The sequence below is a fragment of the Mauremys reevesii genome, linkage group 25, assembly GCF_016161935.1.
Source record: "Mauremys reevesii isolate NIE-2019 linkage group 25, ASM1616193v1, whole genome shotgun sequence".
NCBI lineage: Eukaryota > Metazoa > Chordata > Testudines > Geoemydidae > Mauremys > Mauremys reevesii.
In genome coordinates, this window is record NC_052647.1 from 986,781 (window position 1) to 1,053,129 (window position 66,349).

The window sequence follows — 66,349 nt, forward strand, 5'->3', positions numbered from 1 at the left end:
GCTGGGGATGGTAGGAAGCTATTGCTGTTGTTAAATGTACCGCTCACAAGACCCCTCATGATGAAGTTACTCGTGGAAATGCTTTGGCAGACTCTGCAGCCAAAGCAGCGGCCCTTTCCGTACCTCAGGTTGAACATACTTGTGTCCTAATTGAGCAGCCTTCACTAGCCTCCCTTGAGGATCTGGCTAAGATCCAGGAGGCAGCATCAGGAATGGAGAAACACTCTTGGAGTGCTGCTGGATGCATTTTACATACTGATCATCTTTGGTGTGCCCCGGATGGTCGCCTGGTGGCACCGAAGATGTTAATGCCCTATCTCGCTCGCATATACCATGGAATGGCACATGTGAGCAAAGGGGGGATGGTTGCTGCAGTTAACCGAGATTGGTGTGCACCCAGTTTCCCATCTGTAGCACATTCCTACTGTCAACACTGCGTGATTTGTCAACAGCACAATATTGGTAAAGCTGTTAAAGCTAAGCGGGCAGCCCACCCTCCTCCTTGGGGACCTTTTGTAAATATTCAGATTGATTTTATTCAAATGTCTAAATGTTGTGGTTATGAATATGTATTAGTTTTAGTTGAGGTATTTACCAATTGGGTTGAAGCTTTTCCCTGCAGGAAAGCAGATGCCAGGACTGTTGTGAAACTTCTGCTTAAAGATTTTGTACCACGTTTTGGCATCCCTGTGAGTATCAACAGTGATTGTGGGACTCATTTTACTGGACAAATTGTAAAGGAGTTATGTGCAGCTTTGCAGATCCAGCACAACCTTCACTGCCCTCACCACCCACAGTCTGCTGGGACAGTGGAACGCCAGAACGGGATTTTAAAAAAATAAACTGGCCAAGATTTGTGCTGAGACAAACTCAAAGTGGCCAGATGCCCTTCCTTTGGCACTGATGAGTATGAGAGCCATTCCCAATCGAAAGACTGGACTCAGCCCTCATGAAATTTTGACAGGACGCCCAATGCGACTACCAGCTGCACCCCCACTAACCCTAGCTCAGATGGACATTCATTTGATGGATGACATAATGCTTAAGTATTGTCAGGCACTAATGAAATGTGTTAAGTCTTTTTATACACAGGTGAAGGAAGCACTACCGAAGGATCCTGTGCAACCTTGCCACTCGTTGGAACCAGGAGACTGGGTCTACATAAAGATCCATCAATGAAAGACTGCCTTGGCTGTACGCTGGAAAGGCCCTTTCCAAGTCCTGTTAACCACCAACACTGCTGTGAAGTGTCAAGGACTACCTGCCTGGACCCATGATTCTCACTGCAAAAAGACCCCTCCACCTCGGGAGGATTCTCCTACTGATGATTAGCCTATTCCTTCTTCTAGCTCTACTGTGCCTTCTGGACAGCAGGGAAAAGGACAGGTGAAGTGCTAGTTTACCTCTCCCTTGTCCACTGACAGACCTACTGTGCCTTTGAATTTTTCTAGAAGAAGCAAAACCATTACAGGGTGATGTGCTGATAACCTCTCCCCTGTAGGATGCTGAACCTCAACTGTTTTGGGAAAGAAGAAGAAACACTCACTCCACTGACATTGCCAAAGTCCAGGAATTCCTGACCAGAAAGGACATTAAGAACTGATCCTGGTGAAGAAACAAAGAATTATACACTGGCAGGAAGAAATTTGTGGGACCCCTGCTTGGAAATGTGGTATTGATTAGAATTTGGGGGTTATTCTACAGGCTGTGCCCTGTGTTCTGGATAAATCCTTCAGCATGTATTGCCCTCCCTAATTGGATTTTAAATGACATTACCCTTATCCAGTTTCCAGATCACTTCTACATACCCAAATTGCTCACAAGGGGCTGCCATTAGATTAGCACAACAGAGAGCCTGGGTTATTTCCTCTGGAAGAAGAGGGACCTGACCAGATCCCTGTGGGCTGGGGCCAACAGTGCAGCAGCCATTTGGAACTGGACCCTCAGATTCTTAAAAGCCAAGAACATGATGAGAAATTGGGCCAAGTAGAAAAGGCCACTAGCCTTATTTCTGGAGCTCAGCTAACCCAAGTACAGGCTGGAGTTGGTGAGTTACATGTCATTTCCACCCTTAATTCTATGACCCAGAAGTTACTGACAGAGATGGTATTGAATATCACTGAGGCTGGGAAGGCATTGCAGTGGGATCTAGTATGTTTAAAAATTCAGGATTTCCTGAATGACCAGCTGATGGCCATTTGGAATGATCTAGAGCATCAGACTTGGCCCACTGCCCTTACAGACGCATCAGGAGCACCATCTGATCTGTGGTCAAGAAGACATACTTGGACACTTTCTGGATGGAAATGTGGACGTTCACAGTGCTTCTTCCAAGCATCTGGACCGGTTAGGGGGGTGTGGGCTCCCACATACCGAATCCTGACGGGTCCATGGGGAGGATGAATGTGGGACTGAATTATTTACCGAGACATCCGGGAAATTAGACCACCTGATATACCTAACTGATTTATAGTCAGTGCCCCTAGAATAACACCTGACATTTTGGATAGGAATAGGGAGTCAATGGACATTTTAGTTGTTAGAACCCCTACAGCCTCAGTGTATCTATAAACTGAAGCCAGGGGAAGTTGTCACTGTTCATGATAACGTTTGCTGGAAGGGTAGAGGACACGGAACTATCCTGACAGGTGTGACGTTATTGATATAAATGGGGACCATATAGAACATGGGTTGCAACCAAGGTCCTGTAGTGGCACCAAACCTTAGGTAAAGGGGGTCATCTAAGGTGTCTAAGACCAGGTTCTGGGTTGCTGGTTATGATTATGCTGTCTGTATGTCTAACAGATGTTTTGCAGCATGAGCTTTCGTGGGTGAATACCCACTTCTTCGGATGCAAGCAGTGGAAATTTCCACTGCTTGCATCCGAAGAAGTGGGTATTCACCCACGAAAGCTCATGCTGCAAAACATCTGTTAGTCTATAAGGTGCCACAGGATTCTTTGCTGCTTCTACAGAACCAGACTAACACGGCTACCCCTCTGATACCTGTCTGTATGTCTGTGTATCATTTTGTAGTTGAAGTTATAAGTATTGGCTCTGTAATGTCTGTATTCTGTATTATGCTCTGCCTCTGGGAAGTGTCCCAGACAAAGCTGATGTTAGCCCGGCATAGCTGGCTTGATGGCCCATTAAAGGGCCATCGGCTACACAATTGACCCATGGAGAGAAGGCAGACACGCCTTGTGACTCAGCAAAGTATGCAGGGACTGGCCCATGTGACTCCAGGCTCCATTTTGCTGTAAATTTCCACAGTGAAGACAAAGGGATTCTGACACCTGGAAAAGTCTATATAAGGCTAATGCCTCATCTCCATCTTGTCTTCAATCCTGCTTCTGACCTCTGGAGGGACTTTGCTACAAACTGAAGCTTTACACAGGGGACTGAACGACCCATCCCGTTGGGGGATGTATTCCAGAGCCTCAATTTGAACCTGCAGTTTACTCCATCACCGCTGCAAGCCTGAACTAAGAACTTTGCCATTACTGTATGTAATTGATTCCATTTAACCAATTCTACCTCTCTTCTCTACCTTTTTCCCTTTGTAAATAAACCTTTAGATTTTAGATTTTAAAGGATTGGCAACAGCGTGATTTGTGGGTAAGATCTGATGTGTATATTGACCTGGGTCTGGGGCTTGGTCCTTTGGGATTGAGAGAACCTTTTTCTTTTATTGGGGTGTTGGTTTTCATAACCATTTATCCCCAGGACGAGTGCACTGGTGGTGATACTGGGAGACTGGAGTGTCTAAGGAAATTGCTTGTGTGACTTGTGGTTAGCCAGTGGGGTGAGACCAAAGTCCTTTTTGTCTGGCTGGTTTGGTTTGCCTTAGAGGTGGAAAAACCCCAGCCTAGGGCTGTAACTGCCCTGTTTAAGCAATTGGTCCTGATTTGGCACTCTCAGTTGGGTCCCGCCAGAATCGCTCCGTCACAACAGGACACCTACTTTTTTCAAGTTAATGATAGCTGTGTGTATGTTAAAACCACCACTTATGTACTAAGTATGATGTATTGTGCTTTGTGACCAAAACTGTATAACAACCCCATTATATTATTGCTATGGGAATGTTATTGTTTGTAGTGTTGTTAGTTAGCTTAGGATTATGTTATTGTTGTTGTTGTAAAAGACGTAATAATAGTAATACCTTTCATGTCCATGCTAATCATGCATTGTCATTACATCCAATGAAAACCCCTAAGGTTGAAACATCTGATGTAGAATCTGAAATCCATGGTTTAATGCAAATAGAGATTTGAAAATATCTGTTGTACTAGAAGTACAAAAGGGGGGAGTGTGGAAGTAGGGAAAGAATTAACAAGGATTTGAAGGGGATTTTAATGCATGTCAGTCAGTTAGCAAGAGTCAAGCTAATAGTTAGCAAGAGTTAGGCCCCACTGTAACCCTAATGACGTGAGACTTGTAGAAGTGAGGATGGTGTGAGGCGAGAGGGAAAGAACTGTGTAAAAAGTTATTACGACCTTGCAACTGATAACCAAATATGTAGACTGGTGTTTCCTAGAAGTGAGAAAAATAAGATAGCAGGATGGCTTATGTATAAACAAAATGCAGTTGTTGCTCGTTATTGTCTGTATTATTGCTAGTTATTGTCTGTAACAAAGGTATAAATGCTTGCTGTAATTGTTTACCAGTTGAGAGACCTGTCTGGGACTGGGGCGACCCTGTGTCCTAGGGCACTCCCTCCCTCTATTGTAATTACTAGAGAAAGAATAAAGTATTTGATTTTGCTGCACCCAAACGAAAAAGCGAGAACTGAGTTTTTCTCCGACAGCATGCTCCATACGCCTGCCCCACAGCCCCACACCCTGAAAATCCTGAAAAACCAAAACTAAATAAATGAAAATAAAAAAATTTCTAAAACAAATATTTTCAATTAAATTTTTGCAAAAGGTTTGGAATAGAAAAAATTGTTCAGGCTTTTGACTTTAAAGGTACCAGGATTGCACCCTTGGTCTGTATTATCACAGAGCCCAAGTTGCAGCCACACTGCCAACAATCTGTCCATTCTAGGTGCTTGGCTGCATTTTCTGTAGCTGCTGCTTAAACCACTAGACCATCATTGCCTTCACACAGCCAGGAGAAAACCTAAGGATTTCTGACTCCCAGCTCCCGCCCAACTGTAATCATTGACCCTACTCCACTCCCAGAATCAAAACAGAACCCAGGAGTCCTGATTCCCAGCCCCCACCCCCTGCGCTATCCCAGTAGACCCCACTCTGTCTCCTCCCAGAGCTGGGAATAGAACCCAGGAGTCCTGATTCCCAGCATTACACTGCAAATAGTTGTGTAACCCATTGGGAAAGCATAAGTGTTTCTGACCCTTTTGGGGGCTGCTCCATATTGGAGTAACAGGTACTGCTGCGACTCATCCCAGCAGTCAGGAGGTCATGACCTGCTGGTCCCCACGGGAGGGGTCATTACTCCTGTCCATGATCTCAGTGCGAGTTGTCCAGTTTTCTTTCAAAAACACCTCCTCTTTCATTTAATTCCCACAGAGAGAAAATAGCCTGAGGCTGTGAGCTGCGGCCGGCCTGTTGCAGGCAATATATATTTTATCTACCTGAGACACCGATCTGCCCCCTCATTGTAGTGTGTGAGCCTCACAATCTTTAATCATTATCCTCCCCCCCCCTTTCCAGGCGCTAGGGCAGTGCTCTTCCCCCACACAGCTGGGAAACAGAGCAACAGCAGTGAGCCTAAGGCCAGCTACACAAAGGCGCTTAGCTAATCTGCTGTGAGGTCACCTCCTGCCCCATGGAATCCACAGCCTGCCTGTAGGAGGCATGGGGAACACGAGCGCCTCAGAATGGGCCCCACACATGGCAGCTGGGGGGGAGATGCTGACAGGAGCTCAGCGCTCAGCCCCAGCCTGCTCAGGGAGTTAGGCACCGAGGCAGTGCACACCTAACGCCATACAAAATGGGGTTGCGGGAGGAGGCGGTGGCCTTCTTTATGCCCTTTAGGCTGGAGATTACATCACTCACCTGGTTCGATTGACCCCTGCACCATAGTCATTCCCATGCTCTCTCTGGCCTGATGCACATTTAATTATTGACACAAAATGAAACAGCTTCAACAAGACAGATTGAGAGTCCCCTCAGAGCACCCCTAGCCCCGTAGCTAGGCACTCAGCTAGGGTGGGGAAGCCCTGCTCAAAACCCTTCTCAGCAGGTGGCAGTAGAACTGGGGTCTCCCATGCCCTGGGGGAGTGCCCTAACTGCTGGGCCAAAGGGGGGCTTGTGCCACTTCCCACTAGCTGTTAGGTGTGCTTTGAGACTGTGTATCTGAGCAGGCACTGCCAGCAAGATAGGCAGGACAGCACTTACCTTCCCCTGGCTTGAGGAGCACGTTGGGGCACAGGTGTGAACTAGGCCTCCAGATACCCAGAGTGAGGCTTTGTGCACACAAAATTAGGCTCCTAGGGAGCTTTTACAGCAAACATGTAGGTGCAGAGGGATTTGGGGAACCTTCAGCCTCAGACAGCAGCTGCCTGGGGGTTCTGAGGCTCTCACTGGCGCCTAAGTGACTTCCTGAGGCTGCGCACGGAGCTGCGGCAGAGCAGGGGAGAAATGGTTACTTGGTTCTTTGAGATGTGCTGCAGGGTGTATGCCATGTAGGTGTGTGTGTGCCCAGTCCCCGGAACTGGAGAATTGTGCCAAGCAGTACCCGTAGCGGCAGCGCTTGGCCTTGTGCTCATAGCCCCTCCTCTGGCTCTATGACGTGACGCTGCCCTGGTCGCACTGAACGCCCAGGGAGCAGACTTCAGTACAAGACGATGGAGGGTGGTTGTGGCATAGGGGTTCTTACGACAAATTTTTTTATGCCCTCAGAGTGTGGCTATCCACTCTTGCTGGTGGCCGCTCTCAAACTTTTTCCTAAAATACTTAATTAACTTTAGGAAAACCAAATAAATGTGCACATAGACACACCGGATCATTGTAATTTATTTATTGCTAGCTAGCAAGTCTATTGTGAAATGTGCCATTAACAAACATACAAGTATGACTTTTCACAGCAGACTTATTCAGCCCTGGCAAACCGGGGACAAATTAAGCCCTGGATGGAGGGTTGGGGGAGGCAGCAGGGGCCAGGGGTGATGGGGGTGGGTTGGGAGGCAGCGGGGGGCTGGAGCCTGAAGCCCCACGGCCAGAGCCCGAAGCCCTGTGACTAGAGGATGCGGCCCAGGGAAGGAGCCAGAAGCCATGTGGCCAGAGCATGGGGCTGACGTGCAAAGCCTGAGCCCCACCGGCTGCCTGCTCCTCCAGCATCGTGCCTCAGGTGTCTCCAGAGGGGGCAGGGCCCAACCCCTGCTGGTAGCCACAGCAACCAACACCAAGTTCATCTAGGAGCACCAAGGAGGGGGAAGGGCCACTACTTTGCCCGTTCTCCCGCCATCACAGCCCAGGAGGCTGTGGCCATGAGAAAAGCCCCTGGTGGCCACATTTGAGAAACGCTGCCCGACCACTTAACGGTAAGTAACTGTTTCTTCTTCAAGAAGAATTCACAGCACATATTCCACTGAGGTGACTCACAAGCAGTACCCCACCCCCCAGGAGGCAGCCCCACCCTACCAAAACTTGCATCCATCCTGGAAGATGCGATACAAACATTTACGAACCATCACCACATCTATGACCATATAGCAGCCCTGCAAATGTCCGGTATTGAGATGTCACTGAGGAATGCTATTGACGTTGCTGCACTCTCAGAGAATGAGCTCACACTGCTGAGGTGTAGCCAGAGCTATTTCAAAGCTCCCCCTCCTGTCCCTGACACCTCAACTGTCCCCCTCTCTGCATGCAGAGCACCCGCCCCACTTCCCTCTTATCATAGAATCAAAGGGACTACAAGAGACATCTAGTCTAACCCCCTGCCAAGATGCAGGATTTGTTGTGTCTAAACCATCCCAGACAGATGTCTATCCAGCCTTCTTTTGAAAACCTCCAGTGAAGAAGCTCCCACAACCTCCCTAGGCGCCTGTTCCATTAGCCTATGTTCTAAGTTGGGACGCTTTTCCTGAGAGTTAATCTAAATCTGCTGTGCTATCGTTTGAGCCCATTGCCTCTTGTCTTGCTCTCTGTGGCAAGAGAGAACAACTTTTCTCCATCTTTTTTAGGGCAGTCTTTCAAGACTGCTATCATATCCCCCCTTAATCTCCTTGTGACACATGGCTAGAAAGGGTTAAACATCCTGCAAAATAAATACCCGGCAAAAGCCATGTGGGGAGATGATGTTTGTGTTTTTGTGTAATTACATATGTATGAGTACTAGTAGGGTCCATAATGTAATCAACAATCCCTGTCTATGCTGTATTCTGATATCATTTAAATGAATTTTAAACACAGGATATCTTGGTATTCATCTCTCTTTGAAATGTACTGTGAATGGTGGAGGAAAAAGAAAATGGCTTTATGTTAATTTGTATAGCTAAGGACCTCCTTCAAAGTCATCCTAATTACCTTTTGTTCCCCGAGGAAACCCCAACTTGTCAAAGATAACATGAAATTGTATAAAAGATCGTTGGGTCCTGATTCTGACATCCCAGATCTGCTTAGGCTTCATCAGGGGAAGTTTGAGTCACAAGACTGAGGTCCCAGTTATGCGGGTACGCCCTGAATATGAGATTTGGACATTAGACTACAACCTATGACAATGTTCTTCATTGCAAGGCCCGTGAGCCAGTGGCTGCTCCCATCGACCCTAAATGCGGCTCCCTAAGTTCCCTCTAAGCTGCGCAGCCGCACAGCAGGCTATAAATAGCCGCGCAGCAGCTCTGAAGGGCCACGCAGCAGGGACCTGGAGAGGAGAGAGGTAGGGGATGGGCGTGAACTGGGGAGGAGAGCAAGTCGGGCCTTACAGGGCTGCTGTGGGCCTCTCCCCCGGCCCCAGAGCTCCCTGCTGTCGGCAGGGAGAAGAGAAGGCCCCCTCCCCCAAAGCTCCTGTGGTGCCTGCCAGCAGGGAGAGGGCTGGGGGGAGTCCTCTGGCTTCAGTCCTGGGGCAGCCTGCCTCCACCCCAAACTCCTCATCCCCGGCCCTACCCCAGAGCCTGGACCCCCAGACAGAGCCCTCACCCCCCCACACACCCCAACCCTCTGCCCCAGCCCTGAGCCCCCTCCTGCACCCCAAACTCCTCATCCCTGGCTCCACCCCAGATCCTGCACCCCCAGACAGAGCCCTCACCCCCCCACCCCCCAACCCTCTGCCCCAGCCCTGAGCCCCCTCCTGCACCCTGAACCACTCACCCCTGCCTCCCAGCCCTCATCCCCAGCCAGAGCTCTCACTACTGCACCCCACCCTCTGCCCTACCCTGGACCATCTCCCACACTCTGAACCCCTCGGCCCCGCTCCATGCGGCTCTCACATTGAAGGTTTTTTGCCAAAGTGGCTCCCACTTTAAAAATAATGAAGAGCACTGACCTATGAACTAGTTTTGAAAGAACTTTTTGCATCTACAAAGCTCGCCATCTCTGCTATGAATCTGAACCTCAATGAATTACTGATCTCATGTCTGTATGTATATTGATCTTTTAACCATTCTCTCTCTCTCTTCTTTTTTAATAAATTTTAGTTTAAGTTAATAAGAATTGGCTGTAGCGTATATTTGGGTAAAATCTGAAACATTCATTAATCTGGGAGGTAATGTGTTTGATCCCTTGGGACTGGTAGCACCTTTTCTTTTATAAGATGAAATAAGATCTACAGAAATTTTCATCATATTTGATGTGGGTACCTGGATGGAGGCCTGAGGCTGGATCACTTTAAGGGAACTGTGTTGTTTGAACTTCTGAGTAACCAGTAAGTTAATCATAGAATCACAGAATATCGGGGTTGGAAGGGACCTCAGAAGGTCATCTAGCCAACCCCCTGCTCAAAGCAGGACCAATCCCCAATGAAATCATCCCAGCCTGGGCTTTGTCAAGCCTGACCTTAAAAACCTATTAGGAAGGAGATTCCGCCACCTCCCTAGATAACCCATACCAGTGCTGCACCACCCTCCTAGTGAAAAAGTTTTTCCTAATATCCAACCTAAACTTCCCCCACTGCAACTTGAGACCATTACTCCTTGTTCTGTCATCTGGTACCACTGAGAACAGTCTAGATCCATCTTCTTTGGAACCCCCTTTCAGGTAGGTGTAAGCAGCTATCAACTGCAGACTAAACAATCCCAGTTCCCTCAGCCTTTCCTCATAAGTCATGTGCTCCAGACCCCTAATTATTTTTGTTTCCCTCCACTGGACTCTTTCCAATTTTTCCACATCCTTCTCGTAGTGTGGGGCCCAAAACGGGACACAGTACTCCAGATGAGGCCTCACCAACGTCCCTCGATCTGCTGGCAATGCCCCTACTTATACAGCCCAAAATGCCATTAGCCTTCTTGGCAACAAGAGCACACTGTTGACTCATATCCAGCTTCTCCTCCACTGTAACCCCTAGGTCCTTTTCTGCAGAACTGCTGCCTAGCCACTCAGTCCCTAGTCTGTAGCAGTGCATGGGATTCTTCCTTCCTAAGTGTAGGACTCTGCACTTGTCCTTGTTGAACCTCATCAGATTTCTTTTGGCCCAATCCCCTAATTTGTCTAGGTCCCTCTGTATCCTATCCCTACCCTCCAGCGTATCTACCACTCCTCCCAGTTTAGTGTCATCTGCAAACTTGCTGAGGGTGCAGTCCATGCCATCCTCCAGATCATTAATGAAGATATTAAACAAAACCAGCCCCAGGACCGACCTTTAGTGCACTCCGCTTGATACCTGCTGCCAACTAGACATGGAGCCATTGATCACTACCCGTTGAGCCTGATGATCTAGCCAGCTTTCTATCCACCTTATAGTCCATTCATCCAGCCCATACTTCTTTAACTTGCTGGCAAGAATACTGTGGGAGACCATATCAAAAGCTTTGCTAAAGTTAAGGAATAACACGTCCACTGCTTTCCCCTCATCCACAGAGAAGGCAATTAGGTTAGTCAGGCATGACTTGCCCTTGGTGAATCCATGCTGACTGTTCCTGATCACTTTTCTCTCCTCTACGAGCTTCAGAATTGATTCCTTGAGGACCTGCTGCATGATTTTTCCAGGGACTGAGGTGAGGCTGACTGGCCTGTAGTTCCCTGGATCCTCCTCCTTCCCTTTTTTAAAGATGGGCACTACATTAGCCTTTTTCCAGTCATCCGGGACCTCCCCCGATTGCCATGAGTTTTCAAAGATAATGGCCAATGGCTCTGGAATCACATCCACTAACTCCTTTAGCAACCTCAGATGCAGCGCATCCGGCCCCATGGACTTGTGCTCATCCAGCTTTTCTAAATAGTCCTGAACAACTTCTTTCTCCACGGAGGGCTGGTCACTTCCTCCCCATGCTGTGCTGTCCAGTGCAGTAGTCTGGGAGCTGACCTTGTTCGTGAAGACAGAGGCAAAAAAAGCATTGAGTAAGCTTTTTCCACACCCTCTGTCACTAGGTTGCCTCCCTCATTCAGTAAGGGGCCCACACTTTCCTTGACTTTCTTCTTGTTGTTAACATATCTGAAGAAACCCTTCTTGTTACTCTTAACATCTCTTGCTAGCTGCAACTCCAAGTGTGATTTGGCCTTCTTGATTTCACTCCTGCATTCCTGAGCAATATTTTTATACTCCTCCCTGGTCATTTGTCCAATCTTCCACTTCTTGTAAGCTTCTTTTTTGTGTTTAAGATCAGCAAGGATTTCACTGTTAAGCCAAGCTGGTCGCCTGCCATATTTACTGTTCTTTCTATACATCGGGATGGTTTGTTCCTGCAACCTCAATAAGGCTTCTTTAAAATACAGCCAGTTCTCCTGGACTACTTTGCCCCTCATGTTATTCTCCCAGGTAATCAAGAAGCTGTTTTGTGCTGGTTTGGTGAATCTAAGTATTGGAATATCCATCAGCTTTTTGGGGATTGTCTGCCCATTCTTTGCAGTTCACCCTAATTGAGTGACCCCACTAAGACCCCAGTCTCATTTCTCTTTTCCAAACTAAATATACCCAGTTCTTTCAGCCTTTGCTCATATGGCTGGCATCCCAGCCCTTTGATTATCTTTGTCGCTCACCTCTGGATCCTTTCCAATTTCGCTACACCCTTTCTATACATTGGTGAACAAAACTGGACACAGTACTCCAGCTGAGGCTAACCAGTGCTGAATAGAGCGGTACTCTCACTTCCCATGACTTGCATGCTATTCCTCTGTTAATGAAACCTAAAATTGCATTTGGTTTTTTTCGAACAGCATTGGATTGCTGATTCACGTTGAGGTTGTGATCCACCACTACTCCCTGATCCTTCTCAGCAGTGCTACTGCCAAGCCAGTTATCCCCCATTCTGTATTTGTGCATCGGGTTTTGCTTCCCTAAGTGTAGCATCTTACATTTGTCTTTGATACATTTCATTTTGTTGTCTATAGCCCTGTTCTCCAATTTATCAAGATCCTCTGAATTTTAGCTCTATCCTCCTAAGTATTGGCACACCTTCCCTCCCCCCTAGCCTTGTATCATCAGTATGCTCTCTATTCCTACATCCAGGTCATTAATAAAGATGTTAAACAACACTGGACCCAGAACAGCCCCCAGTGGAACCCCACTTGAGACCTCCCTCCAATTTTACATCATTCCATTAATAGCGTCTCTTTGTTTGCAGTTGTTTAACCAGTTCTGTATCCACTTAATGGTAGTTCCACCAAGCCTGTATTTCTCCAGCTTACTTATCAGAATGTTAAGTGAGACTGTGTCAAAACCCTTATTAAAGTCTACATATCAGACGCCGACTCCGATGGTGCTCTGGGGCTGGAGCACCCACAGGGAAAAATTGGTGGGTGCAGCTCCCTGCCTCGTCCCCCTGCCTCAGCTCACCTCTGCCTCCGCTCCGCCTCCTCCCCTGAGCGCGCCGCGTGCCTGCTTTTCCCACCTAGCTCCCAGTGCTTGCGACGCGAAACAGTTGTTTCGTGCAGCAAGTGCTGGGAGGGATGGGGGAGGAGGGGGAACATGGTGCGCTCGGGGAAGAGGTGGGGCCAGGGCAGGGATTTGGAGACAGGGTCCAATAGGGGCAGGAAGAGGGTGGGGACTTTGAGGAAGGGGTTGGAATGGGGGCAGGGGTGGGGAAAGGGTGGAGTTGGGGTGGGGCTTCATAAGCACCCACCGGCACTGGGAAAAGTTGGCACCTATGCTACATATATTCTGTCCACCGCATTCCACCTATCCACCAAACCAGTTACCCTGTTAAGAAGGAAATCAATCTAGTTTGGCGTGATTTGTTCTTGGTAAATCCATGCTGGCTGCTAGTGATCACCCCTTCATCCTCCAGGTATTCGCAAACTGAATGTTTTATACATTCCTCTAGCAGCTTCCCAGGTATTGAGGTCAGGCTGACTGGTCTGAAGTTCCCTGGCTCTTCCTTTTCCCGAATAATCCTTCTCCAATCTTCTGGGACCTCTCCTGTCCTCGCAAATATTATTGGCAGTAGTCTGAGATTTCTTCAGCTAATTCCTTCAGTACCCTTGGCTGAATAGCATCTGGCCCCACTGATTTGAATTCATTCAGATTAGTCAGAAGATCTCTGATGTGTTCTTCACTTATCCTGATCCGCATCCCTTCCCCTTTATCGTCTATGGGAACTTTGCTAGTCATCAGGTCACATGCTATGTTTTGTGAGAAAACTGAAGCAAAATAGGCATTGAGCAGCTGTGCCTTCCTATCATCTTCTGTTACCAGCTCACCTTCTCCAGTGAGCAACAGACCACAACAACCGTTATCTTTCTTTTTTGCCTGACGCATTTGTAGAACCCCATCTTGTTGTCTCTACCGTTCCTTGCCAGCTGTAACTCATTCTTTCCCTTGGCTTTCCTGATTTTGTCCCTACACCTTGTGCTATTTCCATGGATACTTCACTTGGTGACACACCCCTCTTTCCATTTCCTTTTGGTTTTTAGATTGCTAAAAAGATCCTTGTGCAGCCACATTGGCCTCCTGTGGCTCTTCTTCTCTTTCCTCTGTGTCAGAAGGGCCGGCTCTAGGTTTTTTACCGCCCCAAGCAAAAAAATTTTTGGCTGCTCCCCATCCCAGCCCTGGGCTCCCCCCCACACCCCCTGCTGCCCCAGCCCTGGGCTCTCCCCCCCACCCCCACCCCCTGCCACCTCAGTGCTGGGCGTCCCCCTTTCCCCCCGACCAGTGCTCTCCCCCCACCCCCTGCCACCCCAGCCCTGGGCTCCCCCCTTTCCCCCCCCACCAGTGCCCCACCCACACACCTCCTGCCGCCCCAGCCCTGGGCTCTCCACACACACATACCTGCACCCTCCTTCCGCCACAGCCCTGGGTCACTGGTAACTGACTCCCAGGGCGGGTCATTCAGCAGGAATTTTGGATGTGCACAAAACGCAGACAGGATTGGTTCCCATATGGTTACAGAGCTGCAGTAAAGTGGAACCATTTTCAGCTTGTGTGATTGGAGGATATCTGGATGCATATTATAAGACTGTCCTACATAAATGGGGAAAAGTTGAGAGTGTCTTTATTATTCTTTTGTTCCACTCTTTCTTTCTATGGGGAATTTGCCAATGCAATATCACTGTCTTCCTTTTAAACAAAACAAAACAAAAGGCAATGGCTGTTGAAAATAACAATTCCAGTCCTAATAACCACTGGGAAGCATTTCTTGCTCAATTTTATCCTACTTTTTCTACAGCGAGTTACAGAGGATCAGTATATTTGATTTGGGAGAAATGAAGTAACAGCGGCCCAAACTGAGCTTGAGCACTCCTGAATTTTGAGGTGTTCAAATCTGGAAGGCAGGTGCTGGGTGTGTGTGTGGGGGTGGGCTGTGGGCTCCACGGGGAGCATGGCAGCATGTATGCAGCAGCGTGTCTGGCCTGGTCTGAGTGGCACGGTAAGGGGGCTGGGGGGTTGGAGAAGGGGTAGGGGTCCGGGGGCAGTCAAGGGACAGGGAGTTGGGGGGTTGGATGGGGAGGAGGTTTGGGGGCAGTCAGGGGCAGGGAGAAGAGAGGGTTAGATGGGTCAGGGGTTCGGGGAGCAGTCAGGGGACAGGCAGCGGTTGGATAGGCATGGGAATCCCAGGGGTTTGGCAGGGGACAGATAGGGGTGGGATCCTAGGGGGCAGCTGGGGTCTGAGGAGAGGAAGTTGGGGACAAAGAGAAGGGAGGCTTAGATAGGAGGTGGGGTCCCAAGGGGCAGTTAGGGGAAGGGGCAATCAGGGGACAAGGAGCAGCGGCACTTAGATAGGGGGTGGGGTCCTGGGGGGCAGTTAGAGGCAGGGGGTCACCAGAGGGGGTGATCGGGGACAGGGAGCGGGGGGGGTTGGATGGGTTGGGGTCTCTGTGGGGGACAGTCAGAGGGAGTGGATGGTGGCAGGGTGGGGCTACCCTCCCTCCCAGTGGTGTTTTTTAATGTTAAAATATGGTCTCCCTACCATTCACAGTCCAACTCTCCACTCACAGCAGGCTGCCGCATGAGGTCCCTCTCCTTCCTTTCCAGTTGGTAGTGGCCAAGGGAATGCTGGGAAATGTAGTTCTTTCCCTGCTCCAGGGCTGGCTCTATAGGCAGGAAACTAACCAAGGAACTACAGCTCCCAGAGCCCCCTGTTGGTTCTCAGCTCCCATGCTGGATCCTTGCCGCCCCTGCAAATGGGCTGCCCCAAGCAGGTGCTTGCTTTGCTGGTGCCTAGAGCTGCCCCTGTGTGTCAGAATAGATTGATGCTGAGCCTCTATATTACATCTTATAGGAACTACCTATAAGCCCCCTTCGACTCCTTTTCTTAATTGGTCTTTCTATGGGACCTTGCCTACTATTTCTCTGGGTTGGTTGAAAGCTGCCTTTCTGAAGACGTGTCCTTGTTTTGCTGTTTTCATGTCCTCCTTTCCTTAGGATCTTGAATTCTATCAGATCATGGTCACTTCCTCTCAAGCTCCTGACCACCTTCAGGTTCTCAACTAATTCATCCCTGGTGGTCAACACCAGATCCAAAATGGATGACCCCCTAGTTGCTGCCTCATTCAGAAAGTTGTCCCCTAAACATGCTAAGAACTTGCAGGACATATTACACTTTGCTATAATGGTCTTTCAACAGATAGCAGGGAAGTTAAAATACCCCATTAATACTAGCTCATCCCTGACACACCAGTATTCTCTGCTCTCCATATGGAGCACCAACCTCTCTCTCCCCCATCTCTGACACCCAGACTGTCCCGAATCCCCTCTTATCACTGACACCCAAGACCTCCACCTGCTGTCACTGACTCACCTGGCTCCTCATGCTGAGTACGCACCCCTGCATTCCCACTCTGCCCCCCTGCCCATGTATGGCATGCCAAAGGGTTTTAGTGGAGTTTGTGCCCCTCTGCTACCTTAAAGTTGCCCATCCATGTGCTAAGTAATAGATTTAGTTGAAAATCCCTAGAAAATTCACTCTTTACCCACAGATTATTTGCTCTAAATTGAGGGAAGATTCTTTCCTTAAAACAAAGATAGTTAATTCCCATTTTAAGTGAAAATCTGACCCAACCTAAATTCCAAAGGGGCTGTCACGAACAAGCAAAGGGAATTCAACACAAATACTGGTGAAGCTGTAAAGTACTGTCAGCATTAGGATAGGAGGCTATGCAACCGGCCGGGACTGAGGGGCTGTGCGTGCATGCGGAACACAGGGGGGTTGAGGGTCAAGATTGAGGGATATCAGCAGAACTGGGGCAGCCCAGCGCTGGGATAGCAGGGAGCTGTGGGTCAGGATTGAGACGCATCAACAGAGCTGTCCCTATAGGAAGCCCAGGACTGTCTGTCAGGCTTTCAAGGATCACTTGAGAGGTGCATGAATTGAACTGGGGAGGATAGAGATGCGGGGAGCTGCCCACAAGCTGCACCAGTTTCCCCCGGGCACTTCTCAGGGCAAGGGTCATGATGCTCAAGGGAAACTAGAAACAAGAACTGCCCAGGCTATCAGGAGCCACAGACATGGGTTAAAAAAGGCTGACAGCAGGTTCTGGCCAAGCTGATGAGAGGGAAAAGGGCCTAGAAGGGGATAAAAGGGGCTTGGGGCAGTTTCAGGTCCCAGAAAGCCAGGGAGGATCAGAGCAGGGACTATTTAGTCCAGTGCTGTCTCCAAGAGGTCAGCATTTGGTGTTGCACAGGAAGCGGTAACCTCCCACTAGACCATCTTACTGCACCAAGCCAATGGAAGACAGCACTCCGCTAATAGCCTGAAGCACCGCTTCTCTTACACATTTCATCCTGTCTAACATAACTGGATGGTCTCATGAGCCAGAGAAGCGCCTCATCCTTTAGGAATCCTGCTGAGCTCTTTGCCGCGAGGCCTTTCTGCTGCCTAGAGTTCCAGGGGCTAGTGATGCAGTGTGTGCAATAGTCTCTCCTATGAGATCATGCACTACTGCCATGAGGCCTTGTCTAAGAAAGCAACAGCGGCTGCACTGCTCCCAGATGAGCATCCAGGAGGCATTATTGTGGGTCTCCTTCCAAAGAGGGACACTTTGTGGCAGTGGATTTGTCACCCTCTCAAAGGCTCTGGGAGCATGGGGTGGATTTAAACATTCAGTGAAGAGAGCTGAATGGCTTGCTGTGCTTTGGATTCTGCAGACAGTAGACTGACTGCCAGACTGTATAGAGGGGTAGCAGTGACAGTAGCGTGGAATACAGCATAAGCAACAAATTGGCCCAGCCTGTTGTTACTTTCTTAACCACGATTGTCCCTTCCCCATGCAAAGCTGCAGTTATAACGAGATGAAAGCTCTACAACTCCTCTAGTTTAAATGGAAGGGGGCTGCAGGCAATAGGTCTGAGGTGAGGGAGCCTTGATGCTGGGATCCCCTCCCCTTGGTATATGAGAGTCAGGGCATGCTGCACCTTTGCTCTGTGGGCACTTGGGGGAGGGGCAGGTTAAGCCTGGGGTGCATGCAGCATTACTGCTGTTGGGCACAGTGCTGTAACTGATGTGCTGTTTGCTGAGGCTTTAGAGACTGGGCTACATGCCGAGGAAACAGTAGCAGCCAAACATGCACACCTAAAAGCAATGGCCCAGCCCTGAACTAACAGACATGGCAATGCAGCCTCACGGGTGGAGGGTGTGAATCACACATGGGGCAGCTTACCCTCACCCATGCTAAACGCAATTTGTGTCTCACCCTCCTCAAACATCTGGCACATCCCTGGGGTATGTCCACACAGCATTTTGGAGCAAGCCTGCCAGCCCAGCTTGGCAGACATGGCTTAGCAGGGCTTATGCCAGCGCCCTAACAGGAGCTGTGTAGCCAGTGCTTTGAAGTAGAACCGCTGGCTGGAGCTCAGGCTCTGAAACCTAGGGAGGGGGTTGCTGTTACAGCAGCAGCGCAACCGTTCTGAGGGAGGCCGGGAGGCTTGCTGCCCTGGGCTGTGCACCCAAACCCACCCTGGAGAATTGGTGTTTTCACAGAAGACAGTGCACAACGCAGGTCTGCATGTTAATGCTGCTGCGACCGGTGAGTGATGGGAGCTGAGTGCAGGTTAACGAGTTCTCGGTTTCTGGTCCCAGGCCCATTCACACTAGTTTCCACTGTGTTCAAAAATCATTTAAAAACCATTTTTAAAAATGATTTCTGCAAACATGCTGTTGCAACAGGGAAGAGCTTTGCTCCTACAGGACAGATAATCACTCTGGACGCTCTGGTTTGGTGAGAAAGAATACTGTATTTCTGCTCTTACTATGGTGTCACATACAAATTACACAGTGTGGTTAATACAACGTCAGAAACACACTGGGATACATGGAAGTGAATCCCACCCCATGAATTACACTCCTGCTACATCACCTAATTCTTACTGAGCGTGCAAACAAAGCATGAATACAATGTAAAAATATATTATATATTTACATACACATTTTTTTAAAAAAGCTGTGACATGAGTACAAATTCTAGAGCAAACGCGGTGGAGAGAAGACTGGGGTTGAGTAAGTGGGTTGTTTGTAAGCAAAGTTACTGCCACTCAAAAAAAGCCCCCCACATCCTCCAGGGTGAGCTGCTGTGGACCTTTTGGGGGAGTCAGTCTACACCAGGTAATTTAGTAAGCGAATGGAGACATAGTTCCACCTGTAGAGTAACATTACGGCCAAGATGAACCTCTGAGTTTGAGGTCAGTAGCTCTTACTGTTCAGGACCCCTCCCAGGAGCAGGATAACGTGAGCTGTTAGGTGGGGGATTAAAGCTACCACAGTTTAAAACACTCAAATCCACAGGCAGCCTCCTTCCTGCCTTGTCACAGATTTGCTCATGAGGGCAGGGACACCCATTTCACCATCAGGGGTCACACGCTGCCTTCTGCCAACATCACCTCTAGGGGGTGTTTCAGTAATTCTGAGCCTATTAATTTCTATAATGGGTGTTTCAGAGCTGCAGTTTCTGCTCAGCACTGAAGATTCCTGCAGGTCTCTGAGGATTTCTAGTGGCCCTGTCTCACCAGCATCTGCTGCCCTGGGAGGTGTTGGCTGCAGTCTGAGCCTTCACTTCTTGCTTTTCCCTGAAAGCTGCTCTGGGGCTGATATCAATCATCAGGGTCGCTGCCCCACAAACAGAAGGAAGTTTATATTTAATGAATCTCAAAGACTGAAAATCCCTTTAACAAAAATAAGTAACAAACCCAGCCATGTGCTCAAACTACTGATCTTCCAAACCAAGCACAGGACAGCGTGGGGTGTGGATGGGGAGGCACTAAAACTTTCTGGAAATTTCTGCTGAGTTAGGTGGGTAAAGGTGCGAGAATGCAGCTAGAGAGAGACACTACATTGAACACTGCAAGCTACTCCCCAGTGGACAACTGCACAGACGTCAGCACAAAGAACCCACTCTGCTTTAAGACACAGAAGCCTGACAACACAAACGGGTAAGGCCCCAGCACACCTACTTTACTGTCTAGTCACTGCACCCAATGCAGTTTCCTCTGTGCTTTACATTCTATGGATTGCCTAGGAGATCTCTTTGCCCCTATGTTTCAGGAGACTTTCAGTAGTCTATATACAGAAGTGACTTTACAACTGGACCTGTGACCATGCACATGTAATGGAGCAGTCCAGTCCCACCAGCCCAATTCCCTGACACCTCTCAATCTGCCAGGCCTTGGAGTTCCTAGTGCCTCTGCCCCACCCACCTGCACAAAAGAAAAATCACACACAACTGCTATTTTAATTTATTAAGAAGGAAATGCCAACTGCCCCTTGCTGATGAGACACTTCCAGCAAATCATCCCAAGAGCTGCCCTGAACGGAAAGTGTATGCATGAGACACTGAAGGAAAGAAAGCAACAGCCTGCAGTGTGAAGCTTCCCAGGGTGAATATTAACAAGGACCAAACACAAGGGTGAAAGAGCATTAAACCTACTCAGAGTGTCCAAGTGATCAGTGTCTGAGAGAGGAGCTGACACTGCAAAATCTCAGTGCTAGGGCCTCCCCCGAGCAGAGGGGGAGGAGCACTCAGTGTGACTTCTCCCATAGCAGGTCCCGTGAAGTTCAGACCTAGCATAGGGCACTGATTCAGTGCATTATGCTGGTGACAACTGCCATGGAGATCTGCTCAAGCTGCCTACTGGGTACATTGCGATGTATTTTTCAAACTTGAAGAGCCAGGGCAGCTTCGTCACTTGGCCTCCTCTGCTGTGCTCCTGCAACCCATTTGCCATCAGCAATTTCATCCGGCCGTAGGTGAGTGGGGGCCCATCTTATGCTCAAGAGCATACGTTTGTAGAACTTTAGCAACCCAGGCAAACCGCTAGTGACTTATGTGCCCTACACCAGGCTCCAGCAGGACAAAGCCACCTCCACCGAGCGGCAGCCAGCAATCTACGGCTGGTCTGGCCTTTGCAGGACACACAGATGCGCTGAGCTCTTGCGTCTCTCCCCCTATGCAAGTTGCAGCCACTCAGCACTAATAGTGGTAGGTCAGCATTAGGTTTACAGTGGAACAGAACAAGAATCAATACAGGAACAGAAGTACACACAATGCCCTCCAAATGCTTCACGGCCATTAAGGGACAGACTGCTTTAAAACAATGAATCACACACATTCACAACCCTTCTGAGACTCAAACAGCCCAGCCCCTTGCCCAGGGCACCCACTACCCATATGTCAGATGTCACTTGCTACATCTCTTCACTCTTAAGTGCTGTAATAAAATGGTTTCCTTTGAGAATGATCCTGGATTAACAGGCAGCACAATGTAACAGAGTGCAATGCTCAGCTAGCACTGATTCTCTCCAGCACTGGATTCCCCCACCAGTGACCTCTGTTTGAGACAACTGACACTGCATTGCTGACTTCTTGTTTCTGGCCTGCACAAGGGGATGCATGTGCTCTAAACAGCAGGGTGGAGCCGGCACCATGCCTTATTCTTAGCCCTACTGTTTACATGAAGAAGCACAATGAAATGCTGAAGGTTTGGGGGGCTGGCGTGGAGGTATCGATGGATCTGTCCTTCTCAGTGCTGGGAAACAACAGGCACCAAACCACCCTGTGAGAATAAAGACCTCCCTTCACAGGGCATGGTCCTCCGCTAAGCAACCCCAGGCACCCCCACGAGCAGGCTGGTGAGTCATTGGCTAAGAGAAAGATGCCCAATTCTTAACCAGGTGCTGCATTCACAAGCTAATCTGCAACTTTCCTGTTTGAAAGTCACTGGTCTATGATAACAGCAGAGCAATGCAGATAGCAAATTGAGGCCTGCTGCATGTGAGTGCATGGAACTTCTTGACTCATTGCCAGACACATGGACTCCCCAGAGGGTAACAGAAACACTAGATCGACATAATTAGCCAAATTAAGTGGTTGAATAAAAGCAATTAGGGAAAACCCCTACTGCAGACAGACAAGTCATGAGGAGCTGGGCGGGCTCCTACTCTCTGCCTCTTCGCAGCCTCCTTCCAGTGCAGGGCTCCAAAAGCCCAGTCAAACATTAGCAGCTTCCGACAGAATTAAGTCCAAGCTTCAGAAGTCACTGAGGATGCTGATGTCTGCAAACTCATTCCTGTACCGGTGTGAGTATAAGCTGAGCAGGAAGGCCCATTTCAGGGAGATGAAACTCCAGACACACGACAGGTAGTAGCTGCTGGGGTCAGTCACAGCTAGGAAAGAAAAGGAGCCAGTTATATTTAAAATCCCCCTTTAGATTTCCACACAGAATCAGAAGATTAGGGTTGGAAGAGACCTCAGGAGGTCATCTAGTCCAACCCCCTGCTCAAGGCAGTACCAACACCAACCCAAGCACCGTGAAAGATTGTCCCAGGAAGAACCTCTCTCCAAGCTCCTGTTCAACAGGAGACTTGTGCTCGGGTCTCCAGGGGTAACAGAGGTTTGCGAGCTGTGCTGTGCGCACTGGTGCCACTGAACTGTACCAGTTCTGCTTAAGGTTCTGTAGTTTTAAGAGCAGTGGGATCTGGAGGCTCAACCTGAATCCAGTTCCAAGCAAATGAAAAGGACACTCATGCCATCTCCAAAGAAGCAGCACTCCATGCATGATGCTATTCTGACCAAGGGTGACAGTGACCCTTCTTCACTCTGTGAAGCCATTCCCTTCCTCCCATTAGGGATCCTCCAGGTGTGTAAGCAGCAATTGCAGGAAAACACCAATCATACAGCTACCAACCCAACAGCCAGCTCAATACTATGGCTAAGTGGGTCCCGAGAGTAGAGCTGTGGTTATACAACGGATCATGCTTCCACCCAACTGTCCATTTTCCATTTGAAAAGACCACAGTTTTCTAGGAACTTGGCTAATTTGGGGGTTCTTAGGAGAAGAGATGAATCCCACACACACAGCAAGAAGGATGTTTCCCTGCCAGCAGCAGGAAGGGACACTGAAGGGAGCACAGGACTGCATGAAGTGGAACAGCTGATAGCATGAGTGTTGTAAGCATTTGCAGAGCAGGACAGCATGAGAGAGGCATGCTAACTGGAGGAACGAGAGGAATGCTGTTACTTCTCTACACTCCCAGTTTTTCAGAGGAGACCCAGCCTCACTCACAGAGCCTTACAACACTCTTGCTTAGAAGCTTATTCCAAGTCACTTAAAGCAAAATGGGATGATCATGATTGAGTCTGAAAAACCTGCATGGTTTGAAGGATCTTACACTACTGGTATATGCTCATGTATCAACTGCCCATACTGTGCAGAGCTCATGGAGATGTAAAGGAAAGAAGCATTTTTGGTTATTCATCAGAAAACAGCTAACATAAAATGGGGCACTAGAGATGGTAAGTGCCATTGCCTAGGAATGCAGTGCTCCATGCCTCTCAGAGGTGGTTCAGCACAAGGCTTTCACACACACTTAGATCCTCAGCTGTCTTATACTGTAGGCAAATGGTCTCTTCATCTCTGCCACAGGAAAGTGCTGTACAGTCCAGACTAAAGCATGCAAATTAAGTAGTGTTTCTAGAGCAGTAACACCTAGGAGCCCCAAAGCCACACTGTCAGTCACAGTAACCCTCACTGCTCCCCTGCCCCAAGCCCACATCTTGCTGTGGTGGGAACTGACTAATTGAGCACAATTAACAGTCTACTGAAATGTTAGAAACTGTCACAATGAAAGGAGATCCTCAAATCTCTGCAGAAGAACTCCATTTGGATCTAAATGAAGGGAAGTTAAGGGGCTCTGATCCCAATGAACCCTGCCAATCTTGGCACATGGGATTGTTTGGGTGGCTGTCTATCCATAAATATCACAAATGTGAACTTTTTTAAAAAGTGAGTTCCATCCAGCCAATATGGTGTTAATGAATCCCTGGGGGTGACAAAGTTAGTCCTACAATACTGACCCTTCCTCTTTGGCTTATTGTTAAATATTTTATAGCACCGTAATTTTACAAGGTGTGCTGGAGATTTGACAGGCACAGGCCTGGGTTACACTAGCGGGGTTCGAACTAAGATACGCCAGCTTCAGCTACGCTATTCGTGTAGCTGAAGTTGAAGTATCTTAGTTTGACTTACCTGGCCGTCCTCACGGCAGCGAGTTGACCACCGTGGCTCCCCCGTTGACTCCGCTTACTCCTGCCGAGGTGGAGTAAGGGTGTCGATTTATCATGTCTAGATGAGACACGATAAACTGATCCCTGATACATTGAACACTACCCGCCGATCCGGCAGGAAATATAGACGAAACCTCAGACTCTGATGCAAAGAGTTTAGGGACTCGTAGGCTTATGTGGCAAAATTCCAATCCAAACTGGTTTACAAAGGCTGAATAGACAGGTGCTTAAAAGTAATTTCAATATCTTGGGCAAGTCACTAATTTGTGCCTGTTCTCCCCTCTACAATCCCATTAATTCCAGCCTTCCTGATGACCTCCCCATGATCACTCTTGGTACAATATACTTACACTGGTGCTTGGTGATGGCCAGAACAAGGAATGTGCAAAATCCCACCACGGAGAGAGCAGAGAAGAGGATCCCGATGAAGAGGAAGAACCTCAGCCCTTTTAACCAGGTCCGCCAGTAATCCTGCACATACATCACATGCGTGATTAGGGCCCAGAGCGCCAGAACACCTGCTCAATTAGACAGCAAGGGGAATCAGTATAATGGATCACACAGCAACACAGAAAGGTGTCTATAAACAAATATACAGCTAATTACATCCAAAAACTACATTAAAAAAACATTAAGGCTTCGAAGTCAAGCGCTCAAAATTTAGGAAATGCTAGAATTAAGGTTGGCCATGCAACCCTAATTCAGCCCCCTTGTGAGATCCTGTAATTGACCTCTGTTTCATAATGCATACACACACTATTTTTTCCACAGGACCCAGCCTCATTCAAGAATAGGTAGTTATTCAGTAACTTTTTATCCTCCACATTCAATGCATGACCCCAGGCCTTATTTAACACACACTGGTTCAAACCCTGCCCGGAATACATAGATTAATTTCCTCCTGGGCATTTTTATGGTTCTCTTACCACAGTACAGATACTTAATAAGAAGTTCAGTGCATCAAATATTAATGATTATTGTCACTACACTCAAGAGATTAGATGGTATTAACAACCCTTTTTACATCTGGGGAATTGAAGCACAGAGATTAAAGCCAAAATTGTCACATGACCACTAATTTTGGGTGCCAAAACCCTAAGGGATGATTTTTCAGAGTATTTAGCATTTTATAGCACTTCAGTTGTTCAAAGCACAGTTCCAGTGGAATTCTGTGCCAAAAATTTAAAATTTTTGCACAATTCTGCATATTTTATTTGTCAAAACACCACAATATAATCACACCAGTTTCAATTATTTTGGTAATTTGTTTCAAAATACCTGTCAGCAACCATGTCTAATATAGACAACAAGAGAGAGTCCGGAAACGTTTTTTGACTAATAGATTCCTTACTAGGCACATTAATACAGAACTCTGAGTAATAATTCATTTAAACTACTGTACAAAACCGTATTTCCTGCACCCCTCAGAAGCTGTTCAAAGGCTTGGGAGAGTCAGGGGTAACGGAGAAGCTGAGGGAGAGGGAAATAATTGCTGGGAAGAAGCCTGGGTATGAACTTGAGGGGTTTAGGTATGGGTGGGAAAAGTATGAAACAGGTTTTTTGCGGGGCATGGAGGGATTGTTAGGGAGCTCCCCCCCTGCAGACCCCTAGCCTCTCCCATTCGGTCAGGCACATCTACCCCCGACCCCATGTGTTTGTGTGCCCCCACTCTGCCATTCCCCTTTTCCCCTGTAGCTTTGCACTCCGTATCCCTCTGCCCGTGTCCCTGCACCCCCTCAGCCAGCCCTCCCCACTCATCTCCATGTGTCCCTGCACCTCCCGTCCCCATGTGTCTGTGCCCCCACTTATCATACCCCTTCCCCTTGTAGCCCTGTACCTCCCTCCCCCATGGCCCTGCGCCTCCACTCCCATTCAGCCCTTGCCCCAGTCTGTCCTCCCCCACTAGTGATTATGAGCCCCCATCTGTGAACCCCTCAGCAGCCCCATGCTGTCTGTCTCCCCATAACCCCTGTCTCCTGACCTGCCGCAACAGGTGCTGTGAAGAAGGCAGACTCTTTCTCTTCCTTATCCTGGCTGGGGCTTGCCAGGAGCAGCTGCTCTGTTCTAGTGCCAGAGCGCTCTCCAGTTGGCAAAAGGTAGAACTGCAGTAACTTTTCAGCAGAAGCTATTAAATATGCCTGTGGCACAGAATTCCCCCAGGAGTATCACTTGCAGTCATAAAGACTCAGCACTTCTGCATATTTGGCCCAAGGTGTCTGAAATAGGGCACACAGCAAATGAAGCACACAAAATTTGCAGCCAACTGTGAAGTATGGTTTAAGTGACTTGCCCAAGATCACATAGGACCTCTGTGGCAGAGGTAGGGATAGAATGAAATTCTCCTGGGTGGCATTCTACTGCCTTGACCATGAGACTGTCCTTTCTCTTCCTGCAGTCTCCTGCCTCTTTCAATACAAACCTTCCAACTTTTGCAACGAACTTTCCATCCATCTCCCTCTGGGTCTTTGGCTGCTAGGTGCCAATTTCCTGGTGACTGAATTTTCCATTGTCTTCTCAGATTTTCCACTGATATAGTGTTAGCCTAGGCCAGTCCTTTTTAATGGCCCATTCAGGCTTAGTCAGCTAGGCAACACACACACACACACACCTATGTCTCAGCCTGCCCTGAGAGCAAACAGTCCTTTTTCTCCCACTGGGTGGGCATTCAAAATAATGGGGAAATTGAAACAAACATAGGATTCCTAAAAAAAATTACAGAATATTCTCACTGTCACAGAGCCTTCAGCCCGATTTCATGCTGAGGGGAATGGGGCAAGGATTACATCCTTTTTCAATGTATAAACAGACAGGCAGGGCTTGCCTCTTGTTTCTCTCCTGTTAATCTGGCTGGACCGATAGCACTGAAGCACTACTCCTTAAAGCAACTCCAAAGCTTAATGCCGCAAATCTTGTGATGTCAGCTACTGCCAATGCTTTTGAATAGCTGATTTTACATAACACAGCATTCTGTGTACACATACCAGAGATCAGAATTGAGCTGGGTGTGTTCAGCAGAAGGGCACTCTTGTGCTCTGTGGACACATACAGAAGATCACAACAGTGTGAGCAAGCTTTTAATAACATGGTGCGAGGCTTGTTAGAAGAGCCTAGCACTTAGGTTAAGCTACTAACCTTGAACACCATATTAACTAAGCTTGCTCTCTCTAGTGAGTAGCTAAAAGTTCAAACCACATTTAAAACACAGAAAATGGGAAGCTCCATGTTCACAGTTTGCAGAATGTAAACATTTCCCCATGGTTGTTGCAGCGGAGGATGCACTTTCACACAATGACTAAGCACATTTTACTTGGTTAAAGTGCTGATTCATGATGCTTGTGTTACAGCAGTGAAGCTGCTGTTCTTAGGAGAAGTTGATGGTGTGGTTTTCCCATGACAGGAACTGATTCAGCACACAGGGAATCACCTGGTTCCCTGCTTATACAAGGCCTGACACAGCACTTTCTGCATGAAAAATTACTTAGCAACATTTATCATCAGTTAAACCTGTGAGCCCTAGCCTAGAATGACATGACGGGGCAAAAAAATTGGTGACAAGTGTGACAGACATGCAAAAGAAGATATGGGTCAGCCTCCCTTTCTCTAGAGATGGTCCCAAGAGCATCCACACAATGATTAGTTTTAGACAACAACAGTGTTAGAATTTTAATGATTCTAAATTGGGTTTAGGGCTCCGACTCCTAGCAATCAGCCCACATGGTCTGAAAGGAACAAAGTACACCTCGGTCCTTTCCCCAAAATCATCTAGACTGTTCTCAGTGGTAGAAGATGACAGAACAAGGAGTAATGGTCTCAAGTTGCAGAGGGGGAGGTTTAGGTTGGACATTAGGAAAAACTTTTTCACTAGTAGGGTGGTGAAGAACTGGAATGGGTTACCTAGGGAGGTAGTGGAATCTCCTTCCTTAGAGGTTTTTAAGGTCAGGCTTGACAAAGCCCTGGCTGGGATGATTTAGTTGGGTTTGGTCCTGCTTTGAGCAGGGGGTTGGACTAGATGACCTCCTGAGGTCCCTTCCAACCCTGAGATTCTATGATTCTATGATCTGCTACTCCTGAAAGTGAAAGGCCTCTGCCTTTAGATACTGACAGGTCATGGTGTTCTGCTACACAAACTTTGCAAACAGGTTCAAGTCAGCAAAAGCACAGTCCTTAGCATTATGCTGAATGGAAGATCTAAAAGGTTTGTGTTAGCCTGGAATTCCCTCTGTTCATGCTGACTGTTTCCAAACTCTCAGAATTGGGAAGCTCAAAAACAAAAACAGCATATAGGCACCATCCCTGGGAATAGAGTTTCACAAGTGCAGAAGCCTAGCTATCTTTAGCAATTGCTATGTTAAATCAGCATAAAAATACTATATTTTGGACTTTATATTTATTATAAAGCTCATGAACTATTTTACAACTGATGGTCAGATCACTAACAATCCTGAATGATGCAGCACTGTAAAGGGCTCACAGTGAAAACAGTTTTCCACAAATGAATTATAACTGGATTCCTAGTGAATTAAGAATGCATTCACTGCGTTCAGAAGCTAGAAGACTACGAGAGATGCGACAGACACAAAACTAACTACCTTATTATGATTTATTCAAGTTTAAATTCATCCTAATGCTTTGAATATACACAGGGTTGGAATCCAACTTAGAGAACAGCTGTCTAGAATCCAAGAACTACACTGCAGGGAAATGATTCTCATTGAGGAGAATTAGGATTTTACTGCAGTATCAAATAAGTCAGGAATGGCTTCCACCACTTGCTGTTCACATTTTCATACTTAGAATCAGATGAGCTGATTGCCTTGAAAAGCTGTAAAAGTAGTTTGCCAGTCCAGGCACCAAATCACAGCCTGCTTTTAACCATGACAGTACTGCTTCTGTGTTCCCTGTAACCTGGGCGCCCTGCACAGGAGAGATTTAATTGCTACCCAGATTATTAGAGGGCAGCATGTGTTCAGGTGCTCCCTCCCAGGTTGCTCCATCCTGCAGCTGCTCCTAGGTGTTGATGTCAGGGTGTCCCCCTCTTGCCCCGGCATCCCATCTCGGCAGAGCAGGGGAGAGGCAGGGGACACAGCCTGGCTCAGAGCTGCTGCGGGGAAGGGTGAGTGGCTGAGTGCCTTTTTTAAAGAGACAGTGCACTGTTTCTGAGATTGCCCCAGCAGCCAGCGCGCATAGTCTGTCTGTCTCACACTCATACTCTTCCCCCGCAGGCCCCATCTCTGCAAGCAGAGAACAGGGATCAGGACAGAGCAGGAGAGCTTTCAGTGAGTCTCTTAAAGAGACAGTGCAGGGTGTCTCAGAAACTTTCCCAGCAGCCAGCACACACAGTCAGTCTCTCTCTCTCTCTCACACACACACACACACACACACACACACACAGTCATTGTGTCTCTCACATACAGTCTGTCTCACACACTGTGTGTCACATATAGTTGCTGTATCACACTGTCAGTGTCACACAGTCTCTGTCTCACACACACAGGGTCACACATACTGTCAAACACACGCACAGTCTCTGTCACACTCACCTCCCAACACATACTTGCATTACAGTAGTTGTTACTTCTTGGTAATTTCTGCAATGCACATATATTCTCTTTAATTTTATTCTTTCAGAGTGTTATTTTAGTGTTTTGACTGGTCTCTGCATTTAATAATTGTTATTTCTCTTACACTTAAATTTAATTCTTTGAGCAGTGAGTTCTAAAATGCCTAATCTGTCCTGGCTGGAGTAATTATCCCTATTTAACTTTTTAAAAATATATAATCATAGCTAGGTTTTTTGTTTCTACTGGTGGCGCACATCCCTCGGTGCATATAACACAATTTATTCCACACACGGATGGAAAAAATTAGAAGGAACATTGCTTGCTCCTAGTTACTTGTATGGTGGTAGCGCATGAAAGTACAAACCAAGTTAACGACTCCCCTGAGCTAGGTGCAATTCAAACTCGAGGTCACTACTGAAACTTTACTCAACCATCAAAACAAAACAAAAGAAAACCAACAAAAATACACAAGCAAGGCAAGCAGAACTTAAGAAACCAGCAGAGGTCCAATCACACTTGTCTTGTCCTATGTGGCTGAACAAAAGAAACACCTGCTCTGAGAAGTGTCCTCACAAGTTTAAGGTAAAGAAAAAACAAATATCAAGGGACAAGAGGTCCAAAGACCTGCACAGACTCAAACATCAGAGAGAAGCTGCTAAATTACTAATCCACAGGGTATCAGTGCTGAGGCGAAGTAAGCCTTCCCCAGTACAGTTAACTTTTTGGAGCACTTTCCTGGCACTGGCTTCAATGCTACTGCATCCAGTTGGCTTTATTTTTAAGAAGTGTATTTGTGATCAAAACTGGAGAAGATTAATTCAGACTTGGCATAACTGACACATACTGGGCATGAGCAATAGCACTAAAAGCCACTGCCAGGTAAGCACAACAGAAAGGTTCATTTGAAAAGGGATGGCGCTCCTTCCTTTTCAATATGTACAGTAGCTGAAAAAAACCACATCAATGGCAACTAATCACTGCAGGATCCCTAGAATAGTCCCAATGAAAATGAAATCCAGACTGAACATCAGGGCAACTGGGAGGCTCTGGGAGCTGGTAATGGGATATACAGAATTCCATTTCTAGGGAACCAAACCTAGATTTGAACAGGGGACAAGCCAGTAGTGAGAGCTGCTCCTGGTCTGAGTTCTCGGGGAATAGGTGTCATCACATGTCATGCCAATTGACTCCCATTCTAATGTTCTGGCCACAGGTCCATGGCTGAATAGGCCTGGAGACTGAACGCTCATCCTTCTCTCCTACAAAAGTCATAGAACTTCCTGTTCCGTAACAGGAAGTGAGGATAGGGAGGGCTTATATGAGGGAGAAGAAGCTTTCACTTCGGAGGGCTGTTTTGTTTTGAAAACTACCAAACTAAGTGACCACTGTTACTGACAGTACAGTAATGCCTCACTTAAAGTCGGCCTGGTTAACGGCTTAAGTTGTTTTGTTGTTACGTTGCTGATCAATTAGAGAACATGCTCATTTAAAGTTGTGTAAGACTCCTGCTTGCTGTGCGGGAGGGGGAGGGGAGGGAAGGAAGAGGGGGTATGTCAGGGTGTCCCCCTCCCCCCTGTTCCTGCACCCCGCTTACCCCATCTTCCACAGAGCAGGGGGGACAGACCAGGACTCAGGACAGAGGGAGCTTGCAGCAGCTGTCTCAGAAAGCTGATCTTATTAACAAGGCAGTGTACTTAAGGGAAATGTGCATATCTCCTACCATTCCTGCTGCCTTGTGTAAAGAGAGAGTTAATCCTTGAGGACTCAGCCAATTGCTAGTTCATCATTTAGCATTAAGGGAAATATCCCACCCTCTGACTCCTCCACCTCAACCAAGCTTCACAATCATCATCACTGTGTACCAGTATTAAATTGTTTAAAACTTATATTCTCTGTGTGTGTATATATATATAAAAAATATAATCTTTTGTCTGGTGAAAAAAATTTCCCTGGAACCTAACCCCCTCATTTACATTAATTCTTATGGGGAAATTGGATTTGCTTAACATTGTTTCGCTTAAAGTCGCATTTTTCAAGAACATAACTACAACATTAAGTGAGGAGTTACTGTACCTGAAACACTCATATACAATCTCTATCATAACACAAAAGGACTTTCTCCCTCTCCTCTTGGCAATTTCTGATCTTTGGTGCACATGCTGGGCCACAAGAGAAGCCTTGTTTGAGATGGGGTGATGGAAGGCATTTCCCATATAGTCCACTTCTTGTGTGGCTCTCTGGCCAGGGCTATGCACATTAGGCAGATTATTAGACTGGTCCCTTCTGGTCTTAACATCTGTAGATCATAGTAATTGCACAGGCGTACTGGCTGGTCAACAGCTGCTCCCAACTGCAAGTGACCAATGCCCAAGTAATTGGGCTTTAAGAGTGAAGCAGCAATATTAAATAAAAACGACTTTCAACCCAAGCCCGTGCATTTCACACTGGAGGAGTTCTAACAAGGCATTCCTTCTCCCCTGCTCTGTAAAATTAACACACAACTAAAAGGGCTACATGGTTCATGAACAGCCCATTCTGAAGCATTGTCCCCACAGGCCAGCAGATACCTTCTGCTGCTCATTATAGTTATAGCCCGTTATTCCAAGTCAGAGCAATACATTGTTAAACACAAAGCAATATGATTACTGAGATTAAAGCTTCCACAATAAAAAACAAAAACAAAAGGGAAATATGTGATAAACTGGAGCATTTATTGCTAAGTTTTCGGGAAGCTGTTAAGGATAGCATATACAGTGTCTTTGAAATTCAGAGCATTAGCTTCCTGGAGAATTATGACCAGTCTCTGCCCAAAAGGTAATTTCCCCTCACACGCTCATTTACTGTAAGTATTCACTGGGAAAACTGAAGTCTTGATTTCCTTCCAAGCCACAGGAATCCAAGGCACTTTATATAGTAATAAAGGCAACGGGGTTCCATGGATAGCTCAGCAAACATTCTTATTGAAACCATGAGCAGATAGCGAGAGATTGCTGGACAAAAGCTACTCCTGGGTTGGGACTCGGGGGGAGAGTGCAGGGTTCTGGATCCCTCCAAGATGGACTTTGCTGTAACTTCCTGCTTTCTGTGCTAACGAGATCTGTTCTACATTGTGTTCTAGATGATTAACAAACCATTCTATTTTACACTGCTGGCTGAGAGTCAAGTTGGGGGGGGGGGGTTCATGGCCCTTTTGGCGAGCAAGTACAGCTTCCCCAGGTGGACTCCTTGCGGGGAGCTCAGGGCATGAAGAGGGGTGCTGAACACTCCAAGGTCAGACCCCAGGAGGAGCTGAAGCCAAGGAGGCTTGCCCTAGTGAGTGTGTGCCCTGAGGGGAGACACACTACAAGTAGGTCCTGTCTGAATTTCATTCAGAGTGGTTCCAGAGCATGGAGCCTGTGCAACCCATGACAGCTCCATGTGTGGACACCTTCATTTCACAGTAAGAGTGCCTTATCCACATTTAGTTTAACCCACTGTTTAGCCTACTGAGTTAAGCTTAAACAGACACAAGGCCACCTTATGAGGAAAAAAATGTCCACACATGGAGGTATTCAGGAATAGCTGTTCCTCAATAACTCCACATGTAGACAAGCCCCAAGACTTTGACTTTACCAACAAAGATTGCAGAAGCAAAGCTCTTCACCATACAAAGCCACATAAACAAACTTGTCTTAGTGGAACTATGAAAGGAAACCATCTCTATCCCATAACCTCCCTGGGGTAAATGGTGAGGGGGCCAGGTCAATTTGCCAGATTAAAAATAAAAGGGTCTTGAAAAATTTGATAGTAGCCATAACAACTATTTGGGAAACTAAACGAGAATACATGACTGTTCCTGGTTAATATGAACCCTACGAAGCCTGAGCCTGGCTTCATTTTGATGCATGTTCTTACAATGGTCTTAAGACAAGATGATATTGTGTGACATCAGAACGCCCCAATTTCAAATAGCCTATCCTTGTGTCTCATAGTACACTCCCATTAACAGGGTTACAGGGTCATGTTGTGGTTAGAATGCACTCAGACCATTCTGCTCCCTCAACAAGGAGTACACTCATCATCTATAGGAGAACACCTCCAGCAGAAATATGGCACACATCTAATGTGAGAGCACTATACAGTTTTGTGAGCTCTACTGGACTGGTTCCAACACTAAAACAATAACTGACTGATTCAGTTGTTCTGCTCCAAAAAATTGTTTTTAGAAACATTTTTTACTGGAATAAAATAAAATGATGTCATTTAAAGTGGGGAAGAGAGGTTTAAAGACCTCCAGAGGATTCAGTTAATGACTTTCAGTGTTTAAATCTTCTGTTTCACATAATCCTACTCCCAAGAAATACTCCATCTAACCACTGCCACCCAACACTGCATCCGCGTTGTTCGATCCAAGCCCCACACCACAGTCACATACAGAAGCAGTATCAGGGCCTCTGGAGGTAGCCCTGCAGCAGCAGTTTTAGAAGGTGGTCAGATGAAGTTGCCTCAGTGGCCCAAACACTGCTCATATAATCTTACATCCTTCACAGTTGGAAATATTTGGTTGCTGCCACTCTCAGACGATTGCTCTCGGAACTGTCCTGGGCTAAAATAGCCATTCAGCAAAACAGAATCTATGGGATTTCTTACTTAGAGCTATGGAAAACAGACACATCTAAAATAAAGCTTACCCTAAGTAAAGCACATAGTAGATCTGAAACAGAGTGGACAGAAGCACAATTTCTTTAAAGAAAAAGTCAATTTGGGTATTTTGACAAATCTTAAATCCAGATTTAATAATATAAACCCTATAGAGTACTTGGAATGTGTGTAAATGAACAAGTTCCTAAAAATAAGTTCAAAACAAGATGTCACCAAGTTTGGTAGCCAACTCTTACAGGAGAAAAATACTGATAATTATCCTCAGTATTTCAATAACACAATTTCAAAGCTTCCCATACTTCACGGTACATAAAACAAGTTTCATTTTCTCCAAATGCAACAATTTAAAAAAATACAACCTGGTGTTCATTTTAAAACCAGTTCCTCATCATTTTGACTAATTTTTCAGAGCCTTGATAAATGAGCTACATTGTTGACCAAGACAATATAAAAGCTGCCTCTGCTGTCAAATCAGGTGTGGGACAAATACCCTTCGTAATTAGCGACCTCACAGCAATGGGTATCATGGGCAATTTGACAAAGGACAAGACAGGATAAAAAACCCTAACAGCTCTTCTTCCCACAGTGAGTTCCAGAAGACCAAACAGTTAAACAGGAGTTTAAAAAATAAACCACCAAATTTGCTGACAATGACAACTGTGATGACTATGCAAAATTAAAATAAATATGGATAATGCTATTGTGAACCACTGGCACATTTCAGGGGAGAATTATATAAATATATTTAACACAAAGTAGTTTCTTCAGAACACGTTATCCGAATGCCATTTTCTATCAAACATCCATAAGACTCTTGTTTTATAAGTGCAGTTATTCAAGTTCAAGCATTAGTGACACCTATATGAAGGGACCCTATGCATTTCCATTCTGATCCTGTTTTCTCATACTATCCAAGACCTTGCCCAGTCAGGCTGAAGAATTGTAGATTTCTATGAAAGGGTAAAATGTTTTCTTCTGAAAGTCTGAGCCAAAATAGTTCAGCTTCAGCCATTTGTGGGAACAAGTCAAAAAAAAAAACTTCTTAAGACTTTGTTTGAACAGTTCTTATGCCAAAACAGCTGGGGATTGAAAATTGTACTTTGTTAGGGAAACAGTCCTCTGAGGAGAAGAATCTCTTGAGGGTTCAAGTGAAAAACTGGTTTTCATTTGGCCAACTTCTGAGCCCACAACATTGCACTTTGGGCATGTGCAGTACAAGTGGATTGACTTTTTGGTTCAGAGCAAAGTAGGCTGGACTGCACATGTGCAAGAAGAAAGGCACTTGGCATTTGAAGTCTTTGCTCAACTCTAAGTCTGTCTGATCAGTCAGTTTTAGTAGCAGGAAATGAGACAGATTTCAGCTGCTTTATGCATCTAATATAGCACTTCAAACTAAACCAACAATATTATTTATTATTTTTGCCTGGCATTTCATAGACACAATATGACAGATCTTGGCCTCTAAAAACATAGTCTAAATAGAGAACAGCGAAAGGAGAGAGAAAGGGGCATCAAGACAAAAATATCCATTCATATTTTCCTGTTTTGGTGTGTGTGTATATTTTTTCATTCTTTGCCTATTTTCTTCAATTTTTTTCCATTCATGCCTATCTTCTCCATTTTAAAGCATAACATTCTACTGCCATCACCCCAAATTTAGATGGTGAATTTGTGGTATTTTTGTATTTAAACCAGAGTTATTAATATTTAAAGACTAGCTAATGCATAAACACAACCTTTTTCTACAATCTATTCCAGGGGGTTTCAAACTTCATTGCACCATGACCCCCTTCTGACAACAAAAATTACTACATGACCCTACAAGGGAGGACTGAAGCCTGAGCCCGCCCAAGCCACACTGCCTGGGTGGGGCAGGGGCCAAAGCCAAAGCCTTCAGCCCCAGATGCGGGGGCTTGTAACCTGAGCCCCACCACCCAAGGCTGAAGCTTCTGGGCTTTGGCTTCGGCCCCAGGCCCCAGCAAGTCTAATGCCAGCCCTGGTGACCCCATTTTAATGGGGTCACAACCCACTTTGGGGTCCTGACCAAGTTTGAGAACTGTGGACTATTCTACTGTTTAATTCTGAGCAGGCATCAAGACACCCATATGGAGTTGCACAATATACTTAAGGCCCTAGGTTAGTCAGCAGGATCTCCAAAGAGTCAATAATTCTATGTATAATATTTAATATCCCGTTAAAAATATGGAAAAATTATCCATTTATCCAAATGCCCTCCCACTCCCCCGCCAAGGAGCCGCTGCCAGAGCGATGTGCCGTTTGCTTTCGGGAGCCACCCAAAGTAAGCGCTGCTCGGCTGGAGCCCACACCAAAACTCCCTCTCAGAGCCTGCATCCCCTCTGGCACCCCAACCCTCTGCCCCAGCCTGATGAAAGCAAGGGAGGGTGGGGGAAAGTGAGCAACGGGAGGGGAGTGGAGTGAGTGGGGGCGAGAAGAGGTGGGGTGGGGCCTTGAGGGAAGGGGTGGAATGGAGGTGGGGTCTGGGGCTGAGTGGCATGACTTGGGGGTCCCCAAAATTTTTTTATTCACAATGGGTCCTCAGATTGCTACTGTTTGAGAACTGCTGATACAGCTCACAATTTTCAAGTCTGGATGCCTAAGTGCATATTTAAGTTCCTGAAGTCAATGGAAGATGTAGCTGCTCGGCACCTTTGAAAAACAGGCTGTTCTTTAGGTACCGGAAGATGGATTTTGGACCCCACCTACAGGCACCCGGGTTTCCACATCTTTGCAATGGTATATAACCTTAATAAATAGTATGCAGCCAAAAGTAAAAACGTGCAGAACAGGAACACCTGAAAAGGACTGCAGGTTAATGAAAACCAGCAGGGGAAGGCAGATTAGAAGGCATAGAGCAGTGGGGAATACAATATCATAGGTAACCGAAAAACATAGCCAGTGTCTAGACTGTAATAAATTGATTACAAACACAGAGGAGCAGGCGCCACAAGAGAGAAATACTTGACACTGCCTACCAAATTCTAAAATCAGAGATAGAAAGAAAAGTGAACCATCAAGGAAAGAAGGAAAAAGCATTTGGTTAAACAGACCCTGAAAAGGAGTTGATGTCACAAACAAACAAGAAAGGAGGAAATTAGAGTCAGTGAAGCAATTAATTTCACTGATACTGGCAATCTCTCAGATCTGGACATTCAAGAGATGGAAGAGGACAAGAATGCAAGAGGTGAGGGTAAAGTGGAAAGATGTTAAAGCTAGATAAATATGTACAAACAAATACAAAATGATAAAACAAACAGATAGGCAAACTCTTGTCTTAATCAGAGGCATGCTAATGAGGAACTGCTTGCCAGGCTGCCAAAGATACTCAACTTTCTCCCACATACACAATACCAGACCTACAACTCTCATTCAGGTGCCTGGATGAGTTTTTGAAGCTTGTGAATGCAACAGATACATTTCAGTTAAAAGAAAGTTTGTGCCAAGAGCCAGCATATTCTGATCCGAAGCACGGGCTGTTCTGCATTTTCACAGCAGCATGGGTTGCACCAGCACAAACACTATGCCTCCCAGCCTTTGTGGGCTGTCACAAACATTAACTAGCCAGCAGTCATTTGGTATTTAATATCCTGTTAAAAATATGGAAAGTCACAAAAAGGCACCTACTTTCCTCACCAGCTTATTGTGAAATTTCTAAAGTTAGGGAACTTTTCAAAAGCTTGCCCAATTCCTCTCCTTCCACCTCTTCTCAATGGAAACAATTACTAATTAATGAGTTAAGATAAAAACAGACTAATCTATTTAATGAAGTATCCCAGAGACAAAAATTAAACTAAAGCACTGTTTATTTGAGACTTAAGGGGCCACCACTGCCTAAATATAGTGGGATCCTCTTAAGAGTGGAGTAGTGAACAACTTCACTAACTGAAGATTCACAATATTCCTGGAATGCAGTCTGCACTGTGATGCAAAGCAGAGTTATAATAGAACCGCAAATGCCAATCTAGACAACCTCAGACCCACAGTTTGGAATGGCTTTGATATTGTTTTTGCCTTTCACACTAATACCCAGTCAAGAAGCAGGCTCTGGAAACCCCATTGCAAAGTGGGAGGACTATGTGTGCAGGCAGTAGAAAATAGGTTTTTCTTTAACCTCTTTTGTATTTATTGTATGCCAAACAGTTCTATAGAACCAGGAGAATAGGGCAGGTAGGTGGCATCTCTGTCTGATTCTCCAATCAGCAAGGAACAAAAGCTCTCAGTGTGCAGTATGAGTAGGGCACACAGAGGAAAAGTCAGTTGGGAAGGAACGGACTATTGGCAAATAGGAATATCTGTATCCTGTGTCTCAGAAGCTCCATGACTTGCTGCTGCACTGGACAGGGCATCACAAGTTCAGAGTTCAAGCAGAATACATGAGAGATCCATATACTTTTAAACATGCAGTTCTACTCTGAAAATAACTGTATAGAGAGAGTAATATACCGTATTTTCCGGCGTATAAGACGACTGGGCGTATAAGACGACCCCAATTTTACAGTTAAAACATAGGTTTTGGCCTATACTCGCCGTATAAGACTACCCCCCCTTCCAGGGGGGGAGCCCAGAGCCTTTTAAATCCCAGCCGCGGCCGGGAATCAGAGGGCTCTGGGCTGCCCTCTGCGGCGGGGAGCCCAGAGCCTTTTAAATCCCAGCCGCAGCCGGGAGTCAGAGGGCTCTGGGCTGCCCGCTGCGGCGGGGAGCCCAGAGCCTTTTAAATCCCAGCCGCGGCCGGGAATCAGAGGGCTCTGGGCTGCCCGCTGCGGCGGGGAGCCCAGAGCCTTTTAAATCCCAGCCGCGGCCGGGAGTCAGAGGGCTCTGGGCTGCCCGCTGCGGCGGGGAGCACAGAGCCTTTTAAATCCCAGCCGCGGCTGGGAATCAGAGGGCTCTGGGCTGCCCCCTGTTTATACCCGGCGTATAAGATGACCCCCGATTTTTGGGGGTTGTTTTTTAGTATAAAAAGTCGTCTTTTAGTCACCTTCAGTTCCTGTGGTGACTAAAACTGTGAAAGCTTCCAGTGAACAGCTGATAAAACATAAGCTGCCAATCCAAAACTTTTAACAAACTCAGGGATGCTTTCAATTCTTCCTTGCCATTTTGAGACAGTAATCCATGGTCCACAATTAAGGGTTTTATAGTCCCTGAATGCTGATAGCTGTCAAACCAACAACCAAGAGCACAGAGCTCTCAAATCAGAACAGGTTTGTTGAACACTGTTCATCCTGCAAACTATACTCTGAACACATTGCTCTGGACACTGTTTTTAAACTGTGAAAATGTGAAAGACTAGACTTTTTGTAGTTTAAATTCCATGTTTCAATTATTCAGTTTTATTTTGTGAGTGTGATAGATAACATTACAAAATGAGAACTTAAGATTTAAGTTGTTCATAAAACACAGTGATTGTGCAGGCAGACAGCAGCCATTCTGGACTCACCAGTACCTTACACGCAGCCTAGAACTAACAGAATAGATTTTCAATGAAAAGACTAGCCAGAATATTGGGTTTACCACAGCAGCCATAAAAGGTTTAAAATCCCAGCCTTTTATTACATCCCCCTACCCCACCCCAAAATGCCATATTTTGGGCTAGCCCAGGGATTGGCAACCTTTCAGAAGTGGTGTGCCGAATCTTCATTTATTAACTCTAATTTAAGGTTTTGTGTGCCGGTAATACACGTTAACATTTTTAGAAGGTCTCTTTCTATAAGTCTATAATATATAACTAAACTACTGTTGTTTGTAAAGTAAATAAGGCTTTAAAAACGTTTAAGAAGCTTCGTTTAAAATTAAATTAAAATGCAGAGCCCCCCAGACTCAGAGCCAGGACCCAGGCAGTGTGAGTGCGACTAAAATCAGCTCGTGTGCTGCCTTTGGCACCCATGCCATAGGTTGCCTCCCCTGGTCTATAATATATAACTAAACTATTGTTGTATATAGTGTAAATAAGGTTTTTAAAATGTTTAAGAAGCTTCATTTAAAATTAAATTAAAATGCAGAGCCCCCTGGACCGGTGGCTAGGACCTGGGCAATGCGAGTGCCACTGAAAATCAGCTCATGTGCCACCTTTGGCACGTGTGCCATAAGTTGTCTATACCTGGGCTAGCCTAATCAGATATTGAATTGAGACTGTTCATAAAAAGTGTGCCTGGAGTCTGAGTGGTAAAAAATGCCTCCAATCCTCATTTACAAAAAAAACAACAACCAAAAAAACCCCCACAGACATAAACTAGATATGCAATCCACCCTCAGCCTTTCACAGAGAAAACAGCAGCACTGGTAGGAGACAGCTAGGAGCTGCTGCAACAACATTCTAGGGACTGATGTGCTACACAAGAGAAAAATCAGCACTGTTAGCAGTGAGGTTCAGGAAGTGGGAAGAATTAAGTTATTTTTTTACTTAAATTATTCGTTTACTGAGTTTTCACATTTGGTAAGAAGTTAACGTAAACCTGACACCACCACTTTAAATAGCAAATTTCAACTTGGATCAGACATTAACAGTGCGTTATACGTCTCACTTATAGTCCTTTAAAAATCCTGATTTCAAGGGACACCACTAAAGAAAATTCAGAATCCTACCAGGTAAAGTTTTAAAGGTTCATGTGCAAAAATTCAGGGAGGGACTCCCTATACATCTGCTGCAACTCTTCAGTTTTTGTATAGGTGATCAGAACTTTCAATGAGACCACCATGTAGCCTCTCCATTACCCTACTCTACCTCACAGGCCAAACTTATTCCTCCCTCCCTCCCCACATCCTTTTCTCAGCCCCAGTTGAGACACTCATGATCCCAATAACCTTTCCTGGCTGTTCACTTAACAAAAAGTGCAGCCCACTTTGGCTCAGCTGGCAACCTGTGTGATATAACTGGTGAATTTTAACAGTCCTTAATGTAGACTGTGATGAAGTTTCCATACCTCTCCCACTCTTGACTAGCACACTGAAACCATAAGGCAGTGGGTCTCAAATTTTTAACTGCTGGCCCCTTTCACACAGCCAGCCTCAGAGTGTGACCTCCCCCCAATAAATTAAACACACTTTTTAATATATTTAACACCATTATAAATACTGGAGGCAAGCAGGGTTTGGGGTGGAGGTTGACAGCTCATGACCCCCCACGTAATGACCTCATAACCCCCGAGGGATCCCGACTCCCAGTTTGAGAACCCCTGCCATAAGGGCTTCCCCACTCTCTCAGAAGTCTTGCAGAAATCACTGACCTACTTACTGCCTTTGATTACTACCAGCTACAGATAATGCTCTGACACACTTTTAAAGAGTTAGCAATGGCAACATTAAGGTTCAGACACCTAGAGACATGCTAGAGGTCAGACTAGAAAATAATGGTCCTTTCTGGCCTTCAAATCTATGAATCCTCCCACAGACAAATGAACACACCCAAAAGCAGAATTACACCACTTAAGATCCCACTCCCATCTACCATAACATGAGCAGCTTATCATTCCCACAAAATCCTTAGAAGTATCTCTGTTGCCCTGACTATATATAAAGTAGACTGTTTGCTGTTTAAGAACTCCATTTATTTCTACTGTCTCCCTCTTACATGGTGCCACTTGCTGATCTTGAGGTGATTTGACCAACAGCTAAAAATACGTACATGGGAAGACATTTCTGATCCGATTGATTAGACTCTCCAGTCTAGCAAAAAAAACAACAAAAAACCCCACTATAATGAGTTCCAGAATAGGAACTGAAGCTACAAAAATTCACACTAGAAATAACGGCATACCTTTTTAGCAGTGAGGGGAATTAACCACTGGAACAGCATACCTTGAGGCCTGGTGGATTCACCATCACCTGAAGTCTTTAAATCAAAACCAGGCATTTTTATAAAATTTACTCTAGCTCACCCAAAAGTTATGGGTTTGATGGAGGAATTACTAGTGAAGTTACACAGCCTGTGTTATGCTAGAGGTCAGACTAGAAAATAATGGTCCTTTCTGGCCTTCAAATCTATGAATCCTCCCACAGACAAATGAACACACCCAAAAGCAGAATTACACCACTTAAGATCCCACTCCCATCTACCATAACATGAGCAGCTTATTAAAACTGCCTTGTAATTATGAAACCCTAACAATCTTGAGAGTGGCAGCTGTAAATATATTACCTACGTGAGCAAAAACCAAAAGCTTTCTATAACTCTAGTCCCACAAGTATCAGAACAGGCTATTCCGATAACCTGTATACATCTGCAGGGACTCCAAATCTCCTCTAAAGGGGCAGCATTAGTATCTTCCCAGCAGTATGAGGGCTGAATGAAGTGGAGCAGAGGACAGCCACGTTTACAGCAAACTTGGTGGAGCATAAATCCCATCATACAACCCTCCATCTTGACAGGAACAGTCTTGAAAATACTGGAAGCTGAGCCCTGGTTAGAGGGGAGTGGCAGTGGGCTATACTTAGCCTCATCTGCTGCAAACTAAATAAATGCCAAACTCCATGAGGAAGCCTCACAGATGATGAATAAAATAAACCACAACAAAGAGCAGCCAGCCCAAAACACAAGAACAGAAACTGCTCCAGGTCACTGAGAAAGAGTTACTAGCTCATGAAAGCACTTTGGGGACCTGCCTGAATCCATCCTATCCCCTGCCAGGCAGTGAGGTGCACCTAGTCGTCCCCAGCCAGGTGGGTGGGTACATACAGTATAACCCCCAGCACAGTTGGGCTAACAGATCTCTCAGCACAGGATCCCAGCAGTGCAACATGCAAGGCCCCTGACCATAGGGAGCTGTGTCCCACACACACAACCTAACAGACACGCAGGCCTGGGCAGTAGCTACAGGCCAGACCCCCCATAAACTCTGCAGGTCCCATCCCAGAGAACAAAGCCCTAGCAACTGCCTGTACTGTGTCCCCAGTATTGGAACCCCTCGCCCCCCCACCCCCCAATTGGAAAGACCACAGTATGCCTGGAGCCCAGCTGCATGAGGACCCCACCAATACCAGGGAGCCCCCCTGCTTCCTAGGTATTGGAAAATGCTCTTCATGCCTACACCTGCCCCTCCCAGATACCACAGATGCCCACCCATGGCTGTGCCAGCCCCCCATACTAGAGGGATCCACTATAACCTCCCATACTGGACAGCCCCTCATTACCTGTGCCCAGCCCCCATATACCACTGCGCCCCCTCGTGCCCCACATACTAGTCCCGTATCAGAGAGCCCCCACACTCCATGCCAGCACCCCCCCCCCACGCGCCCGGCCCCCCGCAGCGGAACCCCCTGTACCGGAGACCGCCCCACGCGCCCGGTCCCCGCAGCGGAACCCCGTACCGGAGACCGCCCCACGCGCCCGGTCCCCGCAGCGGAACCCCGTACCGCAGAGCCCCCGCAGCGGAACCCCCTGTACCGGAGACCGCCCCCCCCACGCGCCCGGTCCCCCGCAGCGGAACCCCCCGTACCGGAGACCGCCCCCCCCCACGCGCCCGGTCCCCCGCAGCGGAACCCCCCGTACCGCAGAGCCCCGCAGCGGAACCCCGTACCGGAGACCGCCCCACGCGCCCGGCCCTCCGCAGCGGAACCCTCCCCGTACCGGAGAGCCCCCACGCACCCGGTCCCCGTACCGGAGAGCCCCCGCAGCGGAACCCCGTACCGGAGACCGCCCCCACGCGCCCGGTCCCCCGCAGCGGAACCCCCCGTACCGGAGAGCCCCGCCCGCAGCGGAACCCCCCGTACCGGAGACCGCCCCCCCCCCACGCGCCCGGTCCCCCGCAGCGGAACCCCCCGTACCGGAGAGCCCCCCCGCGGCAGCCGTGGCGGGCTGGCGGAAGGCCGGCGCCAGGCTCCAGGTGAGGAAGGCCGAGAGGCCCATGAGGGCGCCTGCCGCCGCGTAGGCCAGACGGAGCCCGAGCGCCCGGCTCACCGCCCTGAGAGAGCCCGGCCTGTGCGGGCCGCCCCGCCTCACCCAGCGTCCGGCCCCGCCCCGCCCCGCCACTCCGCCCGGAGCCGCCGCAGCGCCCCTGGCGGCCGGGGGGAGCGAGCCGGGCTCGGGGGCGCGGCTCGCATATGCGGACACGGGTCTGGTCTGTGCCTACGGACACCCATGTAACACGCGTGCAGCGCAGACACGGGTCTGGTCTGTGCTCACACCCATGTAACACGCGTGCAGCGCAGACACGGGTCTGGTCTGTGCTCACAGACACTCATGTAACACGCGTGCAGCGCGGACACGGGTCTGGTCTGTGCTCACAGACACTCATGTAACACGCGTGCAGCGCAGACACGGGTCTGGTCTGTGCCCACGGACACCCATGTAACACGTGCAGCGCGGACACAGGTACGGTCTGTGCCCACGGACACCCATGTAACACACGTGCAGCGCAGACATGGGTACAGTCTGTGCCCATGGACACTCATGCAACATATGCAGCATATAGATATGGGTGCAGAATGTATTCATGAATAATCATGCAACACATGAAAAATGTGTGCTGTCATCAGATGTTTGGCTACATGTGTGTGTTCTCCCTATGTGCTGTCCCAGCTCTGCTCAGATAGCTGGCACAGCAGACCTCAAGTGAATTGCCCAATTACCACAAGATCCATTAATGTGCAGAAGTGCCCGGACAGGTTTACTGTTGACGAAGCAAGGTAATAGCACCTCGTAGACTCTATGAGGATACTAAGACATGGATGCCTGTGACAATGGACACGGCTCAGTGAATGGCGGGACTTTCCATTTCCCCCTCAGCTGGCCAAAGACACTCCCTCTGATATTCCATTTTATACATAAATGCAAACAAGTTAGGTATTGCCCCTCTGAAATAGTTAGTTAGATGACACCCTCTGACGTAACCAGTTACCACCCATCCCCTTGTACATCTCTATCCATCACACTGTCATCATGACCTTATCTTTGGGATGGGTCAGCATGTTCCTTTTCTCTTTAGGGAATGTGTTGGTATCAAGGTGTTCTGGTACCAGTCTTCTGGAATGTGTTTGCGTGAGTGCTCTGTGCTTAGCACCCCTTAGTAGGGTGACCAGATGTCCAGTTTTTAAAGGGACAGTCCCGTTTTTTGGGACTTTTTCTTATATAGGCATTGTGATAGACCCAAGCCAGTTGGATACAGCAGAATAGCAGAAGGCAGATATACTGGCCACTGGATTAACAGTTTTCTGTTCCCTGACTGACCAGAGCAGCTGCTCCAGGCTAATGAGAACACCTGACTCTAATTAACCTGTAAAGAGTCAGGTGAGGCCATTCAGTTAATGTGACCACCTGACTCTGAGTAAGGCCCTGCTGTTACTATAAAAAGGGCTCACTCCAATCAGGCAGGGAGTCAGGGAAGAGGAAGTGTGGCTGAAGGGCTGGTTACTGAAGACACCCTAAAACATTGTTAAAGGAGCCCTAAGGTAAGGGTGAAGAAGGGAGAAGTAGGAGAGCTGTGGGGAAGTGGCCCAGGGAAATGTAGCAACTCTGGCAGTGAAGGTTGGCTGCCAACAACTGCTACCATTAGGGTCCCTGGGCTGGAACCCAGAGTAGAGGGCAGGCCTGGGTTCCCCCCAACCCACCACTACAGGAACAGCTCCTGGAAGGGGAAGTCAGGTCCCTGTCAGGACAGGAGGCTGAACAGAGACTGTGGGAGTTCTCTCACCAACCTCCTTGCAGCCTATGATGAAAAGGGCTCAGTAGACTGTAACCCTAGCCCTAGAGAGAGAAGGGCTACGTGGAGGGTCACAGTAAGCCACTGAGGCTAAGCATAAACCACCTAGAAGCGCAGGACCCACAGGAGCAAGGTCAGAGCTCTGCCACAGCACCTATTACCTCCTACTCCCTGTCCCGTGTTTTCACAGTTGCTATTTGGTAACCCTCCCTCTTAGGAATGTGTGTTTTTGCAATATCAGCCCTGTTCTTGCCAGATTCTGTGAGCAGCGCCTGTCTCTATCTCACAGCCTGATTTTGCTTGATATCAGCAAAGCTTTGACCACTACTTTAGCCCAGGACTTAGGCCTCATATCAGGCCTCTGATACAAGGCCTTATGTTTCAGGACATCTTCCTACTACATATGCGACACAGTCATACAAACAATCTGTGTGCAACATATGGGTGATGTGTGACAGATGGCACATGGGAGCTGTGTCTTCTATTGGACCACCTACCCTGGGTGGAAGGGACAAACTTCCAGCTTCACAGAATTCTTTTTTAGGGCTGGGGCTCTGCGAAGCTTGTCTCTTCCCCCAGCAGAAGGTGGTCCAATAAAAGATATCGCCTCACCCACCTTTTGTCTTTCATACCCTGGAACCTACATGGCTACAAGAACATTACAAACAATACATAATGTGTAGCATACATGCAGCATGGCATCATAAAAGCCTTAGACATATAACACACAATCAAAAGACATTTAATGCAGTCACACATGCACACAACACACTATATGCACACATGTACTCAATGCACATTCACACATGCAACATGCATGCTGCACACATGACCATGTGCAACACACAGTCACAGGTGTAGCATCCCTGCTGCACCTAGTTGTGTGTGTGACACAGGGTTGTGTATGCAACAGTCACACATGGCAGTCATGCAACATGTGCAACATATGGATACATGTGCAATATGCATACGACACACGATCTCACATGCAACATACATTGGACATAGTGATATATGCAACATACATACAACACAGCCTCACATTCAACATGTATGCCACATAGTCACATGTGCAAAATACATGACAAACATTACAGGTGACAATCATGTCTGCAACATGTATGCAACATAGTCATGGGCACAATGTACATGAGACACCATCACACATATACTTGATCATGTCTGCAACATATGACCACATGTGAAACGTGTAACACAAAGTCAGATTTTTCCTGATAAATTGGCGATAGTAGTGGTTATATTTGCACAAGATTTCTATGCTGAGAGAGTAGCTAGGGTAAACTGTATATTTACCCTCCCCACCACAACTGCTGGGAATGTAATTTGGGATTGAGAGTGGAAAGAAACAATTGAGACAGGACAATTAGGAAAATTAATAATAATATAGTTAATATTATAATTCATAAAAGATGTTATCTAGCACCTTGCAGCCATTCATCTCAGCACTTTACAAAGCAGAGGGTAGGATCTATATCTAGTGTTACTCCTGCAACTGTGTTGCCCGTAGCCGGTGGCTGGGGAGAGTTTCCCCTGGTGCAAACAGACAGCTCTCTCTGCTGTAAGTGGGTGATAATGGTACATTCCAGATACGCTAACATTGTTTGAGGTTACCTGAGGTAATTAACTATTGGAACAACTTCCCAAGGGTTGCCTACTGCCCATGGGGATCCTTAGGGGCAGTATAGGGTGGGCACTCTGTCTGAAGCTCAAGAATTAGTTATTTTTGCCTTTCTCAAAAATTCAGATTTTTTCCTTAAATTCCAAATTTTGCTCCATTTGCCAAAATGATGTTTACAGACCCCCAAAATTGATACCTGCTACCTACAATTCACTGGGCCCCACACTACAAGAAGGATGTGGAAAAATTGGAAAGAGTCCAGCAGAGGGCAACAAAAATGATTAGGGGGCTGGAGCACATGACTTATGAGGAGAGGCTGAGGGAACTGGGATTGTTTAGTCTGCAGAAGAGAAGAATGAGGAGGGATTTGATAGCAGCCTTCAACTACCTGAAAGGGGGTTCCAAAGAGGATGGATCTAGACTGTTCTCAGTGGTACCAGATGACAGAACAAGGAGCAATGGTCTCAAGTTGCATTGGGGGAGGTTTAGGTTGGATCTTGGGGGAAAAACTTTTTCACTAAGAGGGTGGTGAAGCACTGGAATGGGTTATCTAGGGAGGTGGTGGAATTCCCTTCCTTAGAGGTTTTTAAGGTCAGGCTTGACAAAGCCCTGGCTGGGATGATTTAGCTGGGGATTGGTCCTGCTTCGAGCAGGGGGTTGGACTAGATGACCTCCTGAGGTCCCTTCCAACCCTGATATTCTATGGTTGATACAGGGTTTTTGGTGCATCTGTGTGTCCCTGTCTATAACCATGAACAAATTTCAGCTCTAGGTGGCAGCATCCTCCTATGGTTACTATACTGGATACAAACAGAAACATCTTTCTGACTTTTATGCTATTATTTATTGTTATTATTATATTAATAATAATAATGATTTGTGCCAGGCACTATACAAACACACAGGAAGACAGGAGACCCTGCCCTACTTACAGTCTAAGACATTTTTACTAAATCAGGGGCTTGAAACCTGGCTGCTGTGAAAGGTTCATTCACAGGAATAATGGACCAGAAGAATTGCCAGACTGGATCAGAGAAGTGATCCAGTTAGTCTGATATCATGACTCTGGCAGTGGCTGGCGCTAAATGGTTCAGGAGAAGGTGAGAGAACACTGCAACAACAGTTATGGGATAAACTGCCCCTAGGGACAGTTATAGGGAAGTATTATTAATAGGATTGCCAACCTTCCAGGATTGTCTTTAATTAAAGATTATGTCATGAGATGAAATTTCCAGGAATACATCCAAACAAAACTGGCAACTCCAGTTCTTAGCCCCTTCACATAAAACAAGAAGTGGTCACTCAATGAAATTAATTAAAACAAACATAAGGAAGTACTTCTTCATTACCAGGGGATGTTGTGAGGGCTGAAAGTACAATTGGGTTAAGAAAGAGTTAGATAAGTCCATGGAGGATAGGTCCATTAATGCCTGTTAGCCAAGATGGTCAGGGATGCAGTCCCATGCTCTAGGTCATAGGTGGTGCAGGACTCTTTCATTTGGGGAGGCTTATGCAAATGCCAGAAGCTCCCTAAAAGGTGTGTGTGGGGGCTACTGGTGCCCTTGGCCCCAACCCCCAACTCTGTCCCCAGGCCCTGCCCTTGCTCCACCTCTCTACATCCCTGCTGGCCTCTTCCCCCAAAGCCCCGCCCTCACTCCACCTCTTCCTGCTCCAACCCTGCATCTCCTCCAGCCTCGCCGCTCACTCCTCTGTGCCCCCCCTGTTGCTCGCCCCTAAGGCAGGAAAAAAATGATGGGGCCATGGCTCCCTGACACCTGCCTCCCCAGTCCTGGCACCACTTAGCTGAGTTGCTCCAGCATCAGCACGCACAGCCTCTCCCTGCCTGGCCCAGCTGTGGGACTTCTCCTCCTGCTGTGCAAGCTGATGGTAGAGCAACTCAGCTAAGGGATGCCAGAACAGGGGGAGTCAGGGGGTCGTGGGCCCATCACTTTTTTATGGCCTTAAGAGAGAGTGATGGGGGGGAGGGACAGAGAGGAGCGAGTGGCCGGCAGATAGGGTGACCAGATCACAACACTAAAATATCGGGACATATTGGGGTGCCATCAGCCTCACCCACAGTCCATCCCCACTCCTCCCAGGCTCTGCCCCCACTTTGCCCCAGGTCCTGCCCCCTCCCCACTCCACCCCCCCTCCACTGCGCCCTTCCTCATTCCCCAGCCCCCTGCTGGCTTGCTGCATCCCTCCTCAGTCCCACACCCACCGCTCGCCTCTTCACCTTCCTCTCCTGCTGCTTGCCTCTTCATCCCCACACCTGCCAGTCACCCCTATGACGCCGACTTCCCCTCTGCCGGGTTGGTGCTCACACCCCCCCGCCTCTTCCCGCCCAAGCAGCTGCCCTCACTCCGCCCCCATTCCACCCCTTCCCCCAAGTCCCTGCCCTGCCTCTTCTCTACCTCCTCCCCTGAGCATGCCATGTCCCTGCTCCTCCACCCTCCCTCCTGGAAAGTGCTAAGCACTGCCAACCAGCTTGGGGGGGGGGGGGGGAAGGGAGTGGGGATGCAGAACACTGGGGGGAGGAGGGGGGAGCTTGGCTGCAATTTTTCCCCACAGAGTCAGCACCTCCCTCCCACTCACCTCCTTTCCTGCATAGTGGGACAAATGGCATCCCAATCAGACATTGATCAGGACGCGGGACAAAGGGTTATATATCGGGACAGTCCTTATTTGATCGGGACATCTGGTCACCCTGCGGAGGGGGGCAGGGGTTCTGGTACAATTTGTATAGTGGGGGTGCTGAGAACCATTGGATCAAACTCTAAACCCTGTATATAATATAAACCATTTCAGGCCAGGGGGTGATCCTGCACCCCCAGCATCCCTAGTTCCAGCACTTATGGAGGAGGGACTCAGGGAAAGAGGGCAGGGTCTTGGGGGGGAGCACAGGCAGGGCAACAGTCCAGGTGCCAGGGTCCCTCTGCTTCTAGGGAGCTTCCAGTGGCGGCGTTCCAAAGTGGCAGGCCGGAGGTGACCTGCACCTGCATCCAGTATTTCTTGCCCCCTGCATGGCCAGCCTTTTTGGGGGAGGCTTAGCCTCCCCAAGCCTCTTATACGTGCCACCCATGCTCAAAAGTCCCTAAACCTCTGACTGCCAGAAGCTAGTGGGCAATGGGATGGATCACTCGATTATTGCCCTGTTCTGTTCATTCCCTTCTGAAGCATCTGGCACTGGACACTGTTGGAAAACAGGATGCTGGGCTTGATGGACCATTGGTCTGACCCAGTATGGCAGTTCTTATGTTCTGGCAAAGTTCCTTCCCAGTCCCCATTAGCTACCAGTCTACTCATGCCCTGAAGCAGGAGGTTTCTACCTCTGGCAAAGCTCTTATTTATTTCAATATTGACTGTTTTAAATGGATATTCATGTCATCCATCCAAATGTCCAACCTTGTCTGAACCCTGCTAAGGTGTCCCAGTGATTGGAGACTCTTTGCCTCTGCGCCACCATTGCCAGTTCTTATACATCTCACTGAGAGCCATTCCCTGCTGCCACACTATCATGCTGTAGCACTAACACATGGCATTGGCAAGTCATCCCTGTGACAGAATATTCCTGTGTCCACTGTTGTGATAATCTTTGTACAAGTATGCCTTGTGAGGTATCATTTAAAAACTCAATTTCTGGTCATTATTGTCCTGGTAAAATATAACTGTGTATGGAAAGTTATAAGTTTCCACTGTATGGTGTTACTAACACATGTTCCAAGCCTCGGGAGTGACCAAACCAGTTCCTCAGAGACAAAGGGCAAGCTGACCCCCCAGCCAGATGTAAACAAGGCCAATGGTCATTCTTTGGCAGGAAAAGGGACATGTGTGAAAAATCTATATCTTAGCAAAGAAACAGCATGGAGTTCCCTGTTGCCATGCTCCCAGCTGGAAATGCTTCTCAGAGAGGGGACAATACTATAAAAAGAAAGGGCAGACACACTAAAACTCTGAAGCATGAAGGGGCATACACTAAACATTTGTAACTGTTACATAAATACCTTGCAACGCCAGCTATAAAAGTGCCATGCAAACACCTGTTCTTACTTTGAGGTGACATTGTAAATAAAAAGCGGGCAGCATTATCTCCAGTAATTGTAAATAAACTTGTTTGTCTAAGTGATTGGCTGAACAAGAAGTAGGACTTAGTGGACTTTAGGTACTAAATTTTACGTAGTTTGAGTGCAGTTATGTAGCAAAAAATTCTACATTTGTAAGCTGCATTTCCACGATAAAGAGATTGCACTAAAGTACTTGTATTAGGTGAATTGAAAAATACTATTTCTTTTTTAGTCTTTTACAGTGCAAATATTTATAATAAAAATACTTTATTTTAGTAACATGGAACACAAACATATTTGAATATGTATAAAAAACATCCAAAATTTTTATAATAAATTTCAATTGGTATTCTATTGTTTAGCAGTGCAATTAAAACTGATTAAGCATGATTTTTTTAAATTGAGTTACAATAACTCGCTTAATGTTGTAGTTATGTTCCTGAAAAATGCTACTTTAAGCAAAATGATGTTAAGCGAATCCAATTTCCCCATAAGAATTAATGTAAATTGGGAGGTCAGCTTCCAGGGAAATTTTTTTCACCAGACAAAAGATTATATTTGCTATCTATCTGGGGGGAGGGATAGCTCAGTGATTTTTTGTATTGGCCTGCTAAACACAAGGTTGTGAGTTCAGTCTTTGTAGGGGCCACTTAGAGATCTGGGGCAAAATCAGTACTTGGTCCTGCTAGTGATGGCAGGGGGCTGGACTCCATGACCTTTTAGGGTCCCTTCCATCTCTGAGATATATATATATATATATATATTGTGGCAAAGTTCCTCCTCTCCTCTAGTAGGTCCTGCGCTTATTGGCGGATTTCTTCCCCTCAGTGGTTTTCCCCTTGGATGAAACCCATAGTCTGGATCAACTACTCCTATGTCTGATTAGGAGTAGTGGGGCTAGGGGGGAACCCGGGCCCACCCTCTACTCCGGGTTCCAGCCCAGGGCCCTATGAATTGCAGCAGTCTCTATAGTGCTACTTTTTACTGCTGCTTGACCACTACAGCTCCCTGGGCTACTTCCCCATAGCCTCCTTCAAACACCTTCTTTATCCTCACCACAGGATCCTCCTGGTGTCTGATGCTGCTTGATTGTATGGTGTTTTCCTCAATCCTCCAGTAGTACCCCCTCTCAGTTCTTAGTTCCTTGTGTCTCTTGCTCCCAGCTCCTCATGCACACGTCTTTCCTCTGGCTCCTCCTCTCCAGACTGGAGCGAGCTTCCCTTTTTATACCAGGTGCCTTGATTAGCCTGTCCTGATTGATTGGAGCACCTGCAGCCAATGTAGCTCTCTCTGGTGCCTTCTAGAAAGTTCTTAATTGGCCCCAGGTGCCTTGATTAGCCTGGAGCAACTGCCATTTTGGTTCCCATGGTACTAGGGATTTGCTTAGCCTGGAGCTAACATACCTGCTCCTCAGTACTTTCCTGTAGCCTTCCGGCCTTGCTCCATCACATATCCCCCCTCTGCTCAATACCATAGGGTTGGGCAACTTGGGATGCCAGGCAGTGTGCTCGTGAAAGACCATCAGCGTTGCCATGGTGGCATCCAGCCCTATGCGGAACTGGAATGGTTGGAGGGATAAGAACCACCTGGTGACCCTTGCATTCTTTTCTTTATTTCTCTGCATCCACTGGAGGGGTGCGTGGTCCGTCACAAGAGTAAATCGCCGGCCCAAGAGGTAATAACGCAGCGTCTCCATGGCCCATTTGGCAGCAAGGCATTCTCTCTTGACTACTGCATACTTCCATTCTCGTGGGAGCAGCTTTCTGCTTAGGTAGAGAATCGGGTGTTCTTCATCTCCAATCATTTGGGACAGAACTGCCCCCAACCCCACCTCAGAGGCATCTGTCTGTAAAATAAATTCCTTGGTAAAGTCCGGGGCTATGAGTACGGGGTCATTACAGAGGGCTGTCCGAAGGTCTACAAACGCCCCTTCTGCAGCGTCGGTCCACTTCACCATGTCTGGACCTCAAGCCTTCACCAGATCCGTTAGAGGACTTGCCCTACTGGTGAAGTGGGGAATAAACCGTCGGTAGTAGCCTACCACGCCTAGGAATGCACGGACCTGCTTCTTTCGGGTCAGCCGGGGCCAGTTTTGAATCGCTTCTAGTTTATTAGTTTGGGGCTTCACTATACCTCTTCCTACAATATATCCCAGGTACCTAGCCTCTGCTAGTCCTATGGCACACTTAGCAGGATTAGCGGTGAGGCCAGCCCGCCTTAAGGTGCATAGCACTGCCTCAACTTTCTCCAAGTGGGTTCCCCAGTCTGGCGTATGGATGATGACATCATCTAGGTATGCAGCTGCATAACTAGTATGGGGGCGCAGCAGCTTATCCATGAGGCGCTGGAATGTGGCTGGGGCCCCATGTAACCCAAAAGTGTACTGGAATAGCCCGTCTGGGGTGGAGAACACTGTCTTTTCTTTAGCTTCTTTGGTCAGGGGAATCTGCCAATATCCTTTTGTCAGATCCAGTGTAGTCAAGAATTGGGCACTACCCAGTCGGTCAACCAGTTCGTCGATGCGTGGTATGGGGTATGCATCAAATTGGGATACTTCATTCAGTCGGCGAAAGTCATTACAGAATCTCATGGTACCATCAGGTTTGGGCACTAGAACGATTGGACTGCACCACTGACTGTAGGATTCTTCAATAACGCCTAATTCTAACATTTTCTTTACTTCGGCCTTGATTTCTTCTCTTTTGGCTGCTGGGATTCGGTAGGGTCTCAGTGTTACCTTGGCTCCAGGGATCATGCGGATATGGTGATAGGTCTCAGTCGTCCGCCCCGGTTTTTGTAGAGAACACATCTTGATTGTGATTAATCATGTTGGCTGCCTCGATCTTTTGGATTGGCGTCAAGTCGGGTGATATCTTCACTTGCTCATAGAATCATAGAATCATAGAATTCAAGATCAGAAGGGACCATTATGATCATCTAGTCTGACCTCCTGCAAGATGCAGGCCACATAAGCCGATCCACCCACTCCTTAGCAAGCGACCCCTGCCCCATGCTTCGGAGGAAGGCGAAAAACCTCCAGGGCCATTGCCAATCTTCCCTGGAGGAAAATTCCTTCCCGACCCCAAATATGGCGGTCAGCTGAACCCCGAGCATGCGGGCAAGACTCTCCAGCCAAACCCTCTGGAAAAGGTTATATCATACCATTGACCCATTGTACTATTTACCAGTGTGGCACTTAATTGACCTATTGACTAAGCCCGTTATCCTATCATACCATCCCCTCCATAAACTTATCTAGCTTAATCTTAAAGTCATGGAGGTCATTCGACCCCACTGTTTCCCTCGGTAGTCTGTTCCAGTATTGCACTCCACTGATGTTTAGAAACCTTCTTCTAATTTCAAGCCTGAATTTCCTGACTGACAGTTTATATCCGTTTGTCCTCTTGTCCACATTAGCTCTGAGCTGAAATAATTCTTCTCCTTCCTGGTATTTATCCCTCTGATATATTTAAAGAGTGTAATCATATCTCCTCTTATCCTTCTTTTGGTTAAGGAAAACAAACCGAGCTCCTCAAGTCTCCTTTCATACGAAAGGCCTTCCATTCCTCGGATCATTCTAGTGGCCCTTCTTTGTACCCGTTCTAGTTTGAATTCATCCTTCTTAAACATGGGAGACCAAAACTGCACACAATACTCCAAATGAGGTCTCACTAACGCCTTATATAACGGGACTAGCACCTCCTTATCCCTACTAGAAATACCTCGCCTAATGCAACCCAAGACCGCATTAGCTTTTTAACGGCCACATCACATTGCCTACTCATAGTCATCCTGCGATCAACCAGGACTCCTAGGTCCTTCTCCTCCTCCGTTACTTCCAACTGGTGCGTCCCAGCTTATAACTAAAGTTCTTGTTAGACATCCCTAAATGCATAACCTTACACTTCTCACTATTGAATTTCATCCTGTTACTAATACTCCAGTTTACAAGGTCATCTAAATCTCCTGGAGCATATCCCGATCCACTTCCGAATTGGCAATACCCCCCAACTTGGTGTCATCCGCAAACTTTATCAGCCCACTCCTACTCTTGGTTCCCAGGTCAGCAATAAATAGATTGAATAAAATCGGACCCAAAACCGAGCCTTGAGGAACTCCACTGGTAACCCCCCTCCAACCGGACAGTTCCCCCTTCAATACTACCCTCTGCAGTCTCCCCTTTAACCAGCTCCTTATCCACCTCTGGATTTTCATTTCGATCCCCATCTTTTCCAATTTAACCAGTAATTCTTCATGCGGTACCGTATCAAACGCCTTACTGAAATCCAGATATATTAGATCCACCGCATTTCCCTTGTCTAAAAAATCTGTTACTTTCTCAAAGAAGGAGATCAAGTTGGTTTGGCACGATCTACCTTTCGTAAATCCATGCTGTAATCTATCCCAGTTGCCATCGGCCTCATGCTCCGGAACTACTCTCTCTTTTAAGATTTTTTCCATGACTTTGCATACTACAGATGTTAGACTAACAGGCCTATAATTCCCCGGGTCACTTTTTTCCCCTTCTTGAATATAGGAACTACATTAGCTAATCTCCAGTCAGTCGGTACAATCCCCGAATTTAGGGATTTATTAAAAATTATCGCTAACGGGCTAGCAATATCCCTCGCCAATTCCCTTAATATTCTAGGATGAAGATTATCCGGGCCCCCCGATTTACTCATGTAAGTTATCCTCCTGGGGAAGGGTCTCCCGGGTGACTAAGCATGCCTCTCGATTATGCCAAGGTTTTAGAAGATTGATGTGGTAAATTTGCTCAGGTTTCCTGCGGCCTGGCTGCCGCACCTTATAGTTTACCTCTCCCACGGCTTCAATCACTTCATAGGGTCCCTGCCACTGGGCCAACAGCTTGCTTTCTGCTGTGGGCACCAGGACCATTACTCGATCCCCTGGTTGGAACAGTTAAAGCTTTGCTTGGTGGTTATAATGGGTCCGTTGGGTCTCCTGTGCTTTCTCCAAATGTTCTCATACAATGGGTGTAACTCGGGCTATCCGATCCCTCATCTGTATTACATGCTCGACTATGTTCCTTCCGGGATTTGGCTCCTCTTCCCAGGCTTCTCTGGCTATATCCAATATGCCTCGGGGGTGGCGCCCATATAGTAGTTCGAATGGAGAGAAGCCTGTGGAGGCTTGTGGAACTTCCCGGATGGTGAACATGAGGTAAGGCAATAGGGTATCCCAGTCTTTCCCATCCCGGCTCACCACTTTCCGGATCATGGCCTTGAGGGTCCTATTGAACCTTTCCACAAGGCTGTCTGTTTGTGGGTGGTATACAGAGGTCCGTAGGGCTTGTACATGGAGCAATGAACAGAGATCTTTCATCAACTTAGACACTAAAGGTGTCCCTTGATCAGTCAGTATCTCCTTGGGTAGCCCAACCCGGGAAAAGATCTGTACTAGCTCCTTAGCTATTGTCTTGGAAGCTGTGTTGCGTAGGGGGACGGCTTCTGGGTATCGGGTTGCATAGTCTAGTACAACAAGCACATGTTGGTGGCCCCGAGCTGTCTTCTCTAGGGGCCCAACCAGATCCATGGCTATGTGTTCAAATGGTACCTCTATTATTGGAAGAGGTATCAAAGGGGCCCGTAAGTGTGGGCGAGGGCTATGTAGCTGACACTCTGGACAAGAGGTGCAGTATCGCGTGACATCTTCATGTACTCCTGGCCAGAAGAACCTCCACAGGATCTGTGCCTGGGTTTTCTCTACCCCTAAGTGTCCTCCAAACAGGTGACTGTGGGCGAGGCTCAATATGGCTTTTTGATGTTTTCGTGGCACCAGAAGTTGATGTATCTCCTGCTCCTGCATTTGCACCACACGGTACAGGAGATCTTTCTTCACTATAAAGTAGGGTCCTGGACCTCGGACCTTCCCCTCCACTGCTATCCCATCTATCTCAGCCACCTCTTTCCTGACGTTATATCTGGGGTCCTCTGCCTGGTCCCGTCCGAATGTCTCTCTCCCAGGACTACCCTGCCTGAGCTCCCAGGGACCGGCTTCTGCTTCTTCCAATGGCCTGTCGCCCTCATGGCTGGGGCCAGCCCCCGGCTCACCTTCCGTGTTGGTAGTTTGTCTGTTGGCTGCTCATGCCCATCTGCCTACTAGCGCAGTCTTCTGGCCCTGGGTCAGGATCTGGGTTCCCAAAGCCTTTGCGGCCTTACTTTCTTTTTTGGTCTTCCGGGCCTTTTGGGGGGCTGAGAATAGATCCTGAGAAAACTCAGAAAACATTGGGGGTTGACATTCCCCCAGTGATGAGTCGCTGTCAACAGGGTCTCCACTTCCCTGCAGCCTCTCAGGGGGAAGTAAATTATCAAACCCTGGATAGTCTCTCCCAATAACTACAGGATATGGGAGTTTAGGTACAACGCCCACTGTCACCTCAATGGGGTTCCCCTGAACCTCTATCTCCACTGGGATGGTGGGGTATTGACTCATGGCTCCATGCACACATGTCACTGCTACACGTTTGGCTTGCAGCAGCTGGCTACTTTTTACCAGCTTACCTGATATAAGGGTGATAGCACTTCCTGAGTCCACCAGTGCTGTAGTTTCTGTTCCATTTATCTTCACTGGCCTGGTATAGTTATGTGGGGCTAACGCAACGCCCGCCAGGTGGATAAGGGAGCATGGGACCTCCCAATCCCCCAAGTTGCATTGCATAGGCTCTTCAGGGCTGGGACACTGTGCTGCTATGTGTCCCCACTCCCCACATGCATAACATCTATAACTATTTCTAGTCAGTCTCCCATCCTGTGGGCTAGTGGTTTTAGTCACAGGGTTCCCTCCACTCAGGCCAATCCCTTCCTTCTGGAGTCTCTGTTGGTTTTCAGCCCCCCTCTTCCTCCACCTAGGACTCCCCAGGGGTTTAGCTGTCCCTCCTTCCAGGGTTGGGGTTGGGTGTTTGCTTCGGAAGGGGCTTTCCTTGCGTCGTTGGGTCAATTCCCTGGCTGTCATGCGTCTTTCTACCAGCGTGATGATCTCATCATAGGTGCACGGATCGTTCTGGCCTACCCATTTGCGGAGATCTGGTGGCAGTGCCCTCGTGTACCGGTCGATGACCAGAACCTCTAGTATCTCTTCCGGACTCCGGGATTCTGTTTGCAACCACTTTCGTGCGAGATGGACGAGGTCATATAATTGGGATCGTGGGGTTTTGTCTTCCCGGTACCTCCACTCATGATACCGCTGGGCCCGTACTGCGGATGTTACCCCAGATCTGGCCAAGATCTCTGCCTTCAGCTGGGAGTAGTCTGCTGCAGCTTCTTCAGGAAGATCATGGTAGGCCTTCTGGGCCTCCCCACACAGGAACGGAGCAAGGATACCAGCCCACTGATCTCGAGGCCAGGCCTCCCATAGAGCTGTCCTCTCAAAGGCCAGAAGGTATGCCTCTACATCATCTTCCCTTGTCATTTTCTGCAGCCAATGGCTGGCCCATATGAGCCGTGTCCCATCATGCCCACGGTTCATTTCTGCAAGGGTCTTTACCTGGCTTACCAGTTCCTGCAACATAGCTCAATCTTGAACAGCTTGGTCCATCAGCAGGCGGTTAGTTTCTTGCTGCAGCCGCACTGCTTCTTGCTGGGCAGCTGCCTGGACACGGGTAGCCTCCTGCTGGGCCGCCGTGGCTTGTATCAGTGCCCGTACTACCTCATCCTTTGTGGTAACAAATTGTAATCCCCTTCCTCTTTGTGTGTGTGTGTGTGTGTGTTTTTTTTAAATCACCCTCCTTCTTCCACCGCGCTGTGCACACCAAAGATCCCACCGCTGACACCAGTTGTGGCAAAGTTCCTCCTCTCCTCTAGTAGGTCCTGCGCTTATTGGCGGATTTCTTCCCCTCAGTGGTTTTCCCCTTGGATGAAACCCATAGTCTGGATCAACTACTCCTATGTCTGATTAGGAGTAGCAGGGTTAGGGGGGAACCCGGGCCCACCCTCTACTCCGGGTTCCAGCCCAGGGCCCTGTGAATTGCAGCAGTCTCTATAGTGCTACTTTTTACTGCTGCTTGACCACTACAGCTCCCTGGGCTACTTCCCCATAGCCTCCTTCAAACACCTTCTTTATCCTCACCACAGGATCCTCCTGGTGTCTGATGCTGCTAGATTGTATGGTGTTTTCCTCAATCCTCCAGTAGTACCCCCTCTCAGTTCTTAGTTCCTTGTGTCTCTTGCTCCCAGCTCCTCATGCACACGTCTTTCCTCTGGCTCCTCCTCTCCAGACTGGAGCGAGCTTCCCTTTTTATACCAGGTGCCTTGATTAGCCTGTCCTGATTGATTGGAGCACCTGCAGCCAATGTAGCTCTCTCTGGTGCCTTCTAGAAAGTTCTTAATTGGCCCCAGGTGCCTTGATTAGCCTGGAGCAACTGCCATTTTGGTCCCCATGGTACTAGGGATTTGCTTAGCCTGGAGCTAACATACCTGCTCCTCAGTACTTTCCTGTAGCCATCCGGCCTTGCTCCATCACAATATAAGTTTTAAACAATTTAATACTGTACACAGGAATGATGATTGTGAAGCTTGGTTGAGGTGATGAAGTCAGAGGGTGGGATATTTCCCAAGGAATGCCTTACTGCTAAATAATGAACTAGCACTCCACTGAGCCCTCAAGGATTAACACATTGTTGTTAATGTAGCCTCACACTCTACAAGGCAGCACGAATGGAGGGAGGGGAGACAGCGTGGTAGAGAGAGTGTCAGAGACATGCATTGCCCCTTTAAGTACGCTGACACCACTCTAAGTACACTGCCTTTTTAAGTAGATCAGCAAGTTGAGACAGCAGCTGCTGCCAGCAAGCTCCCTCTGTCCTGAGCCCTGTTGTGTCCATCTCTCCCCCACTGCTCTGCGGAGATGGCCTGATGGAGTAAAGGAGCAGGGGGGCAGGAGCAGGGGGGAAGGGGACACCCTGATATTAGCACCCCTCTTTCCACCCCCACCTTGCACAGCAAGCAGGAGTCTCTGGGAGCAGCTCCAAGGCAGAGGGCAAGAGCAGCACACAGCAGTGGGGGGAGGGACAGCTGAACTGTCAGGCAATTGATAGCCTGCTGGGCAGCTGCTGCATGGGGAATTTAGGGGAGCTGATGGGGGGGGCTGTCAGCCCACCCTGGTTCCAAGCCCCCACCAGCTAGCTCCAACGTGCTGCTCTTTCTTCAAGCAGTGGACAAAGCAGGTGGCTGCCAAACAACATTATAAGAGAGCATTATGCAACTTTAAACAAGCATGTTCCCTAATTGATCAGCAAGGTAACAACAAAACAACATTAACCAGGACTTTAAGTGAGGAGTTACTGTAATTTGTTTTGAGTTAATTGCAATTGATTAACTGACAGCCCCACTTTGAATTTAAAATAGTTTGTTAAGTTAGGCATTAATTGCATTTTATCTTTACTTTTCTTGTAACCATTGTCTGTGCAATGGGGTATATTCACCCCACACTGGACAGGGAAGGGTTAACCCTGCACTCTGATCTGAGGAAGCCATGGCCCCCTCACCTCTGCTGGGCATGCTCCAACAGGGACACCAGTAGAAAAGGGAGCAGGTCAGCTCAGTTGGGGCTGACTGCTAATGAGGGAGGATGCATGTTGCCAGCTCCAGTCTGTGAGCTGCTGAGATCCAGGCTGATACCTGGCTACCTGAGGACACCTGAGAGAGAGTGGAGCTGCAGAGAGCTGCATAGGCTGAGGGACCTGGAGACACCCAGACTGCCATGTCAGGAAACAGGTTAGGAAGTAGGGGACTTTACATTGGTCTGGTTTTAAAACTGGTTGTAGGATCCCTTCTGACACAGTGATGAGTACACTAGCCTCTGACAGGGCCTTGGGTTGGGACCCAGTGGAGTAGGGAAGGTCTGGGTCCCTCTACCCCTCCACCCAGCCTGGGTGGTGGTCCATCCCCTCTACAACCATTAAACTGCACCTATAGTGAATCTGGCTATTAGGCCACACTGCCCTGAGGAAGAGGACATCTATATTGACTCTGGCTGCTAGACCATATAGCCCTGTGAGGGAAGGTCTCTATACTGACTCTAGCCATTGGGCAACATGGCCCTGAAGGAGAGGGCACCCATACTGACTTTGACCATTAGGCCTGCTGCCTTGAGGGAGATGGTAGCTATATTGTCTCTGACCATTGGGCAACACAGCCTGAAGGGAAAGGACATCTGTATTGACTCTGGCCACTAGACAAGACTGCCCTGAGGTTAAGGTTGGTCGGGTGGACTTAGCCGCAGCTTTGCAATGCCTTCGCCCTGCCCAAAAGGTGATGGGGCATTCTTGCCCCGTGACTGCCTCATTACTTCTATTCACTTAAAATCTCTCTTTGTAGTTAATAAACTTGTTTTATCTAATCCAGTGTGTTTTGTTTGGGAAACTCCATGTGGATAACAAAATGTGTGCTTATTATTTCCATTGCTGAAATAATGAACCTAGATAAGTTTGTATTGTCCAGGAGAGGGCTGGGCAGTACAAGGCATACATTTCTGGGGGAGTGAAGTGAGGGAGGAAATCTGGGACTGGGAGTGTGTTGGGGTCACCCTGCAGTATAATTCAGGCTGGTAAGAGCCAAAGTGTGGCTGGCTGCCTGCAGCATACAAACATAGGTGGGAGTAACTTGCTTGCTGTGAGTAATCCATGCTGGAAGCTACAGCATCAAAGCATTGTAAAGGGCACTCTGGGCTGGATGGCAGGGGTGACACAGCTACTCATTAGTCTGCATTTTACTATGTCACAATTCCATGATAATGAGATGTTGTTTCACAGGCCTTGGCAGCTTCTGGAGTTAGTTTCAGAATGAAACTGCAAAAGATAGGAGGGAGATTCGCACACCTGAGCCATTATTTGTAGGTGACAAATCTGAGGAACTGTCCCAGACTGAGGTGTCAATAGAGGAGGTTTTGAAACAAATTGATAAATTGAAGAGCAGTATGTTAGCAGGACCAGACAGCATTATCCAGTTTTGTGATGGGCGAAACCAAGAAGGTTTAATTTCCCAAAACTGTGGGCTTCCTACATGTGACATGAGTCCTTTACCAGTTACACTCCTTGGGCCCACTTCTGTAAGGTGTGGAGCACTTTCTGAGTATCATCAAGGGCCCTTCCCCATTATGTCCATGGGAGTTGAGAATGTTTAATATCTTTCAGACTTGCTGAATGGGCTGTGGGCTGAGAGATATTGGACCTAGAGGACACAGCTGAGGAAGACCCGATTCATTAAGCTCAAGAGGATTTGAGGTTTTTGTTCCATTAGGATGTAGTAAAAATGTGGAATTTGACTCAGTCTGAATGTGGGGGATGTTCATCAGGTTCCTAAAGTCTTTCTCTGGCCCTTGTGTTCCAGATTTTCAGGACCCATTTCCCCAGGGATGGAGACATATGGACTTTTCCATAGTGCAAGGTGGAGGAATTTGGGGATTGTTGATTTCTGTCCCAGGATTTTCATTGTGGATCCAATAATGATGCTTGACATCCAATATTCATAGATGTTTTTAAGGCCAGAAGGGCCTTAAACTCTGACCATCCAGTCCAGCCTCCTGCATAAGTAGGCCAGAGAATCCAGCCAGGGATTCCTGCATCCAGACCAACAACTCATCATTCAAAAACTTAAAAATATGACATAAGAGCATTAGCTGGGCAATGGCCTCTGTAGCCTGTGGCTTAGAGCATGCTTTTTAAACTCTGCCCCGTTCAAACTAGCTGGCAAAGCCATATTATAACTAAAAATGGTTAAAAACAAAACAAATAAACAAACAAAAAACCCACTTCCTCGGTTTTGTTTCACAATGCTTTATCATATTCTGTGAACTATTTTAAACGTTTATCTGGTTTTCAAAAGTTTTCAATTTTCAGAAATGACAGGAAAGGAAAATAGGATTTCAGCTACTTTGGAGAGGAAAAAGCCAAAAGAAAACAGAAAAAAGGAAGAATCAAGAAAAAGGCTACATGGTTTCTGATTTGGTCCAAAAAAATTAAAAAAATCAAAGTTTTATGAAAATGTATTTGGAAGAAGGCCATTTCTCAGTGGAAAAAAATGTCCATTTGAAAAATGTCAAGCAGCTGTAACTGGAAAACTAGTCTGGTCCCACATGGGCTGAAATGACACTTCACTACTGTTCCAGAGTTCATGATTGTGGAGATAAGTTACTACAGAAGGAGGCCTGAGCAGAGCAAGGCAACTAGATCAAGTCTCACTCTTGTGGCTTTTTGGTTACACACAATGCCTGTTACTCAGATGCTCCACATTAGCTTCTGAGCTGCGCTCACAGTAGCACCTCCTGTGCACAGCCAGCCACAGCAGAGGTACATGCAGGTCCTCACCACACTCTGCTAAGAGACGAGATGTCTCCCTCCTGCCATGGAGAGTGTGGAGGCTTCAAAGAGAAGCCCAGAGGTGTTAGGAAATGGGGCCTGTCAGCAGGTATTCACAGTTAGCTCCTTGTCACCCTCAGTCCCACCCACGGGTTTTTCCGAGCAATAGATTGCTGTTGTGTGACATATAGACACGTCCTCTCTCTGACTCTGGTCCCACTCACTCTGTCTAGCTCCCGTCACATCACTGAACTCACTCCTGCTTCACATCAGTGTAAGTGAGAGCAGGACCAGGTCCTGAGTGTTTTGCTGCCCCTAGAGCAGAGCCAATGCTGTTGAGTTTTCTAATAGACAGAATCGTAGGACTGGAAGGGACCTTGAGAGGTCATCTAGTCTGGTCCTGTGCACTTATGGCAGGACTAAGTATTATCTTCACTTTCTCACCCTCTGGAGCTTTCTCTTCGTCTCTGCCCACATGCCTGACCCTCTAATTAGGGTGACCAGGTGTCCCGATTTTATAGGGATAGTCCTGATATTTGGGGCTTTTTCTTATATAGGTTTCTATTACCCCCCCATCCCCTACCGTGATTTTTCACACTTGCTACTGGTCACTCTACCTCTAATCCAGCATTTCCAAGAGGTGGAGTGCTCACAGATCTAATCCAATGCTCTCTCTTGGGCACCCACCAGACTTCTGTGTGGGCACCAACCTCTAGATCCCATGTGTTTTAAGCATCCAACAATCTGAAGAGTGCATGCACTTGGGGTCCCTAGGCACACTCTTGGGGTGTAGACCCTCTACCTAGACCCTACGGTCCAACTTCCTAGTACTTGAGACTAATGCTGACCCTTCAGATTCCCATAGCTTAAACACATGCTCTCCCAGAACTCCAGACGTGAGGGTGTTCTGCATCCACAAACTAACTCTTCAAGGATGTGTGATAGGCATAGCACATAACATGCACAGACTCTTCGCACATAGCTAACAACATTGCTCTTTACTTAATCACACAAGAAATATATAGACCTAGACAAAAATAACAACTGCTACACGTGTTCCCCTGGTTAAGTTTCCTTACCATTCCAGAGCATTCTTTGGGCTAGAGCCAGGGTCCTCTGGGGCAGCTCATGGCTTATCTTCCCAACCAGGGAGCCTCTCCTCTCTCTCCAGGTCACTGGCTTTGACCTTGGTTGGTCTCGCAGCTAAACTAGGCCCCCTGTTAAAAAAGAACATGTCTGTCAGTGGATTAGCCACTGGGACAACGGGGCCTGTGACCAGACCCCCTGAACAACTGGGGGGCCCTGGAAAAATGGGTGCTCCCACACCCCAACCCGCTCCACTTGCCTGCTCGGCGTTCCTGCTGTGGAGTGGGGTTGGGGCGCAGGGGCTTGCCCCTCTCCACCTGCCCAGTGCTTCTATCAGGAAGAGGGGGAAACCCCCGTGCCCTGACCCCGCTCCCTGGCAGGAGTGCCTGGTGGGGGGCAGGGACCCCCCAGACCCCAACTCCATTTTCCTGGCAGGAGTGCAGGGAGGGGTGGAGGTGGCCCCCCACTTGCTCTGGCCCAGGGCCCCACAAAAGTTTAATCCACCTCTGTCTCTTCCCCTCTCCTGCCTAAAACTTCCTGTGTGGCTCTGAGTCTTCATCTGACCCATCCCACTTCTGTGGTATTTCAGGCTAGCATCAACACCTTGCTTTCTCTGTCCTGCTGTTGGTAATTTTTCACTCCCCAAATGCCAGCCCCTACTGCGCGGTTGGGTAAAATTATTTCTCCTGGTTTCAGCCAACCTCCTTAGCACACCCATTGTGTGGTTAGAGTTAATTCTCTGCATTGTCCCTAGGCCGGTGGGTATGTGCTTACAAGCCCTGGAGTTGATTCCACATTCACATAGAGAGAGAGTTAATGATACAGCAACTGTTATAGTAACAACTTCATAATATCAACCAGCATTCATATGATGTACAGAGAGCTTTCCCAAATCATCACAGGGTGCTGCCCTTAGGGGGTGCAAAGGACTAGCTGGGCATTGGACAGGCCCCTCAGTTACTCTCCAGAGGGTCCATTTTCATTTTTAAAATCACACTCTAGCTGTTCTGGTCACAGAGAGACCTTGAGAACATGATCCAAGTCTTAAAGGATGCAGTGATGGCTGCCTGAGTTTGCAGAAAGCCTGAAATAATACTTTGAGGTGGGACTTGTCCCATTCATTTCAATGGGGAACTAACTCAAGATGCTAAAGATGATATTTAAATAGTTAATTATTTCATGACTCTTCAAAGCATGTGAGAAAGAAGAGGGAGGCTGAGATTTGCACACTCCGCTCTGAAGGAGCGCTCATTTATTCAACCCTTTAACAATTCACGGCAGGCCAGATGGGGGCTTCATTGTTTCATTTTCCTGTTGAGGGGAGATCAGCTTCCAAAAGTTTGGG

The 66,349-nt window shown here is 47.5% G+C and overlaps 1 protein-coding gene and 1 long non-coding RNA gene across 2 annotated transcripts; one reads left to right on the forward strand and one right to left on the reverse strand.

Annotated features, from left to right (window-relative positions):
• Positions 1-18,708: 18,708 nt before the first annotated feature.
• Positions 18,709-54,411, reverse strand: SLC48A1 (solute carrier family 48 member 1). Its single transcript, XM_039514679.1, has 4 exons — positions 54,340-54,411; positions 44,026-44,326; positions 24,400-24,567; positions 18,709-22,149 (listed from the first exon to the last, which is right to left on the reverse strand). The coding sequence occupies exons 1-4, from the start codon at positions 54,409-54,411 to the stop codon at positions 22,013-22,015; spliced, it is 678 nt and encodes a 225-aa protein (XP_039370613.1). The 3' UTR covers positions 18,709-22,012.
• Positions 54,412-61,187: 6,776 nt separating this feature from the next.
• On the forward strand, positions 61,188-63,453 carry LOC120391317. Its single transcript, XR_005591262.1, has 3 exons — positions 61,188-61,336; positions 62,755-62,844; positions 62,951-63,453. It is a non-coding gene; the product is annotated as an uncharacterized LOC120391317 (long non-coding RNA).
• The last annotated feature ends 2,896 nt before the right edge of the window (positions 63,454-66,349 follow it).

Bases quoted from the DNA above. Each gene is read 5' to 3' on its own strand.
- SLC48A1 (XM_039514679.1), bottom strand. From the start codon at position 54,411: ATGTGTTCTCTACAAAAACCGGGGCGGACGACTGAGACCTATCACCAT. The intron at 44,327-54,339 runs GTAACACTGAGA...GGGTGTCCGTAG, and splicing joins GCATGATCCCTGGAGCCAAG to GCACAGACCAGACCCGTGTC. The intron at 24,568-44,025 runs GTACGGGGGGTT...CTAATTGAGCAG, and splicing joins TGCCGCGGGGGGGCTCTCCG to GTGTTCTGGCGCTCTGGGCC.